The following is a 72,089-nucleotide window of genomic DNA, read 5'->3' on the forward strand; positions in this document are numbered from 1 at the left end:
ATTTAACTAATTGAATTCATGATATTTGTGAGATTTTTTGAGTTTCATGTGAGTCAAAATTCTGTTAAATAAACTTGAATCCAAGAAGCAATGGTGTGTATAATCAACAGATGACCAATAAAGGTAATTGGGTAAAATTAAAACCCCCCTCTCTTGTCCTGCTTAGACTTTGCTCTCCTCCATCTGGACATTCACATAAACTTTACCTTGGCCAGGAGCGTGACTCATCCTGCCATCTACAAGACAGAGTTGATGCCTGACACACACACACACACACACACACACACACACACACACACACACACACACACACACACACACACACACACGCACACGTGCATGCACAATCTCATCATAAAAAGCCTCAGTTGTTTTACAATTACATGTGCACAGTGTTGCATGGCAGACAAATTAAAAGAAGCTGATCATATATCTAATTTCAGTAGCTATTACAGCTGATTATGTCACACTGTAGGCCCTTTTCAATGTGTCCTCTTTCATCAGACAGTCTGCAATTTAAGTGGCGTCCTCAACCGGAGGAGGCAGACAGAAACGAGTCCTGTGTATCTGAGCAAACAGAGCTCTCGTACTGTAACTGGGATATAACAGATGGCTCCCTGGAGCAGAGCTCACTCGCAGGGCCTCTGCACATATCATGTCCAATTAAAGCTCCGCCAGCACATGCTTTCCAATTACCCAGTGAGATTTACTGCCTCAGAGCAGGTCTAATCCAGCAGGATACAGAAGGGACGCAGAGACAGAAGGTGGAAAAGACAGAGAAGAAACTGCAACATGTGCGTATGAAAATGGGGATGTAAAAACAAAGCGTGCCAGCCAGTGAGAGTGCATGAAATGAGGAAGGTGTCACTGTGAAATGAATCAGCAGTTAGACGGGAAGCTTGATGGCGCCGCACGTCAATTACAAAAAAATAAACAGAGACAAGGGAAGAAAGTGAGTGATACAACACTTGGTTTTCACTGAAATTTAACTCTGTTCTCCCACTGAGGGCTGAGTAAGTGTCAGAGTCAAACAGCCACCCGGTGACTTGTGAGCAGACCTTGCATGCTCTAGTGGTGAGTTAATGATGAGTAGCCAGCAAAACATGACACATGTGGAGGAGACATAATATACTACATGTGGTCTCAGAAAGGAAGCAGCAGCAGTGAGAGGAGAGGTCAGCATCAAGTGTCCTCTACTCGCCTCTCTCTGGAAGATTTCTTATATAGAGGGCCCAAGAAAATGTGGCGCCAGCCTTAGAGGAGGAGGATCATGACCCTCAGGAGGTCTTTTCATCTGGACCTCTTTACTGCTACTTCAGACACACTCAGTCATGCCCCCAAACTGCAAGCCTCTATCTCCCCTCCAACTCATGTGTTTCTATACAAGCAGACACATGACAAGAGGGGAAAATCACAAACAGCCTGCAGGCTACAAGCGAGGTTCTGCCGCATGACAGTGACTGACTTTCAGTCTTGGTACATGCTAACCTTTAAACACAGTGATGCATTTCAGAACGGTCCAAAATAATACAAGGGTGACCAATGGATTTAACTGGGGCTAAGCTTGGCGAGCCCCGGTACAGTGGAGGGCTCATCAAAATTCCTCAGGCAGCTTCACGACGCCGTCGAGGGGGTCAGCGTATGCACACAGAGTAAACTTTGTGTGTGGAGTGTGCTGCGCTTCAGGGAGCCGGCTGTTGTTTGACCGATGCCTCCTCCCTGACATTTGCCCACTCCAAGAGCTTTGAGTCACCCTGAAGGAGAAGTGAGTCAGGGTTTAAGACAATTTGGAGTTAAATTTAGAATAAAAGAGGGGTTCTTTTATATATGACTCCAAATAGTCTTAAACCCATAACCACGCCCCCCGACCCCCAATGAGTGTGTGAGTAAAAGGAGAAAGGTTATATTCCTTCAAAAAACAAAAAAATTCCTTTGAGGCACTTTGCATACTCTTTAACAAAATTTGGTGTAATAGAGATTTTAGGATTTATTGCATCTTGAGCTAGCCGCAACCATTGTCTTTATGATGTGACTTTTTTTTTTGGGATGTCTATGATACTTTTTTATCTGAAAAAGAAAATGTTCATATGGTTCAATTTTTTCTCTTTGGTTCTTATTTTCTATCACGTGAGACTTTATACATCTGTCTTTATCTTTATAAAAGTTGGTGGACTATGAACATCATTTTACACCTGACCAAATCTGACGTTTTTATAAGTGAGTATTTATGTACATTGCCAAAATATAGGTTTTGAGATTGTTTTCCTTTAATTTATATCAAATTGTATTCTTATTATGTGTATTGTATAATCAAGCATCTTCTATAACACATACATGAAGCACAATGCAATATTTCATAGGGCAGAGAGAGTTTTTTGTCATTGAAGGGGACAGAAGGCTAAATATTTTAAAGTATTCGAATATTATAGATATGTGTTATATATGTTGATTGAAGATCATACATGACTCAAGCATCAAGATGTAGGCTAGTCCAAAAAAGAAAATAATAGACAGAAAAAATGTTAAACATGCCCAAAATATCACTTACATTCATGAAAATTCACATTATTCTAATACACTGACTACACAGTTGGCACCGGATTAGTTGAACGTGATTATTAAATCATTTTTTTTACACACTTATAGAAAGTAACATGATATTGTCCCATTGTCCGAATCATTATCCAAAGTAATGTCGTGGTATGTACGATAAATAACAAACAACAAACAAACAAACAAACAAACAAACAAGCAGTTCTCTAGTCTAATACGTGATAAATGAAACTTCACTCACCTTTGGCGACAGCGGTCAGGAAAAACACGACAGGCAGACATCTGAGAAGCATGTTTCAGGTAAGTTTTTAGGAGGAGATGGTTCTTCTTCTGAGGAGGAGCAGCCGGTTATGATGTCCGTGTGCTGCCAGTCTAACGGAGTCTAACAGTCGCTGTGTCCTCCGGGTCTGTGGTCTCTGCCTGCTGCTACAGGTGGCTGAGAGCTGCAGCCTGTAACAGCATTAAAAGCTTTATTCTCTCCTCTGATTGGCCGTCGCTACAGTCAATCATCATTACTGTACTGTAGTCTACTTTGCCTCCACCCCACTGCTATGGCCGTAAATGTGTCATCAACAGCAACAGGGGAGGAAAAAAAACACAACCTTACAATAAAAGTCTATTTTTAACCTTGAATCTTTTGTAAGTTTATACACAGAGTAAATAAATGTAGTGTCTTGCTCAAGGATAGCTAGGACTGGAGGGACAGCAATCCCTTCAGAGGAATATTATATGCTGTAGTTTATGTATCCCAGCTAAGGAAAATACATTTTAAAAATACAATTCACTAACACAAGTCCATTTATCTTCTATAATGATAAAAGTTATGACTGAAAATGTTTTGCTAAAGTAGAAAAGCCTCCATCAGATACAACTTTTTCAAAAAATCCTCCAATGCCCTTTAAAAACACTGATCCCTGTCCAATATGTATGATTCATTCAGTGTTCAGTTGATACTGAATTTTGAGTTTTGGTGTATCAGTGGTCAGACACAGAGATAGACAGAGACTGACCATCACCACTATATACAAAGTACAGCCAAATTTGTCATATTCTTTGCATAAGTTGTGAATGTGACGCATTCAAAATTCAACGTGGTTATTGTGCTAGAACAATAGTTAAAGGATATTTGGCCAGTTTCCATATGTTTCTTATTGTCAGCAAATCTCATGTGAGATCTCAGAGTCTGATCTCTTCGATAAGCGTGAGAAAATGGCCATTGTTTACTGTAAAGAGAACCATGTCCTCATAGATGCACAGTGGAACATGGAAATACTTGCCAGAGATTGAAAATCTGATATTGTTGTTGCTGTTTCAAAACAAACTGAAGTAAGGATGCTCTTTTAGAACAGGGAACTTGTCACCCATTGAAGCTTTGTGTGTCTGGTTGGCATGTTTTTAATAGTTTTAATATTGGCAACCATGGAGATCTAGGGCACAGAGGAATAAGATACTCTATATCAGATTGTGGATAGACACAAAATACCTGTAAATAGGATTGATTCATTGTTGGTTTGGCTCTGCGTATGAGATTTGTTGACAATAAGAAAAACAAAAAATCACCACCAGCCTTTTCCTTTATGTTTTTACAATTCATCCTGAGGTGGTCTGCATCAAATTCTATGGCAATCCATTCAGTTCAAAACCCCCAACATGAACCTCACAGTGGCACCATAGAGGCAAATTCAAGGTATCATCATAAGTATTCATCATCTAGGAAAACTACTGTATACATTAACCAGATGTGTCACTAAATACAAAGTTATAAATAGTCTCCTTGATGGTAGAAGGAGAGTCAGATCACTAAAGTCATTAAGACAACAAAGGTGAAATACTGTAACCAATGGTAACCACCCACCTGCATGCCAATAAAATTCCACTCATATTTGGCAGGTTCTATCATATTTGCTTAGCAGCTATCAAGGTTTTTGAGAGAGACTTACCCGAAAACCAAATATTATCAGAAGCTCATAAAACCATAAAAACGTTATTTTACAAAGACCCATTTAGCCTCACATACTTTAGACTGTTGATAAAGTTTAATATTAAATGAAGTAATGGGAAATCATGCCATGCTTATTATTATAACGGAAGGTGATGTGGTTTGGAGAAAGAATAATCTGAAACTCATAATATGTCTCATAATTAGGTGAATCAGTGTGTTTTAGGAACAAAGTTTTGAAGATACACAGGTGTACGGTGAGCTTGTTTTCATTCGGTATCTTCTCCTGTCAGAGTTGTCCGAAAATGAGAACAAATTAGTAAAATGTATTCACGATGGTAACGTAACAAAGCCTGCACAATGTCAAACTGTTTTCTTCTTGTTATTATTGTGGATCTCTAAATGGGCTCCACTGTTTCAGGCTAAATTGGCTTTGTTAAGACCCAAGACAGCAACGAAAGCAAAGACAGATCTCTAAACAAAATAAATAAATAAATACGTCTTGTATTTTCAAAGGTTATGTAACCTCTGAGACAATACTATGAAGATAACATGCAATTTCTGCCAAACGTTTATTTGCTCCACTTTAGTTAGGTGCTTAAAAGTTTACTTCACCCAAACTTTTTTTCCCTTCATTTAACCTCCGTATCATGTAGTCATATATTTGGTTTTAATTGACAATCCATTTGTAGTATTACATTTTTTATCCTCATAAGAAAACTCAAATTTAGCAACTACTATTTTTTTGAATTATGAATAAAAATGATTCCTATTCTATGTAACTATTGCAGGTGTCCTTTATATGAAGAGGATGATGTAATGTCTGGAAAATGAAGAGGTTAATCTACAACATACAACATACAATAGAAAATTACTGGTTTGTGAACATTGAAATGTGGCTATAAATTGTTTAGTTTAAATTATAAGAAAACTTTGATTGCCTGAGGACATATTTTTATTTTACAATATTGTCTCATGTATTGTCTCTCTGTTTAACCTCCAGAAAAACATGAGAAAAACATGGTGTCAAAGTTTTTGTGTTGATAGTATAGCATTAATATTGGCATGTGCTTTGATCATTAAAGCTAATATGTGATTAGCGGAGATTTACATAATATCTCTGATTCAGACGGATAGACTTGTAATTAAGGTCCTCGATCAACAATTCATGTTTCTTTTAATGTTCTTTATTAGTGGCTTTTTCAGCATCTAAAGTTGGTCTGTGTCTGTGTCAGAAATATGTTAAAGGGCCCCTCCACTCAAAATGTGCTTTCCTTCTTGTTCGCTATGCAGAATGATGTATGTGGACTTTTCAGTGAGATATATCGTTAAACATTTGAAATTAGAAATATTTGAATATTCATGGATTCAAAATGTTTAATGAGGAAGAAGGAACAGATGTAATTTCAGGAATTTTGATGAGATTACTTATTTTTAGTGGAAATATACAAATTATTATTTAAAGTAAAACATTTTACATATATCAGGAGATAAGCAGTGAATTTGTCACCAATAACACAGACATACTAGCATTGTGAGGGCCATTCTGTACAGACACAGAATTTACATTACTGAAGAAAACTCCTCCACCACCAAGCGCACACACCCAGAGCTTTGGTTATCAAAAGAAGGCCAAACTGTGCCAGCTTTTCATGGCTAAAAATATCAGCGGTCAAGGATCCTGGTTCACACTAAGTTCTAAAAGGGCATTGCCACACCATTATCAGCGCTATTACCTGTATTTGTGCACTTTGTATGAAGTCCTCATACAAACAACTCATGCGGCCAGTGTAACTGATCAGTTATGTGGGAATAATACAGTTACACACAGTTTATTTACGCTTCATTTCAGCACTACAAATGTGTATTGTTCCCTGCTGTTCCTGTACCAGTAAACCACATACATACACACACACACACACACACACACACACACAAAACAGTCAGTAAGTATCTTCTCTTGTGAAACTTGGTGTGTGAATGCAATGTCACTGTTTTCTTACATGGCCTACTCAATTTTTACATTGGTTTGATAGTAGATGGCATATTGCCCAGTGCACATGTTGAAAGACCAGCAAACAGAAAATCAAATGATTAAATGAAGCCTAAAAGTATGCAGTGCTATTCATTTCGAAACAAAACAGCTCAAGTCCCAGTTGACGCCTCCTAACTAGGTCACTACTAATCAAGGACGTTTTTTTTTTTTTCTTGTTATCAAGGAGGAATTTGTTTATTTTATTCTGCAACTGAAACATATGAATGATTGATGATGACAATATGGGATTAATCATTGTTTAGTATTTGCAACAAACACTTAAAACACAGTACACATATGTCAAAAATGACATATCGGTCTGAGTGTTTGAATTGATGGCTTTCTAATTAATCCCAACAATAAATTCCAAGGTATTTTTCCAGTGAAAAGTGCAGTAAACTATTTCCCAGTAATTAAATTGTGGCATTTTTTTTTTATTATTTAACTAAGGTTTGGAATTTATCTGAGTTTATTCATTTCTCATTACAGCATTTCAGAAATTTGAAATATTCATATGATGTATTTCCCAAGGGGCAAATTCACCCATTAGCTTCCTGTTTTGTCTATGTTGCAATAATACAGCTTTTATGGCTTTGCTACACGACACTCTGAGCACGCACACCTTATTGACCTCACTCTTATCTCATGCAAATATGCGGGAACATTGAAACATTTTCCAATATATTGTGTTCATTATCAGCTCGGCAACCGCCAAGACGTTTTCCTTATTGACCCAAGTGAGTCTTATTTCTGGGTTCTAGGTGACAGGGGTTTGTAACTTTTGATATTGCATAAGGAGTATTTATTGTCTGTTACTCACAGTTTTGAATGAACTAGAGTAATAAAAGGTATTTTTTGTTAGCTAACCTCTGCCTCTTTACTAAGCATGAATCACATTATGAAAAAGACTTATTTGCATTGTTTATTTTATTCTTATTAGCTATGACGTATTATATAGCACTGTTAAAATTCACTCCTCTTTTTTTATTGCGGATGTTTCCCATTCACTATCCCTGTGTGTACACAAGTCAACATGCAGCCTCTTCCCTGCTAAGAAGATAAGAACATCATGTCCATTACTCTCACATCCACTCTATCAATAGACCTGAAGAAGAAAGAGGCGACATGAGCACAGAAACAGAGGACAGAAAGCTCACTAGCTATTTGGCAGGGTTAACCTCAGCGTCTGTTGTGATGCCAAATTCATCTCTTTGACATTCATCTCAGGGAATATAGAGTGCTGTTTTATAGAGAAACGCTGCCTCCATCTAAGCGACACAACTCCATGGTTACTTTGATAAAATCACGTCATGTTCCCCCTTCCCTCGCCACACCTTTACTATTCATGCTTAAACTTTTACAGTCAGTGTTAAAGTTTCTTTTTCCCAGTCAACACTGAGTACAATAAGTGCTTATCAATAATGACTCAGGATAATGTAAAGAAAGATCTCTTGAAACTTGGAAACCGCATCATCGCCGTATCTTTATATTGGAAATGTGGTCATTTATTTACAGAACGAGATGGGGATTGGCACTGAATCGTTTTTGGGTGTGGGCAAAAGTACATATTGCATGTAGTGTATGAAGAATTGCAATTCATGTTTGAAAGCAACATGAATTGTGTTAAGTGTTGACGGGAAGACAGACTTCTCTTTTTTTATTTGCAGAAGCAGATTAATTCCCCTAATAGATACCAAAAACAAAACAAAGAAGACATTAAATCACCTGTGTTTGTGATTTAAAGGTTACATTTATTTAGACAAGAATTGGTGCTGTTGTGTTATTGGTTGGAGTGCTCATGAAGACCTCTGTCGCTGGTTTTATGGGCCCTAGCCAATATTGAGGATGGAAAGTGGCTTCTTGTAAGGTTTACTGACTCCCTCATATTTTATTTTATCTTTGAAGAGTTTACTGTGTTTTCTGATCTTGGCAACACAAAGATGTCAGTTATTGAATTAGTTTTTCTCTCCCTTTCGTATTGCACAATATGAATCTATAGAGAATTTTGTTTTTTCTATTTAACCGATATCTTCTTGTGTGATTTTGTGTAGATGCTTTACTTTTAATGTAATGATGATATGATAATTATATGGGTTGTGTAGAATCAGTCCTTGCAATTGCATAATTAGGCATATTTATTATTCTCACATGTATATTACTGGTTCCTGTTATTCATGGATCTGTGGTCTCTTATGCATTGTGGACAAGAACAGCGCTTCTGCAGGTCCTTCATTGCAACTGCAGTCAGGCTGTATTAAATTAATAATAATATGTTATAATTACATTTTAAAGGTCCTTTTTTTAGTTTTTAATTTTATTGGTGTATACATTTGGTTTTTTCTCTTATCACTATCTTTTTGAGCTGCTGTAGCAATGAATTTTTGGCATCTGCAATAACTACAAATGATTAATACATACTTTAACATATTTTATACTGGTTTATAAAGGGGCTGTATTTAAGTTTAGAAAATCAAAGAATTAAGGAAAACTGGTGTCTGAGCTTTAATTTAAAGTATGTTTTTGAGTGGGACAGGAAAAGAGTACTTAGATTAAAAAGTCTGTATTTTTGTTGCATCCTAAGCAGCTCTGGTTTGGTGAGAAAGATTTAAGAAAATAAAATGATTGCTACATTTGTGCTTTTCAATTAGTTAAACAGTAGCACAACAGTCGCCCCATGTCGCCTGGAAAAAGAAACTCAAGCGCCACACAGCATCCCACTTCTAGAAAAACATCAACACCACCACCTAGTGGCCAAAATACATACTCACAATAAGCTTCAGTAAGCCTCTTATGTGGTACATTACACTAATATGCAGAGTAGATAAGCACTCAGTCTTTAACAGTATCCCTTTGATAAGACCTGATTTCAAAATAAACATAAAAATGCATCAATATCTTTATCACATAGAGAATGACAGTGATAGTTTTTGATAACAGTATTTTTTATTGTTTTCTCCCTAATCAGTTTTAAATTCATTGGACAGTACAGTCTTGTGAAACATATCACAAGAACCTCAAAGAACATAAAAATGGAGGATATCATCAGCTACAAAATTTGGCGGTGATAAAAAAAAAAGAGAGGGAAAGATAGTAAAATAAAATTTAAACAGGGGTCAGAATTAAGTAAAGTAAGATGTAGTGTTTTTGTACAGTTGTTGTAAACAATAAGCATATTGAAACAATATGGCAAATACGATCTGGAGGAGAGGAGGTCAAACTGAAGAGACTCAACACTGGCTGGCATGAGACATTTGCAGAAACCCTTCAGCAACAACGTCTCATTGGGTCACATAAATGTCATGGACACAAATGTTTAAAAATAGTCCCACTAAAACATGACTTTTTCTTTTCTTTTTTTCCTTTTTTTTTTTTTTTTTTACAAACAACAGTATATCTGCTACATACATCAAACCTTCACTCCTTTGTCCCTGGTTTACTGTGATATGAGGTATATGCGAGGCAAATTCTTGTTAACCCCTCAACCGCTCGACATGGCAACACGTATTATTCGAGTCAATGTGATATTACAGCATTGCATTCATTCTGCCATGTTTAATGATTGCTTCAAAAACAACAGGCTACTGGAGCATAAAGGGGTTTAAAAGACTCATTCTGCAGAGTGATATCTTTTTTTTCCAGCACTCAGGGCCAGTTGTTACTATGGAAGACAGCGCAGTTATTGTTGTCTTTACGAAGAAAAACAAAAATAAAACGTACAGCATAGATACATTTAAAAATCAGCAAGAGATTACATCTAACATTTACTAGACAATATCTTGCACCTGTACTTCTCAGGAATAGGCACCCAATTTCTAATGGGGTCAAATATGTTCAGTACTGCCAGCACACATGAAAGGTCTAAATGCATACAAATTTTCTGGTCAGCCATCTTTTTTGCTCATACTGCATATGGCTGCCTCAGTAACAGCTGAAGAAATACTTGATCACTAACACATTTGTCATCAAATTCAATTTTTTTTAAAAAAAAGCAAAGCTCCTAAATTGGGTAACAAGTCAAACTAAAACTAGGGGTCTGAATTACATTTACATTATCCCGATTAAATGTCTGTATTTTAAAAGCCCCGCCCTTCCCCCCTTCCCCTCCCAGCTAAACCCTCCCTAAAAGTAAGGAGAAAGAGAAAATGTTAATGAAAAATCCCACTTTCACATATCAACCATGCCCCCCCTCCCCACCCCAAATCCCTCCCATTCCGTATAAACCATGCTACCCAAACAAAGGGTATTCCCATCATACAGCCCCAAGAAAACCCCATCTGCATATGCCCAAACAGCAACATGTCTCTTTCAAAAAGCCAGTCCATTCCTGACGTTTGAGCTTCCTTGATGTGACGGGGTACTTTACACAATGTAAGAAAACGGCTCAAAGTGCTAATTGGATTCTTTTAAAGACATAAGAGAAATGAGGAAGACGACAAAGGCGGGATAAGGGGAAGGCCATTCTATCGCTGTCCAACAGCATCCTCTATCGGCCAAAGAAAAGCCCTAACATCACTTTTGTTCTCCAAAAATATAACAAGGACAACATTTACCCCCCTGAAACAGCCCTCATTCTCCCTCTACTTCAACTGGCAGTTCCCCAGAATGATTAAATCTGTTATTTTACATAATATATATTCTTATAAATATATATAGATATATATATGGCCCTTATTGAAGAAAACATGAGTTTCACATTGACACGAAAGTACCATAATCTCTATATAGCCAAGTAGAAAGTGTTTTCAGTGTTCAAGTGAGCTGGCAGCAGTCTGTTTATGTCACACTCATTCAACAAGTAACAAAACATAAGAAAAATCCTCTTTGAATTCGCAAACTGACACTGAAGAGGGCTCACTGCACCTCATATGCTTCTTCTTTTCCACTTTTTCCTGAGTAATACTTTTAACCTTGTAACAGACAATAACTTCTTTCTTTTTTTGCTATTTCAATTCTGGGCTATTCCCTGCCATCATGGTTATTTCCATTATTATTTTACAATTGTAAAGTTGATTGCTCAAACACTTCAGCTCATTGGAAAAGAAATACGTCGTTGATGCTACTCTACGCTTACTTAAAAAGTACTTTCAGTTCATGATTAATGACCAGACCTATTGTCACTAATATGACATGAATAAACAGTCAATACATATTTAACTTAAAAATAACAGATACTTTAAAAAAAATTGCATTTGCAGGAAGCCTTGCAGGCTCATTGTGGGGAGAGGAGTGGGCACAAAAACAGAGCATCAGTATAATTAAAATAAAGATGTCACTTAAAAAAATAATAACAATAATAATAATAATAATAATAATAATAATAATAATAATAATAATAATAAAATAGGAGCACTAAATAATTATTAACATAAGAACATCAACTTTAATGACAGTGTTCTCTCCCTCTCAGGCTCTCATCTGTAGCTTTGGCTTGTTGGAGTTTTGGAACCTGTACTTACTGGCTCATTGACATCAGATAACAAACTACTATACCCTGAGAATTCAGACACAGGCGTCCTTATCCTGTGGTGATCCACCTCCCCGCTAGAGTCAGTGCTGTAAGACAAGCCGCGGCCGTCTGACTTGAACTGGGAGCCAAACGCCTGAGCAAAGTTTTCTATCTGGTAGGAAGGCTTGGAAGAGTCGAGAGGGGCCAGATCGTGCGAGGGGGTTAGAGGGTAGACCGCCGTGCCGTTCTTGACAGGCGGTTGGTCCTTCTGGCTGCTCAGGTCAGATGGGCTGATCTGGTAAGAGGAAGGGGGAGTGGAGGAGTGCTGCTTCTCCATCTGGTCGGTGAGCTCCTGAGAAGGGGTGAGCTGCTGGTGTGTGGAGGCCTCCAGGCTGCTCAGGTGGAAGCTGTGCTGTGGTGAGGAGCCCGTCAGCATCGCAAAGTGAGACTTTGGCACAGAGGAGGGCAGCGAAGGCGAGGCCGCTGAATGGCCGAAGCCACACTCCAGTGGGGAAGTAGTGTAGATGTTTTTGTCAGAGTAGAGCGGGTTGCCCGGATGGGAACTGGTGAACGGTCCAGACGCAGGAGGCCCAGGACCAAGAGGGAAGCTAGCACTGTGGCTTGTGCGCTCCAGGGCCTGCAGCAGGAAGCGGGAGTATTCGTGCATCATGACAGTCTTGTCTCCAGACGGGCTGGGGATGTCGGTGTTGTGGCCGATGTCGTGACCGTCGGCTGAGTGATGGTGCATCTCCACGTGATGGTCACTGATGTCAAAGTGAACGTCGTGGTGTGAGCCGTCTGGTTTCTGGGTGTAGTGGTCGAGAAGGCTCTGCAGCACCTCGTCGGGGATCCCCGACTTGTCGAGATTTAGAGGCGCGTCATTGTCCAACACGCTGGAAACGACACCCTGAATAACAGACGGGTGGGAAGACAAGTGACCGACACTGACATCATATTCATTGTTGGTACCTCCAGCCACGGCGGGCCCTGACGAGTGTGCATTGTTTGCTGCATGAAGGTAACGTCTCTTCTTGAGAAACTGCATGGCGTCATCGTAGTTGCTGCTGTTGGTGGGTCCCACCTTAGCCCCATTACCCTGCATGAGGCCAAGACCATCCATTCCACCGCTCTGCTCCATCGGGCCTGCTTTGGCCTGCCCCAGGCCCACTTTATCAAGACTCTTGCGATTGGCCTTCTTGAAAGCCATCTTTGGAGCTCGGCCATGGTGGCCGTGCTGCATGCTGGGTCCTGGCTCAGTAGAGGAGGACACTGTTTGATTCTCCACAGAGTATTCGTGGATGCTGTAGCCTCCAGATACAGCATCATGAATGTGCGGTATCCTCATCCCTGCTGCTCCTCCTGCTGCTCCTCCTGCATCCCCCTGCTGCTGCTGCTGCTGCTGCTGCTGCTTCTTCTTCTTGCGCTCCCCTCCCTCTCCAGAATTTTTGGACCTTCCCCTCTTTCTCCCATTATTCCCTGCATTTCCCTGAGTGATTCCATAGCTGCCATGTCCCATGTCTACACAACCCAGGTCCATCATCCCGGGATCCAGCCCCTTCTTTATGGCTTCTCCACAGGTTCGCTTGTGCTTAAGCAATCGGTCTGTCCTAGAAAAATACTGAAGGGAACAAACACCAAATGTTGTCTTTAAAACAGATAAAGTAGAATAATCTTAAAGCTTTTGACATACAGTATTAGATAGCCGTCTGAACACCATGTTTGTGATACAAAGCAGCTCACTAACCTGTTGGCAGGTCTCACATCTGTACGGCTTTTCTCCACTGTGCGTCCTCTTGTGCCTCTCCATGTGGTACTTTTGAATGAATCGCATGTTACACTGGTCGCAGCTGAATGGCTTCTCTCCTGACAAACAAAGAACCGCATCGCTCAAGGTTAGTTCTCTTCCGGCTGACTGGTACCACACGGCATGACTCACAGGTTGAGTCAGGCCCTTTGATGATACAAATGGTTGTGGTTGTTAATCACTCACCACTGTGGATTTTCTCGTGTCGCTGCAGAAGGTACTTCTGAATGAAACTCATGTTGCACTGACTGCATCTGAAAGGTCGTTCCCCTGAAAAGAAACCACAGAGATTTATATGATGACAATGATGGTCGTTACATTTCTGTGACAAGGTGCTCTTGAATGAACTCTGAAGTGATACAATAACAAGCATCTGTACAGTGTAAAGCAATCTGATTCAATAATTACTTACATATTTCTATAAGGACTATAAGCTTTTGTCTCTATGGTAATTCTTTACCAAAAACTTGGCACCTGTGTTGCAAAGCTATTGCAGTGGGTTGCATTGTATTTCACATACTTTGATGTCATTGTATTGAATCTACTAATCCAACAATGAAGTCTGAATATTCTTTTTCCTCACACTATGAGTGAATTTAATGACTATAAAAGTTTTCTTACATTAATTAAAAAGGGTTTTTTTGAAAAGGGCACAAAATAAAATGAAACATACTATATAAGCTTCATCAGTCTAAGTATCTAAATATATAACGCGATCAACTGTGCATGACCTCCAGCTGATATTCCACTTTTAAAGGCAATTTTCTGGATCAATGAACTGTTTTGTGACGACAGCAATTATCATGCAACACTTAATCATTCCGACACATTACACAAATGGGAAAGATGAGATTAAATGTTTTTAAAAAAAAGTGATTTCAAAATAAAAGCATCAGTCCTCTACTGACTAATACCAAGGAAGGAGTGAAACTCTACTATTTGGGGACAAAACATACCAAAATTTACATCAAACAGACATACATTCACACATTCACGTAATACTGCATTAAAACAGAGTTACCTACTCTGGGCTTGTGTATATCTGCAACCACATGTCTCAAAAACTATCCAAAAGAACAAAACAGTAGAAAATTGTCCCCCAAAAACCAGAACTGATTATATGTTTTAATGTAGCTGCTGTTTCATTGCTTTTTTAATGTCGGGGCATCAGAAAAGCTGAAAACCTCAGATAACTTCAATTAATTTTAAAAATCACACCTAAAATGTGCTTATTTCAAAGCTTGTTCACAGAAGATAACATCAAAAAAAGAGTAACTGTGCTGATTATGTAAATCTAAAAAATAAAAAAAACAAGCTGAGAGAAAAAAGCATGAGAGAAAAAGAGCATGAGAGAAAAAATATGATAATCACAGAGCATTTCACAATACCTGTGTGTATGAGGACGTGTCTGCGTAGGTGATAGGAGCTTCTGAAGGATGCAGTGCAATGTTCACAGATGTGAGGCTTGTGTCCTGGGGAGAGGTTGCCTCCATCTGCATCCAGCATCATTGATTGCTGCAAAACGACACAGGGGGGAAACAGAGGGGTCAAATTCAGTCCGCCTTCTTCTATGTCATATCAATATAGAAGTATCAGAAATAGGTTTATATGTATGGTGAGAACTAAGCCATGTAAAAGAAAGGGTTTTTAACAATAGAAAAGATTATTTTAGGGTATATAATTGTTCATTTTGAATATAAAAAAAACACATGAATACACTTTTCTTTGCGGTGATTTGTAATTGCAGATGTAAATAAATAAAGTGTGGAAAGGGCTTGAAATGCCATAATTTAACAACATATTCGTATATGTATGACAAACCTTTGCCTCACTTCGCTTCTTTCTTGGTCTACCCTCCTGTCCATCACCGTTTGACCTTCGACCTTTTCTCCCAGTGGGCTCCTGACTCGGCAGCTGTGAGGATGACAAAGGGAGAGGGAGAGGCCGTGAGAGCGAGCCATGACAAGGAAATTACTTGATTGAAGGTTAAGAGACCTTCAGTCTAAAACCGCCACGCAAACAAGTCCAAGTTTGTTGCTCTTCCGAACAAACAAAACACTTGGACAATCGTCTAGTGATTGTCTGTTGAAAGTCAAGGCGCAAGATGTGGTTCTAGTGGGCGGAATAACAAAACCCTAAATTTATAGCCCTTCTATGGATGAAGGGCCTGTAATTCACAATGAGAGCTTTTCATTTACCGTTATAGTATATACAAAACCTGTACACATCATATGCTGAACTTCACCAAACAGGCTGTGCAGAGTAAGAAGAGGAGGATATAGAAAGAAAGAAATTCCTTGCCCCCCCCCCCTTCTCCTTTGAGTTTACCATCCTGCATTGCTTTTTCTTTCTCAGCCTGATGTTCTCAAAAAAATCAGCCCAATATATATAGAGTAATAAAAACTGGAGAAAGTCGAAACCAAATATCAAATTCTGACTTGACTGACTACAAAATCACAAGCAGGAAATATGAGAATAAGAGCAAGAATAACAAGTTGGAAACATTACAAAAAATTGCACATTTCATCCAAATAGAATGAAAAATAATCACAAAGGCCTGACTGAAGGTGGAAATCTGGTTTTAAGAACATGAAATTATCCTTGAGTGGACCATTAGACCATTAAAAAACAACCTCTGGCACAGTGGAGACAATGACTCATTCTGTTTTTTGAAGACGCTTACATCTACAGCTTGATGACCTCCGATGCCTGGCTATTGTTACCGATGTGTGGAAGTGTGTATTTCTAATTGAATGAGCACAAAAGAAGTCTGAAATGAAGTGCAAGCTCAAACAAGACAGCTGTGTCCTTGCCAAGACATTTTCATTCACACCGAGGCTGGATGACATCATCCTTTAAGCCAGAAAGAAGAGAAAGAAAGGAGGGGGTAAAAAAGGGGAGGGAGCGGGGGGGGGGCTCATTTATATTTTGCATCTCAAGCCGTCAGCAGATTTATGTCACCATAACCTGTTTCACACAAGCTCCTCCCCTGCACCCTTCATTTCCCAGGCCCCTCCCTCACAGGCTGCTAAATTATGGGCTGTTTGACAACATGGCAGGCCTGTTTTTTGGGAACAGACTAAACAAAAATGATTCCAAATTAAAATCTACATTATTTATTCATTTATTTTTTTCAAATTCATCTGGGTATTTATTGCTCATGTTTAATTCCACATTGTCCACATCCACATATAAACTGACTAATATAAATAACACAATAATGCACAATATATTCTGACTATCATCTGAGCAATACAGGGTTTTTGAAGCCAACACTGATGGAATGTTTTTTTTTTAAATCCAATAATGATATAATGAGCAATATTAGCTTTCTTCTATGATTGTATCATTTTAACTGTAGCCAAGAAATGAACTTTCCTTGATGAAGATTGGTGACACTGTTTCACATGCGTTTACTTTCATGTCACTTATAAACTGCAATTAAATAATATTGGATATACCAAACTAGCCATCTCATCTTAACAGTCATGAAAACCAGACATATGTTTTATATTCAATTTTGTAAAGTAGTATTCCCACAATGCTTGATACATGATTTCATGCTAATTTCAACACCTGCCTTATCTAAAATGTTAATATAAACCCGTATTTGCATCATAGAGAGGAAGAGAGTGACAACTCTTAACAGAACATGTAGGACGTCCTTCCACTTCAGGATAGCTCTTTTAGGACATGCAATGATGTGTGAGATGTACTGACATCCCAAGTATAAATGTAATCATGAAGGAATAACATGATAATGTGACAAAAGAAAGGCAACAACCTATTCTGACTACACTAGTATGATAATGTTTTTCCCATTTAGCTCATTTTAATCACATTAACATGTGAGGGAGGCCTTTAATCTTAATTCATGACCTTTTAGTAAATGTATTCATGTTAATGTGGTTTTGAGTATTCAGGTCGATAGCCCTGAGTGAACAGCGTGAGCTGCGGCAACAACAGGATGTCGCTTGTAAAGTGGATTAGTAGCAGAAATAAAACTTTAAATATGCACTAATCAATATTTTTATATTAACAATCAATCACAAAACTATGAGTATGCAAATGGGGTCACTTGTATTAACTAATCCACATATAAATATTAGACTCTGTAGTCCTCTTGGCTTTATAGAGCATTTTAAAGTCTTTCAGCTTTATGTTTCAGTTTTACAGCTCACAACTTTCATGTTTTGTTTCACTTTCACTGCTGTCCTCTGTCATTTCCCTAATAAAACCACTGCACGTTTCAGCAGCAGACAGAGAGACTGACTGTTAAACAAAGACTATCAAATAGCAGCTAAAGATACTGATATTTATCACAGGAGCTGATGAAGATCACGGAAATTTGGACTTACAGGTCGACAGAAACACACAGCTCTAAATGAATGCGAGTGTTGTTCTGTGTTTACCAGAAACTCAGTTTATATGGTGATAATAACTCAATATTGTAACTACAGCTTGTTTCACCATCGCTATAAACACACAAATTATAATATTCACATATGTTTATATATACAATATGTATAATGAATTACATATTAGAGATATTATATGCGTATCAGCTGCATAAAAATAAAAATATGATGCATGTTATTGTGTATTTGGGGTCAAATTAGGAAAAGTCCACAGTATTTTTTACAGCTCTCAAATGTAAAAACGTAAGGATGAATATCTGGTTCCCCATCAGCGGTACTTACGTTGCCCATGTTGAGGTCATGCACAAGCAGGCCCTGGTTGTTACTGAGCGTCACCTCCAGCAGCTCTGTGCTCTTGCCCGGCCCTCCTGGGTACAGCGGCAGGCGATAATCATGCTCTGACAGTTTCTCCTGCTTGATACCCATGGCATGAATATAGTCTCCAACCCCGGCGCACCCCAAGTTGCCACCCTGAGTGCCCATGCTGCAGTCAGGCGAGTCACGCTCCTTCTTCAGGATCATTTCTTGCGGCGCAAGGTCCTGCATGACAGACTGGGCGGCCAGCCGGGTGAAGCTGGTCACCGGGGGAAGGTGGCTGAACATTATCATGCCAGGGCCGAAGTTGGAGTCCATGCTCCCGTTGGAGCGCAGGAATTCATTGCCTAGTTTGTCTTGAATGATGCTCATGGTGAATGCCGGCGGGCAGGAAAACTATGGGGTACCAATCAGTGTCATCCTGTGAGGAAGATAACAGGAAAATTTTAAATTAAATACAGTATTAGGTTAATGTGTAATATGTCATATTTTAAGAAACACAAATAAGTAGCAGTCAACCTGTGAAGATACACGACATTCACAAGAAAACAATTATGGAGCCAGTTAACCTCAGTCTTCAAGGAATCAGTGTCACAGCCTCTGATCTCACAACTGGGCGCTTAGTTGGATTAAAACCGACGATTTGTGGGTCAACAAAGGGCTACAGTCTGGCATGATGACAAGTGGAAACAAGCAGTACACTGAAGCTACACTAGGCAAAATTCTCCTGGGTCTATTACAGTGTGTGTGTGTGTGTGTACGTGTGTTGTGTGTGTATATATGTATATATATATATATACACACACACACAGTATTTTACAGGGCATAAAGGTCACCGCCACTGCAACGCTAGACACAACATGAGATGAGAAATGAGGGGATTGAAGTTGTGCGTTAATCTGTTTGATGGGCCTGTCTGACCCAGTCATCCTATTTGCATGAGCTTATCTGCCAATGAGAGTGCACACAGACTTGCATTAGAAAGACTGCTGGTGTAATTATGCTGTATAAACAAATAAATCAAACATGCTTTGTTGTAGCTGTGAATGTGTAAATGTAAAATTCAGATTATCTGGATTTTTTTTTAGTTCAGGTTGGTGATTTAGCATGTTGAGAAATGTAAACAAATGATGGGAAACGTGTCTCATTGGTGTATCATTTCATAATATGCTTTTTCTAATTGCCTATGCATTGATTCTGTTATTTAATAAATCATTACTATATGTTTCAGTATTAGCTTTGGCTACACATCCTGCTAAGTTAATGAATGCTATCTTGCCTGCTGCCAAATGCCTCTGCAGCTTTGATGATGCGCTAGCACCAATAACCGACTCTGCTAACACAAAAGACAACTTTTCCCACACATGAAACAACACTTCAATCCCTTCTCCGACTAGCTCAGGCTTTCTAAAAAAACGTCTTACACCAAATAAACACTGCAGTGCAGTAAGAGGAGCTCTGCGGTACTTCTTCTTTCTTTTTAAATGTTAAGTAACGTTACCATGCGTGTGCTCGCCTTGCAATTAGCTACCTAGCTTTAAGCATTTGGCTAACCACTGTTATGCAGGGGGGCCCTTCTTCTTTGTGATGCGGGATCAGGCAATAATTAATATAGGCCAATGCAATGCAATATAACAGCAGCAGCGAGGACCTGTGCAGGGTGAACGCAGCAAGCAATCACACATAAAATGAGCATTAGAGGACGAGTCGGTGCTTTTCTAAATGCATCTAAAAACCAACAAAAAGTTAGTTTTTTTAAAGAGTCTGAAATGAAAGAAGTGAGATTTAAAAAGAGGGGTTAATATCATTGTGTTAACGTTACAAAAACCTGTAAGCTAGAAACAAAAAATGATCAAGGGAGCTATCTTACACCGTGTGAGCTTATTATACTGTTACTGCTTTTCTCTACGTGTGTTTTCTTCGCTGCCTGCATGGTGAGCACACTATAAAAACCTAAAGTGATGGAGCGACAACACATAGAGGCAGGACCCATAACAAAACGACCCACACAACTCTCCCCCGGTGAACAATGATGCTCGTCCTGATATTAGCCGGTGAAGCTAACTTAGCAGGCTAACTAGCGGTGCCCGTCAGTGCTGCTGCTTTTGTTGTCTTGTCCCATACGAGGAGTTTCAACCACCAAAAAGCGACCGACTCTGACCTCCCTTCTCCCCAAAACTTCACTTTAAGGAATCATATCTTACCGGTCCACGACCATGACCCGCTGTGTTTTGTTTTGTCTTTTGTGTTTTGTTTGTGGCTTGTGTTGTTCCGTCCTCAGCCGTCCGGTTTTTTTTTCTGTAGAAAGCTAGAGCCAAAACATTGTTCTCCCGCAGCTGCTGGGTTCTTCCATCTTGCCTCGGCGCAGGGGATTCTGGGACGCGTCCTGCAGAGACTCAACAATAAAGAAAAAAAAAAAAAAAAAAAGAGAGAGAGAGAGAAAACCTAATTCACTGTGTAATTGTTATTCTTTATCATGTGCTATTCATGACATTTTCATCAGTTCTGCTGCCTTGACATCATATATTAATGTATTTAGAAAATACATAGCATATCTTATATTAGTCTATTAGTATATTTGTTATCACACAACTACATAGTTATTTTATAGATTAGCAAATAACAGTGGCGATTTTAAGCACCCCTTAATTTGATCTCAGCACCCCTAAAAATAGATAAAAGATATGGGTTTTTTTTCCTAAAAATGATTTTATACAACTTTAATTATTTTGCAAGCCTGTCTGCTACTGCTGCACTTTACTATTTATACACCCATATATATATTTATCTGTAATATATATATATTAGGGCTGAGCGATATAAATTCAATTAAATATTACAATATTTTTTACCAAATACCTCGATATCGATATCACAACAATATTGTAAGGATAACTTTTGGTGCTTTCACAAAATATTTACACAATGAGATTTTTGATAAATAATCATTGGTAAATTGGATACAATGACAAAGTGGGTAAAAGGTAAATAATATAACAGTATTATATCTAACTTTATTTCTTTCTTTCTTTCTTTAGAGTTTTCTTAGTTTCTTGATTAAGTATATTTACTTACTTTCCACTAGTGAGCATAGCTTTCCAAGTTAATGTGAAGAACAAATACATCATTTGAAATTGGTAGCTTCGGCATATCTTTACAAAGTGAAACTAATTAATTTACTTTTGTTGTTGGTTTACTTGCTATTTCTTCTCTTTTTATTAATGTTAAGCATTTCAGCCATTAATGAAACCAGACAAAAAAAGAAATAAGAAAAGAAAACCCCCACCTTGAATAGCAGTAGTGAATAAAGATCCTCAATTTCAAATGACTGAGGTTTATTGTTCCAAATGCCAGAATAACCGAGCGAGTCCCAGACCAGCCATTCAGATGATTATGACAGATGTATTTAGAAGTGAAGCGCTCAGATTTACTGGATGAATGACTATGTATACATCTAAAAGCACATCAGAGTCAGGCCCTGCACCCCCACTCCTAATTGCCTTTACTAATGAACCAATTAATTCAGAACGCAGAGCATAATTGAAATGCAGACAGTAGAGTAATGCAAAAAAGGGTCAGAGAGTGCATTTTTGATGTCCCTACTCCTTTCATATATTCATGATAACAACCCACAGTACTGACAGTGATATCTTTGAAATCACTCTCATCTCTGAGTGTTTAAATATGTATGATGGTTGCCTGATGAACTGGATCTATTTAAAAATCAGTGAATAAGATTTGAGGAAATGTATTTACTTTAAAGGCAAATAACAACCTTTTTCAGTTTGATTGTAACCAAAATCATCAAGTTTTGTCTTTGGCTTATTCTACATATGTATGGCAGTGCAGGGGTAAGATCACAGCCTACTTCATTAACAACTCAATAATGTATTCAGTGAGAGAAACTGCAAGCTTGGTTTTCCATGTGGTAGGACTGTAGTTCATTTGAGGACACTGAGGTCATGTACTTAGCTCTTGGTTTAGGATTTTTAGCAATCGTATGTATTCTATGCCTCTAAGACTTTGAAGAAGCATTTAGACTTCAATGTCAAGGAAAAGGAAAATAGTCTATAATTAATTGAGCAAGTAAAATGATTTAAAATGGATAAGTTTACAATTTTCCAAGTCTGTCTTAAGACAATTGTCAGCTGCTCATATGAACATTGAAACTGATTTTTGCTTGCTGTTATCATTTCTTCAGGTTATACTGAACATTAAAAGATCCCCTTCAAATGCCATTACATTGTAACAGTTAAAAAGTCCCTTCTTAGTGTCTCGATGAATAGTGTTTTCCAGTTCAGCCACAGAGGAAAGATCATAATGAAAAGTGAAGCTTTGAATGATATTGATTTGATTTGATTGATTTGGATGGCTGAACTCTCATATTACCTAAAAATAGACCTTTAAATACATTTTGCATGGAAGGAGGGTGATTTAGTCCCTATCACTTAACAATGAAAGTTCATTATGAAGGGATCTCTAAATGGTCATTATGAACAAGAGGAATAATTACAGAAAGAAAAGCGTGTTAATGTTCATTTGGGCAGTCGTCAGGTTTAAAACAAACTTGAAAAGAAATCTATCCATTCAGAAAATGTCTTTTTTTTTTTTAGCTTTTTTTTAATCCAATACCTAACCTTTATCCAAGTGTTTCTAAATCCTTGGCTATGCATTTTCACATCTTATCAAAGTATAAAGAAGTTCATCTGATCTCACCTTTTCAATTTATTAAACAAAACTCTTATCAGCTGATAACACTAAAAGAACATTTGTCTTCCTTCAGCATCTTTCTGTTATTTTAGTCTGCTCAGAGACAGAAAGAGGAAATCCTGGGTTTTTATTTCACTGTCATATTCTGAATCTTATATGTCAGTCTCAGCTGAGGTTAAGAAATGTCAATGTGCGGCTCAACTTTCCATCAGCTGAGCGGATGGCAGCGACTGAATGAGACATTAAGGTCAGAGACATGACGACTCCTGCACTCTGAATCATGTCATCCTCCACTGACTCCACTTTGAATCAAGTAATCTTCCGTCATAGTGCAGGGGACAGAGAGAGAGATGAACCTGCCTGAACCTGCAAATACTGTACACCTTGGCTATAGAAAGGAGTTTAAACTGATTATTTTCACATCTGGAATCTGTGGCGATTCCTGTATCATATGACACAAAGTGTTATCAATTCGAAGTCCTCATCAATAATTCAGTCTGCGCAGTCTTTGTTCCCTCTCCCTCTCCCTCCTCCTCCTCCTCTGAATCTGAATCCAACCTCGCATGAAATAAATTTGGATGTGAATGTTGAATTTTCTTCCTCATCATCTAAAAGTGGAAGCCAAGAAAACTGTGAATAGTGGAAAGCCAAGGTTTGCTGATTGTTTGTGTTGTGCTGATTTGGAAACGTCTCACTGGGAAAGCTTGATGCCTACACATAACAGATGGCGATCCTGGCCATAAACGCTCTAATCCTCAATTGTCGGGAGGATCACAGCCATATATCAGTTCTCTCTGTTGAGACAGAAGATCCCCATCAGTTGTGTTGTGTAAACTACAATTAAAATTTTTGGTTCCACTTTTTTCTAAAGACATGTTCATTTTAATTACAGTATGTTTAGCAGAAAAAAAGCTCAAATTCAACATTCCTTTAAAAAAGGCCATTCAATCTGATTTAAATGGGGTTAGTGTCACTTATTTTCATTGATTTGTGATTAAATCAATGAGTATGAGACAGAAAAAGCTTTATGTCTTCGACTGCATGATGATTAGGAACAATTTGACTGCAATCATCTAACCCTCCTGTTGTCCTCAAGTCAAGGAAGGAAGGTAGGAAGGAAAGGAGGGAGGAAGAAAGGAAGGAAGAAGGAAGGAAAGGAAAGAAGGAAGAAGGAAGGAAAGGAGGGAGGAACGAAGGAGGGAAGGAAGAAGGGAGGAAAGGAAAAAAGGACAGAGGAAAGAAAGAGAGAAGGAGGGAGGGAGGGAGGAAAGAAGGAAGGGAGGAAGGAATAAGGAAGGAAAGGAGGGAAGGACGGAAAGGAGGGAGGAAGGAAGGGAGGGAGGAAAGGAAAGGAAAGAAGGAAGGAAAGGAGGGAGGAAGGAGGGAAGGAAAGAAAGAGGGAAGATGGGGGAAGTACAGACGGAAGGAAGGAAGGGAGGAAAGAAGAATTAGACGGGAGGACGACACGAGGGTTAAGCATGTCTTAACCCTCGTGTCTCTCCTCTGCAGCTCATGTTAATAGTGTGAACAGCAGAACAGCACAGCAGGAAACTGTGGTGCATTATTTTCTTTTATTAATGGAAATACTGTCTTTTTTGGAAACCTATTAAAATAATGTGTTGTTGTAAATGAAATAGACTGATGATAATGTATCTTTATATTAGATGTATGCTGCCACAAGAACTCTGTCTGCATTCAATTTCCTGTCATGCAGTCATTACTTTCTGATTGTTCTCAATACAGAATTCATTTAACACTTTAAAATTAATGTTAGATCATTCTGATAGTTGCAATTCAATTTCTTTGTTACATTTGAGCTACTGCTGTAGTTGTTGGTGGTTAGTATTGGCAAGACATTGGTGCAACATATTAGATCATGTTAAGTTTAAATCACAGATAAAAGATAAAATCTACAAATGGTCGATGTGAGGCTGTAACACTGCTGAGCAATCACAAGTGTTTTCACTCATTAGAGATAATTAGACATCTTGTCAGAGTTGTATGTAATATTGAACCTGAAGCATCCCAGCTTCAACTAGAGCCGAGGTCCAATCAGCCAGAATAATTGAAAACACCTGTGTGAGTGTGCAGGGTGTAAATCAGTGTTAATGAAATATGCAACTCAATGTAATATCTGATTATAGCTGATTATATAGAGAGCGTAACTAAAGGTGCACTTCATTTATTCAAACAGACATTTCTAAGGGAATATAGGGAGTATTGATATTATGAGTTTGTGGATACGTGAAGAAAATGTGTTTCTGAGAAAAGCACCTTCATTCACAGAAAACCCCCATGACCTCAGATGTGTATCATTGAGACTGGACGACTGCTGAAGCTGCTTCATTTAACTCACTGATTCCTCATAAGCTTCATTTTGCCATATTTCTTTTAATTTGATACATTTAAATTGTGTATAAAACTACAATGTGTGCCTGTTGCCTCCATAAAGAAACAACTAAAAGTAAACAGAGGTCAATACTCTTAAAAACTGAAATCAAAAATCACTTAATATACTCATGAAGTGCTTAAAATATCATGATACAGCATCCTCATGAATAAATGATGCAGCAATCTGTTTTTGGCTTGTGGAACTGTAATGAAGCTTGGTCAATAATAGTATTGTTTCCACATGATGCAGACCTTTGTGTTCTGTCTGATTAAAATGAGGGTAAAAGTGAACCAAGGATGATACGTCCCAACACTTTCACAACTGTCCTTTGGGAGAAGTGTAGTCCAGGAAGTCCGCCACTGTAGTAGCTTGTGAATCAATAAGACGGCATTACAGGAAAGAGGAGAGGCATAGATTCAATGCCAGACTTAAAAATGGGGCGCTGTCAGGACAGAGAGTGGTGCATTTCATTTATTTAAAACAAGGAGTTCCAAAAATAAAAGTAGTTCTGGAAAATATTTAAAATTCAAACTCTTATTGTAAGTCATTTCTGTTATAGTTTATTTCATTTACATTATATCTTCGTTTAACATCATTTTGGCTCGGATTCACAAAGTATTTATGTAGCCTATCTTTAATTAAATTAGTCTATATCCCTCATATGGCCCCTAATGGACCAATTTTAGATCAAATATGTACATAGTTGGTCCATCCAGTAGATGGCACAGTCTAACTTGGAAGCACCAAGAACCTTTAGCCTCAACATTTAGCTTTTCTGTGAGGCTCCATGCTGTTAATGGTACAGAGGATCAGGTAGTGCTATGAGTAATGAATGAATGAGTCATCTAATTAATTCATATATCAATTAAGTTACACACTGATTTAACTGGCCAAATGAACTGAATGTTGTCAACCTCTCTCTGTCTTTCTCTCTCTTTTTTACACACAAACGCAGTCTTGTGTAACTCTCTCCTCCTCTCTCCCTGCCCCCTTCCCTCCCTCTCTTCGCATCTCTCCCCCTCACACACACACGCTCACGCTTCATCTTTTACAGCCCACTAGAAGCTGTGAATGGTAGACAGCTCCTTGTATTTCGCTCCGCTGGTGAGCATCACGCCAGTCAGTGGGATTGGAGACTGAGGAGAGCGCACAGCTCCAGTCAGCGTTCTTCTGATGCCACGCTAAATTAACCCATAAATAACTGGAAGAGTGTTGGATTTAAAAGGGGGGGTTAATAGGTATGCTTTGAAAACACTGACATTCACGTATTCTTTTTATCTCCAGGATTTACATCGGTGTGCGCTAAAGTGGCCATGGCGCATTTTACGCACTGCAGGTAACCGGTGTTTTGGTGGCTCAAACAAACAAAAACATGAATTAAACAGCAAGTCATCTTCCCTTTACTTCAGAGGAGCTCAAATGGCGGCACTTCGTAGAAAATTTGGCGAAGACTACCAAGTGGTTAACACAAATCGGGCAACCACTTTTTCTGCCCCGGTCAAGAAGAAACGGCAGCGCTTCGTGGATAAGAACGGTCGCTGCAATGTACAGCACGGAAACCTCGGAGGAGAGACTAGCAGGTACCTCTCTGACCTCTTCACCACTTTGGTCGACCTAAAGTGGCGATGGAACCTGCTCATCTTCATCCTAACTTACACGATCGCTTGGCTGGTCATGGCATCTATGTGGTGGATCATCGCTTACATCAGGGGAGATATAAATCACGGCCACGACTCGTCCTATACCCCCTGTGTGGCCAATGTTTACAACTTCCCCTCAGCCTTTCTGTTTTTTATCGAGACTGAAGCCACGATCGGATACGGTTACCGGTATATCACAGAGAAGTGTCCAGAGGGCATCCTCCTCTTCTTGTTCCAGTCGCTACTGGGCTCCATAGTGGACGCTTTTCTCATCGGATGCATGTTCATAAAAATGTCCCAACCTAAGAAGCGCGCAGAGACGCTCATGTTCAGTCAGGACGCGGTGATTTCTCAGCGAGACGGCAAACTGTGCCTCATGTTCCGTGTGGGCAACCTGCGGAACAGCCACATGGTGTCTGCTCAGATCAGATGCAAAGTCATTAAGGTAAGCTCAATAGGCCAGGTACTCTGTGTCTATGTGCTGTTTAATTGATGAGAACAACTTCTTGAAAACTCAGTGAAACCTTGAAGTGTAGGAGCAGAGTTGAAATTGAGCACATGATGAAGATAAATTAGTTTCACCAATAAGCCCAAAAGGAAAAGGAAATGTTGCAAATTGCATATCAAATATTATAACTAACCTCTTAAATCCTAATTATAAGCAGGTCCCACTACACAACATATGCCTTGTTAAACAATACAGGCTTAAGGTATCATTACCATAATCCTCCAGCTGCAGGATGGTGAGGCTGAGTAGCAGCCAGGTGCATCTCAAACCAGCAAGATAAGAGAGTACAGGGAATGCTGGGTGTTTAGTGTGTGTAGTCATCATGTCCAGCCTCAGCTCCTCTCATGCTGGTTACATGTGGACAGAAAGATGGCACAATGAGGAATAAAGTTAGATGTTTACACATAAAAACTTCACACACTAACCCAGATCAGTGGAGTGCAGTGAAATAGCACTCCTGGAACTGAGCATGAAGATAGAATAAAAGATGGAGGAGGAAAAAAATCTTCCCTCAAGGTGTTCTTTTTCCTTCTCTTCCCTGAGATATAAAACGTTTTAGAAAGCATAACAGTGTTTGAACACAGCTTCAACAACACAGTAGACAGTTAAAGGACAAGAAAACTCAGGAGTGCTTTGAATCCTCCTAACCAACTGTGCCACGTTGGTTATCCACTAATGGAGAACTTAGCTTTTGGGGAATATGTCTAATGAACCCTCACACTCTGAAAACAAGCAACAATGCAGAAAATCACCACAAAACAGCAGCAAGGTTGACTGGCTCCTCTTTTAATTTTCATAATAGAGCTCCTTTCAGTCACATCCATGTTCAACGTGCAAAATGGGCCATAAAGAAGACAAACAGCATTAGTGAGGTGCTTGGAGCTTGTTTATGCCTGTGTTCTCCTCCACACAGCCACATCTAGCACAGTGTTGGTCAGCTTAATGATGCATGCAGGCAGAGAGGGAGGCAGGGAGCTATTCCACAGTTACAAGCACGGAGGAAGTGAAGAGCCCCATAGGCATAAAGTACAATCACACATGTCTACGCTGATTTCTCCTTAACTCTCCTATGAGACTGAACTTTAAGCTCTCAGCATCTCAGACTGTGCAATACACCTATGACATAATATGATGTAATAGAGTCAAATATAATATAATGAATAATCAATTTGAAAGGTTTTTAAAGTGATTTCTTAAAAACAAAAACATTCAGAATTAGAACTGAATTAATGAGGATTTGTGTTTTAAAAAAAGGGGAAATTAACAGATGTAGAATCATATAATAATCGAGGTTCACTAACATTTTATAGTCAAGAGGCACATTCCTTTTACCTGTCCTTTTGGATTGCAAGAAATACAATCAGTATACATTTCAAGATCTCTCTGCCAACCCCACATTTTTATACTCCCTCACTCTGAGAAATACAATAAATACAGCATCCACTGTGTGCCCCTTTGTATTTATTTATTTTTGCTCCAGGCCTTTGTGGTCTAACCTTGTTCTTTCGCTTCAAAGACTCTCTTCCTGAGAATTTTTTGCAGTAGCTCTGCCAGAGAACAGAGCACACACACACACAAAAAATTAAAAAATAAGTGAGTCAGTGTGCATGTGCGTCAGAGTTGTTTAAGCTGAACATACCTTTAGCTATTAGATGTCACATGTTATGTTTAAAAAACCTTTAATAATAAAAAAAAAAGTAATCATATTTCAGATTGCATGCTTTCAGTGCAGTCCCTGTGCAGAAATGTTGGTGGTGCTGTTGAACTGCAGCCCTCCTCAAATCATGCTTCATCAAATAAATAACTTAGACATTACTGGCAGAGGAAACATTTCAACTTGTGTGTGTGTGTATGTGTGTGTGTGTGTGTGTGTGAGAGAGATTGTGAAAAGGTTCTTCTGGTAACATGTTCATCAAGCGGTTTCCAAACTGAGTCAATGAGACACTTCTGACATCAAATCTAATAGAAATCAAAACACACCATCTCATAACTTTTGATTGATTTCTATATTAAACTCTGAGCTGAGTTACAGTTACATATTGGGTCTTAATATAACATTTTGAAAGCAAACCTAGTTATTGTGTGAGCACTATCCAGGTTTTCTAAGGACACGGTTATGCTTCAAACAAAGAGCTTGTTGAATGGATGAAAATATCCAAAATTCCCTTCACCTAACACCTTTCCCGTGCTAAAAACAAAAAGACTAAAGAGCTGCATCCCACGAGTTCAAAACTGTCAATCTGACATTCACAGCTACTTCACACGGTGATTGGCCAAATGTGTGGTGGTGAGAAAGTAAGCAGGGTTTGACACTTTCTTTCAAGCCCTCTCTTCATTCGTTATACAATTAATTCTGTTGAGGGTGTAAAACATTATGAATGCCTTTCACATTAAATGCGAGCCGCTATTTCCACACTTGAATGATCATAGCGTCTCGTCCATTATAGCAGGTTTTTTTTTCACCCTGCTTTCAAGTGTGACCACAGGAAACAACGACAAACACTTTTGTCAGCCACCGTGATTAAACGTCATGTCATACAAAGTAGTTCTTTTCAAGCGTACTCCCACCTTAATGAAACTCTACTGGGCGCTCATCTTTGCAGATGTGACCACTGAAGCTTTACATGTATGTCACAGCAAATAAGGTCAAGTGCAATCAACTCAAAGTATGCAGCTGTAAAAGAATGGACTTAACCTTGTTCCTTATCAACTGAGCCTTCAGCAACTATTAAGAAAGCTTGCTGTCATGCTCCATCTGTTTTCATATAGAACCAGGTTTACTGCTGCCGACACAAATACTGCATTCCAGTATTTCACTCCCCGTGTTCTCCTCACCGTGCTATACAAAGACCTATTGACCTTTGGTTAGAAGTGTGCCACTGGCCATCTGCCTACACCTAGGTTCAGAGTGTTAGTCTTCCCTGCCCAGAATGGGTTTTTGCCTGTATGAGCTGGGTTGACACCACTTAAACAAGCCATTATACTTTGTTGAGCTGCACGAAGACAGTGAAGACCATCTGTCCGCTGTTACTAAACTAAGAGATTACCTCACAGCTACAACAACAAAAAAATGTTATTGACCAGGTCTGTGTGGGAGTTGCCATCATAGCCAGCGTAGAACATGCTGTAAGGGTGGTTAAGTTATTACAGTGAGCTGTAAAGTGTCTAAAGAAGCTTAAATTATAGCTTGGCAGTAACTAAAAGGCCTTCTCATTCATGCAACGTTCACAACAGCATCTCTCCCTTTCCTCACATAAGAGCTGTCCACACAGATAAAATTGGCTTCAAGATATTCAAGCCTAAAATACATAGATATGGTTCAAAAGTGGTTTGAATCCCTGATCTGGGAAGGTAACACACTTAATGGCTCCTGGACATATGCAACGGTATGTGAATCAGTGACAAAGCTACTACTGTCAATGCAAAATTGAGTGCTCAGTTGAAGCCACGGCTCATTTTGTCCAGGATAAGTTGCAATATGAGAGGAAATGGAAGTGCTTATTGGCGCTGCTGTGTTTGGACAGTATGTCGGTGTACCAGCACTCTGCTGAAATGTTGTGGATGATTACTGGATGACAGCAGACAGCAAGAAGACAGGAAAGACAAACCAATGGTAGCTGTCATACAGTCCCACCATAAGCAGTTGAAATGCAGCTTTGCATGGCATCCATGACAACCTCGGAGGGCATCCTGGTGGAACATCCTAGCTGAAAATATAACTCTGGTATTACTGGAGGGGTTGTGAGAGGAGGGTGAGAGTGAAGGGATTGATTGAAAGTGATGGAAAGTGGTGAGAGAGCTGGAGAGCGGCTTGCAGTAAGAGACAGGAGAGATAAAAAGAATTACTAACAGATTTTTTTCTTAATGTTTTCATTGTATGAGTTGTGCTTTTTATTTCAGATACATAGAAGGGAGGCTGAATATCTCCTGGGACGATTGCTGGATGGGGTAGATACACTCGGCACCAGGGCTAGAATTGATTTCCATTTATTTTCTAATAAGAATAGAGATGCAATTATAACATCAGGTTGTGGAGGGCTGGATAAAGGCCTTGAAGCTCTGGAGTCATTGATTAGCGAGCCCCCGAGTCGAGAACTTCAAGACTCTGAATTTATATTCTCTACCTATGTATGTTTTTTTTTTCTTTTGTTGAGGATGCATGCTTACAAATACAAAGAAAGTACAGACAAAAGCACTTCCAGTTTTATTTTCACCTTGGATACGTTGCCGAGTATGCATTCAAAAGAAAGCTGTGTGAGGTGAAGTGTGTATTATTTTCTATGTCTGTCCCAGGAAACACAAATAGTAAAAATGTACTATACACCTTCAGGATTCTTACACACAAGACTGACAGTAATAATGTATGAGCCTAGTTGCAGAGTTTTCCACATCCAAATGAAATCAGAGGCAGCACAGTCAAGACAAAACACATTTTTGGCCAAGAATATTGGGACACCATTGCTGCCAAAGTCACTAAATGCCACATTGAGATTTAAAACAGTTTGCAAGCAGAAGGCAATGCAGCATACATAAATTTAGGCGGGACCCTATTACTTCAAAACATGGCAATTTTTGTGGACTATATCTCTATAATCAACTAATCAGTGTGACCTCACATGCCTCCATATCACTAGACTGACAATCCAGACAAAATTTGGTGTTTTCATTTTGTGTTTGGCCACCCGAAGATTTTTAGAACATTGAGAAAAGCTCAAGTATCCCTATGGATTGCTTTCAGATTGAATGATTCTCTAGTGCACAATTATGTCGATGCCAACATTCAGATGTAATCCAGGAAGCGCTTTGCCATTTATACACAGCGGCAGGTGGAGAAAAGATTGTGTCGGTTGACTTTTATGCCAGAAAACCAGGGAGAAAAAAATAAACCCAATCTAAAATGAATGTTTAATTTGCCTGCATGCTGTAGAAATGAATGTAAATGAATATAGAGCTGCAAAAATGAATCAATTTATTGATCAATTGATCATTAGAAAATTAACCAGGAAATATTTTGATAATTAAATATTCCTTTTAGTCATTTTTAGCCATACCAAATATTTGCTGGTTTCGGCTACTAATGAAGATATTGTGTTTTTCTTGTACATACATGATAGTACACTGAACGTCTTTGGATTTTGGGCTGTGTGAATTATCCATTATCAATTTATCAAAGTCTGGCAAAGGTGGTCTTATGTAAATCTTTGGTGCACCAGTTGGTGTCATCTTTGTCAGACTGGTGATTTCTAACTTAGTGAGTTAGAAATGTGAATAATAATCGGTCACTCCAGCCTTGGATGGGCCATGATACAAGACTTGAGTATATGTGTAAGAAGCTGCCCCTTAATGCAAACACAAACTTTCAAAAAACAGCTGACAGAGAGTTTTGATGTGTTTGCCCATGACCTTCTTTATGATTAAGAACATAAATATCAGGTTCAAAGTAGAAGTGACTTACTGCATCTTTTTCTTATTATTTTGTCCGCACTAGATTCTCAGCGACGCACCCAAGAATTAATACGTCTTAAAATGCCTCCCTTGAAAAATGATGACGTGAGCCTGCTCAGATCATCAAGGGACTGTCTTATACAGTAATTAAGATTCCACTTTCTGTCGCCTCTAACCATCTCTATGATCACTCATTCTAAACATCAGCATTCCTGATCATGCAGCACACAGGTGTTGTCATTAAGCTGCATTTAGGGTTTATTGTGTCATAAAATGCCAGTTTGATTGTTGTCTCAGTGCAGCAACAAAGGAATTGTGGTGGGTGAGTTGTCTGACAAAGGAAACATTTGTAAATGAAGGTGAGAGGACACAACAGAGGGATTAATCAGTAGGGATGGAGTCTTGTTTGTGTCTGTCCTTGCTCGCGATTTGACGCACATTCATTGTTTTCCACCAAAAGGAGCCATTTTCACATTGCTCGGATGTTTCAGCACGGAATGAAATCTTTATGAAACTTTATGACACTACCAGTCTTGATTTGATTTGACCAATTCATCTTACTCATCTCGGTTGGATTGGCTGACACTTACTTGTTTGTTGAAATGTAAGACTGGCCCAAGCTGTCTAAATGTAGAGTAGGCAGACTGTATCTGGTAGTGTGAAAGCTTGCTTGATTCAGCTGGCTTGTCAAGTGACCTGACAGCCTACAATCTCCTCCACCCCCTCTCTCAGGCTACTGATTGATGAAGGCTCAGCACAGCATGGAGTAGAGTTGAGTAGGAAGATCAGGCCACTTTAAGTCTAATCAATTTTATTTATCACCTGTCTTCATCCATGAGAATCATTCACACCGTTGAAACTCTCCTTTTGTGAGCATGAAACAAAACCATGTTGCCTTTCTAATGATAATGAACAGCTGGCAGGTTGACTGGGTTGGTGAGTCGTCAGATGTAATAGGTAGAATTTTGAACAGAATGTGTTTTGTGTTCTCATCTGGTGCTTTTGCTGTAACATATCCCCAGAAGCATTGAACAAAATGAATTTTAAAAAGTCCTTGTCTTGATGCGTCAGAGCTTGGGGAGAAAAATCTGTTTATTTGTTGGAACAGAGGATCAGATTCACACAGAAAACATTGTAGACAAGCTCGGCTATCTCTGAATCTTTGTGTTGGAAGAAGCGTAGGAGAGTGCGAAGAGGGACTGTGAAAGGAGCTTTGCCTGTCAATGTTTGCATACAGTCATCCATCTTTTTAATCTTAAACAACAAAGACAGAGAGTGAAAAGTAGAATTTCCCTAAGCTAGCATGAGATAACCCACATGGAGGAAAGATGCCAAACAGTATTCAGCGGTCTGTAAGCACCTGACAAGTGAACAATGGCCCTTGACATGAAAGTTGTTCCCAACAAAAATCCAGAAAAGCATCTCATTGATATTCGCAGGAGATATATATATAGAAAGCAATGTTTCTGACAATGCAAAGTCTGTTTACTCACACTTCATTCACACGTTGCGTCTCAGAAATATAACCCATAGAGGATGAAAGGGCTTTGAGTGGCATGTAGCTGCAGTCCAGGAGTGACCTCGCTGGGGAAATGAGATAGAAAGCAGTACAGGAGATGTAGTAAACTCACTCAAACCTACTTCATTTATTAATGAAAATAATATTTTTTGATTCACCAAAATATCTGATGTAAAAACCAATGTTAAAATCCACTGTAAATATGACACCAAACATGTGCTAGTAGCTGAAATTAGAGCATATGTATATTCGGACACTAGTTAATTATTATAGTAAATTTTCTGCTCACATTTGTGTTTTTTCTTCCTTTACTTTCCACTGAAATGCAGTTGTCCAATCTTAGCCTCTCCAAAAATCTAAAGTGTAAATATTGAATTTAACAGATTTAATTGTTTCTCTGCTTTCATGTGAAATGTAGTTATAAGCATGACAACCTAATGAAGTAACTGGGGATTTCTGTATTTACTAAAAGGTCAGGGAGTTGCTCTAATAGGTTAAATGAAAAGCCGAAATTCACTTTTAGTTTATGGGAACGTTAGCAGCTCTGTCATGCTCATCAAATAGTCCCAATCCTAAAAGCCTTTTTTTCTTTTCACAATAAAAATGAAACATTTGGAAATAAGAACATGCCAAGCAGCCAAAAAAAGGGAAATAACAGTCTGCCTTCAATTTTCCCTTATCATTTTTTAATTACTAGGAATAATTAGCTCTACCCTGCTAAATGCAACTTAAGCCTCAGTCTTTAAGCACAATAAAGCCATAAAATACATTCTTAAGACTCTTTCACAAGATTTCATGATAAAATGAATTGGCTGAAAACATTAAAACTTCATCCAGGGAGGGTCTTTTCAACCAACTCATTGAGTTAACGTTAGCTTAATTAGCTAGCTAACTAGAGCTAATAAAATCTGCAATCGACCATAGACAAAATTGCTGGTTAGCAGATAGACATTAGAAGCCTGTTTTTTGAAGTCAAGAACCCATTGTTTCAAAAATTACAACTATTTTCAACGGTAATTTTGCAAACGTTATAATTGTAATGCGCCAAGTATCAAAAGTAATCAATGAGGGAAGAGGCTTTGGGGGAAAGGTCAATTACGGGGTAATACTAAATACATCTAGATGACAATGACTCAGTTATAAAGGTTGAAAGAGCAAAATGCCTTTGTAGGAATGATGTGAGAATATTTTAGGATTTAACAACAAGAACAAAAGATCCAGAAATGGCAGAAATGGGGTTACAGAGATGGGGTGGGACTGCATTTATGTCTGTGTAGGAGATTATTATTATTATTATGCTGTGTGGTGGAGAAATAGTGCCGGTGAGTGTGGGTGGCTGGTGGCTGACACATCTCAATTACTAGTTGGAGGTGAAACAATGTAGAAAAAGAGTTTAAAACTTGTCTTTGTTCGTAAATTCTTTCTGTGTTGATGATTTAAAAAGAAAGTTCTTCAAGCATAGAGTATTTTTGTGATGTAATTTATAATATTATTTTTTATCAAACCACGCAGGAAAAAGACGACCTTTGAGGGTCATATTTTTAAATGACACAGAAATAATATTATATGTCAAAACATACTGCAACTAATGAAACACATGAGGCTGTTTTTAGTAGAGTTGACCATCCCTTAAAGCGGTTTTGTATTTTTAACATATAAAAAGCTTTCTTTTAAAGAAAAAAAACCCCAAGACATCTATTTTCTAGGAGCAGGATGTAAGAAAATGGATTCACCTTTAAGGGAAAAAACAGACTGCTAAGTGGGGGGAGCAAACAGGAGGAGGGAAGGTGAACAGATTGATTAAACAGTATAAGACAGGAAAGGAGAAAATACATCCAAGACCTTGGTGCTGTGCTGCATCATCATCTGGGCAATTAAATGCTTCCGCACCAGTTAACGCTCTTTGGGCACGTCCTGTCCAAACACTGATGTCTCTTATGTCAAGTTTACATATCCACATACTACAAGTTCTTGTAGAAATCAATGTGAAGAGCCAAGTCTGTGGCCACTGCATACATGTCACTTTTTAAAGGAGGATGATATAGTGGACTTTCTTTTTATAGAGTTACGCTTAAGAACAAGAATCTTTGTTACTCTGTTTGACCTCGTTGTGCATTTAATCCTCTTTTATATCTTTTCCTATCTTTATGTCAATTTCTTTCCCTCTGTCTTCCTCTATTTCTGTCCCTGTCTCTCTTTCCGACTCTCAGTCTCGTCAGACGCCTGAGGGTGAATTCCTGCCTCTGGACCAGTGTGAATTGGATGTTGGTTTTGGAACGGGTGCAGATCAGCTCTTCCTGGTTTCCCCTCTTACCATCTGCCATGAAATCAATCCCAAGAGCCCCTTTTTCGACCTATCCCAGCGCTCGCTCATGAACGAACAGTTTGAGATTGTAGTTATTCTCGAGGGCATCGTGGAGACCACTGGTGAGGAATCCTGCTCGAATTAAACTTCTTTCAGCTTTCTTTTAATGCTTTTTTGTGTCCCTTCCATCCCATTCTCATCACTTCTTTTCTTCACTCCTCTCCCTCACAATCTAAATGTAAATTCCTATATTAATATCAGCTTCGTAATCTAGACGGTAGTGAAATCTTATTTCACTGCCTTCCTCATTTTGCATATTTGAAGAAGGTAGGACCTGAAAAAAGTAAGAATGAGAACAACACATGAGAACGAAACACTGATTGAATTATGAGGGATATTTTATTACTGCAGAATCGGTTTATGCCCACTCTATGCATAATAAAAGCCTGTGGTCATAGATGCGTGTGTCATTTTGATGAATGAGTCGGGGTTTTAGTAGAAGTTCCACTCCATTTTTCAGACGACAGCTGAGAGCGGAGGTAATTCTGAGCCTGTGAGACATTGGTATACAGTCCTTGCTGTAAACTACAGGCAGCCATGCTAGAGTAGTCTCAGCAACAACACTGCTCTCTTTTTTTTTTTTTTTTTACATATTTGACAGAATGATTCTTCTCTAAAGTCCAACACAAATAAATCCATCTTACTCTTTTCTTTGCAGCCCTGCTTCTATCCATCCCCCATAACCCTCACTTTGCCACCGCTGTAGAAGAAACCACAGAGCTGAATAGGCTTAGAGCAGGAGGAGGGATCAGCAGAGAAGCGTAGAGGCAGGCAGGCAACATGGTGTGTGCTCTGTTGATAATACCATTAAATCAGGGTGCAGCCACAAGTTTACTGTCACAGTATGCTGTGGCACTCAGAGCTGAAGAGTAGAGCAGGGAAACCCTGGTAGTGTCACCTCCAGTGGATCCTGATATCCCATCATCCTCATAGTAACACGTATCCCATTAACCCGAACGCATTAAGAGTTATCCCCTCACATCCAGCCGGAACTGACACAGCTGTCCAGCTTGTTGATTGTCTCCCCAACTCATTTCAGTTGTCTTTCAACCAGACTCGACATATTATAATGCAGTTGCTCTAATACTTGAGTCAGTTCATGTCTTAGTGGCAGTATTGATTCTGTTTTCACACTTCAGAGCAAAAGCAGAAAGAGTGGCTCTGAGCACGTTTCGGCATAAAACTGAAATTGTTTCTGTCAAGTGTGAAAAAGTACATTACCCCAAGCAGGTGTAAGCAGCTTTACAGAGTAGACGTATAGATGCAGAGTAAAGACTCTATAGAACAAATAACCTTCACAGTTACAGTTTTACTCAATAATGTGTCAAAAGCAGCCTAAACATAATCTCTTTATTTTCTTTTAAGGTTAAGGCTGGCAATATAACTTTTTGGTCAGCAAATCCATTGAAGCACCAAAACCAACATCTAATAGATCCATCTAATAAGTATTGTCTGTTTCCAAATCCACATATGAGGGGGGGTTATTGTTAATTATCTTTCAGTAATACCTTTCAAATCCCCTTCAAAGTACTCTACTTGAGATACAATACACTTATCCCAGCGCTTCTCCCATTCCTAGAGACATTTCCTGTAGTCATACTTAGTGACACATCCGATAACTATACCCTACTCCCATGCTATCAATGGCATCCAGAAATGTTTGGGTCTGTCTTTGTCAAAAAGCTATTTAAATACACACAAATGAGCCACATGATCATGGACAATGTAGTTTAGTTTGACTCTGTCCTGCTGATTTAAATACTCAGATTATACTAATCCTCATACAATGATATATCCCAACAAATGCACTTTTGACTCCTGTTTGAGAAACGTTTGCTAAAAACTGCAAAACTACCAAACGGTTTAATTCAGCCTCTTTGAAAATAATTTATGCAATTTATCTTTTAAGTTTGACCTTTTTAGACAAAGGGAGAGGGAGACTCAGGCATTAGTGGTTGGGTCCTTTAATGGGATTTGTTGACAATAAAAAAAACAGCTTTATCCTTGAAGTATTTTATATATATATTTATATTACAGTATTTCTTAAGAAATTGAAGATTTATAATTCAATTTCGAAACATCTATAGTCAACCAAGGCAGATCATGTCTTCAAAAGATGTAGATCAAAGATACAAATCTCTAAAGTACAAACATCTTTATAATAAATCACATAGGATTTCCCCTGTTCAGCCATTTATCATCTATATGTAGATGACACACTCCTCTTTTTTATATGTGTGTTACATTTCTCTGTTGGTATAATTTAGATTCTTGCAAATCAACAATGACCAGATTCAAACAAAGACTTGCTGAAAAGCTGAATCAACAAACTGCTCTACAATATAAACAGTGTCAGTGATATCTACTGCCAGGATTTCTTTAGGGACACCCTGCTTGCTGTCTGCCAATGGTTTGCATAGTTGTGCTAAAGTCTTTTATCTTTATGCAAGATGTGCTAAACATTAACCAGCTAGTTGAATATCCATATGATGCCTGAAAGATGAAATAAAATGGGCATGCCTGCCAGGCTCTAAAGCCACTGCACCAGTATTAGTGCTAGAGTGTTGTGTCTCTACATTCAGCAGAAATATAGTCATTGTCCTGCTAAGAAAAGACTACAGAGCTGGAACATTGTCCTGGACTCACCCTCCTGATTAAAAAACTAAGCCTCTGGGCTAATTAAGACTAAAAAATGACCTTTGTGTAGATGCAGGACTGTTGAAGGTTGTCTGAGGATGAAGATGAGTAGTGAGCCTGGAATAGCATCAGGCTCTGACATAACACAGCACATATCATCCCTCAGAGGGATGGGATCAGACTCCTACTCTACAGCTAACTGTAGTGTTTAACAGAAAAACTGTGCTTGTAGCTGAGCCACTGAATCAGAAAAAATTTGGACTAAGTGCTCATTGATCGCAAAGGACCCACAACAGACATCAAAATGTCAAGAAAATTATTTTAGAAGAACTTAGGTCAAATGGAAAAAGTAGTTTAGGATATTAGCAAGCCGTTGCAATGCTGGTATACAGCAGACACACAGGCACAAGCATTACTAGAAAATCTTTACTCTGCTTCTCGATATGTCATCCCTAATTTACGGACAAATATGCACACTAATAAATAACCGCCAGAAGAGCCTGACATAATTGTGCCAATAGATAATTGCCTCTGAGATGAGAGGAGATTCATGCCAGTACCACTCACAATCAACACCACAAGTTACAATATGACATGTAAAGACAGGACCCGTAGCTTTTGCCATTGATGTATTGATGTGGGAATGGTGCTGGGTGACTGCTAATGAGACTGATCAGATTTAAACTGGCAATTATCACAACCAACACAACACAACACTGATAACAAGCATCGCTCACCTTTCACCCATATTAACAGCACAGACTGCGGGAAGCACTCACCATTGCATAGAAACAGAAACAGCTCTGCTTCAACTTCAGCGAGAAATATAAGACAGACAAAAGACACAAGCAACATCATATTTTGTGATACATAAAGATGTATCCTTCTATTATTTCCATTATGTTACATAAAAGCAACATGCTCAGAATATGGACGGGCATATCGTATTAATAATAGTTATAATAGTTGTGTGGCTGCTTTCACAAGCCATTTGGGAAATGGCAAAACATCTTTCCTGTGGATTTACTGTTGAAACAGTATTTAAATATTCAGTATGAGACTATGGCACACAATGGTAGACTGCACAGGAAGGATTATGAGGCAGTGATTCAACATGCAATATGGAACAGCAGAGAGGTTTGAGATAAAGAGAGTGAATTGTGCCTTTTTGCATTCCCCCTTATCTGCCAATAATTGTTTTGTCGCAGCTAACCCCCATTTAATGACAGTTATTAAAATGATTACTTGCCTGTCACTCTCTCATAGGTATGACATGCCAGGCGCGGACGTCATATACTGAGGATGAGGTTTTATGGGGCCATCGCTTCCTCCCGGTGATGTCTCTGGAGGAGGGCTTTTTCAGGGTAGACTACTCACAGTTCCACAGCACGTTCGAAGTACCGACACCACCGTACAGTGTCAAAGAGCATGAAGAGAAGAACTCACTACCCTCACCTCTATCCACCCCTACCCCCGCACTGACTGAGATCCACAGCGCCCGGCGTGACCGGGTGTTTTCTGTAGATTGCATCAACATTTCAGACGAAAGACGACATGGCGGCGCAGGGGGGCGACTGCCAAGCAAGCTGCAGAGGATGAGTTCTTCTGGAAAGGAGGACCTGCAGAGGAAGGTGCTTCTGCTGAGCTCCCAGCACGCTGAGAAGGCCTGCAGCACAGGTGACCTGCCCCTGAAGCTCCAGCGCCTTAGCTCCTCGCCTGGACCTGAGCAGGAGAATCGGCTGCAACTCAAGTCCCTCAAGGTGGGCTTCGAACCCATGACCCAATCTACTGGAGATCTGTACCAGCAAAGCCTACATCCCACAACGCTGTCTCCTGCTCCAGTGCCAATGCCTAGCCCACTGCTGTCAGCTGGAGGGAGGCCGGAGGACAACCTGCCGGCGAAGCTACGGAAAATGAACGCTGACCGCTGAAACCCAGAAAGACCCTGACCACAACAAAAGACTCCCACTGACCTCCAATGACAGACGGACAGGACGAGACATGCATGGAAACAGATTCAAAGATGTACTTTACCATGGGAGTCTTTGATAAGAAAAAAAAACTGATGGTTTGCTGACAATTTATTGGTTAGGGTTTTTTTTTTCTTGAAACACAACCTTTACTGGAATTACTGTGTTGTTTTTGTGTTTCATAGCAAAGACATTCAGGCAGGCTTTGTTACACACACACACATACACACACACACACACACACACACAAAAGAACAAGAAAATACAAACTTCATGCTTAATGCGAATTTGATCATTCTGCAAGAGTTGTGCATGTATACACTAAATCCATTGTTTAATGTATGCAACTCTACACTTAATAGTCCATATTAGTTTTATCTAAATATAAATTATATTGAGCTGATAATAAATGCTGTTTAATCTTTCTCTTTTTTTGTGTTTTTATTTGGTGTCATACTAAAAAATGATATGTTTATCTTATGGCCTCATTATTGTTTGTGCAACAGTTTTACCAGATGTCAATAAGTAATCCAGCAGTGCAAAGCAGTTTTAATAGTCTGTAGTTAATGTCCTAATTTTGTCCCCCTGGGAAGCGACACTTTATGCAGCAACAATCCCATAATTCCTCAGTGAATATAGTGCATATAAGAGAGAGTACGAGAGGATAATGAGCCACGCCACTGCTGAGAGAGAGAGAGAGAAATATCAAGGGTGTTCATTGAAGAATAGAGGCTGATTATAGTGAGCCAAACGTTCCACACAGAGGGGTAATGTGGCCACTGTGGCATCATGTCTAACAAACACAGGATTACGTGGTCTTCTCTCCGATGTATGTCCAGGCAGACGGCCATAATCTTGGTTTAGTAGTAACTTTGTTTATCCAAAAATGAAGAGATACGGTTTTGTCAGCCGCTGAAATAGCAGATTTACAGACAAGGACAAATCTCCTTTTCCTTAAACAAAAAGCAATATACTAAGAAGATAACAAACAGAAGCATGACATAATAAAATAATAATAATTAAAAATTAAAAAAACACCACACTATACAGCAACACAAAGACAGGAAAATCAATTGATGAGGAGGATTCTTCCTGCTTCAACTGCACACTTGGGGAGAACTCCCCCCCCCATCTCATTACCAATCTGCAGCTTCGACCACCCACTCAGTTTACACAAAGCCCAAACTGCTCTGTACACTCTATTCCTCTAATTTAGCATCACGTAGTTCCTCTGTGTGTGTGTGTATGTGTGTGTGCATGTGTGTGTACAGTCATTACTACACATATGGTTTGCCAGTGTTCTCATGCTGTGTACGATTTACCAAATTATACAACAATGAATAGAAAGGAACTCATTACAATCACAAGACTACTATCAAACATGTAGACAGTTAATAATACAACTTAATATGACAATATGACACAAATCAAAAGCTCCAACTTGTTGATTACTGTTTTCATTACATGACCTACTCATTCATGTGAACAACCTCACTGTATTCAACCTCTCTGTGGGGATTATTTGTCCCACTGTCAAACACATGTGGTGCTGTTATTACCAAAGCCAGGAAAGTATAACAGTACAAAGCACTACCTGTTTTCTCATATCTGTCACACTGCATGCAAAATGTGTCCAATCTTCTACCTTTAGTGCTGTAAAATGCCTAAAAATGCACAGTTCCACTTACTATGGTATAAAAATGAACATAACAAGGTGTATAGCAGTGACAATGTTTTATCTGTCACCCCCCTCATCCTTAACCTAATAATATGATTATTACATTTTAATTCTGGGCCTCTACTGGTTCAGCTTTATATGATTTAAAGTTAAAATAAACTCCAACATCAACCCTTTTATAGCCCTGAGAATTTCCTTGCAACCAAAAGTACTGTATGGGAATGCGAGAACAAAGTCGGTTTGCAAGTTTTTATACTTCTATACTGCAGCAAAGTTGGTAACCCTAGACTTTATTAATTGCCAATGTGTCACAGATTATAGTTTAGTATAGTTTACTCACTGAGAAAAAGCCTACCACTGCTAGAAAATGTCCCACAGTGGCACAAAGTGAAACCATTATCGCCTCCTCTATTTCTTAAACTCACCACATGGCAGACCTCAGACCTCTGACACCAGTTTAGTCCAAGTTTTGGAGATTCAGTTCCTGTCTGAGGTGTTTTCACAAGGTTTCAACCTCTGTTATAATGACCCGCACACTGATGTCTCCACAGGTTAAAAATACCTGGAACATGAATACTTAATAACAAGACAAGACATGGAGAGGCTCATTAGGAGCCCGTCTGGCTGACGTCTCTATGCTGTCCTCCAACTAAAAATTGCCGTTGACATATTCTACCCAGTTTAGGGGAGTTTAAAAAGTTTTAAATGACAAAAAAAAATTCTTGTCTCTGTCAAAAAATTTACCTCCGCATTAATTTCCCATTCTTTTCTCCGATCAGACAGCTAGGTTTGAAGATGGGGGGGTGTTTTGATGTATAGCTGATTCATTTAAAATCCACAGTGTACTGTGTTGCACCAACTGTGAATGAACGGCTAATTAGACCGCTTGTGTTGTCTAAAAGGGAAATTCGCCTGACTGAACCACCTTACCAAGACACACAAACAAAACCCAACCCCACACACACACACACACACACACACACACACACACACACACACACACACGCTCCACAAACAGATGTATCGGCCGTCAATCAAAAACCTAGCCACTTCTTTCCACCACAGTCGCCACGGCAACATGGGAACCACTTTGCCCTGCAGCAATGGAGGCTAAGCATACAGCTGAGGTGTTTTTGTGTGTTTATGTCTGTGTGAAGGGAGATCCTCATTGTGTTCTTCAATGCTGAAAATGAGACTCTTACACCCACTCTCATTTGGCAAACTCAAATAGAGCATTTAAAATATGAGCGGATGTGTGTCTGGGTAGTGGTGCGTGAAGATGAGTTGGACTGCTGATCTAAACTGCCGATATCAAGCGTCTCATCTGCAGCTGCTATGATTTATTCCTCCTCATCTATGGAGAATATCCCTGTGGGAATCTGGAAAAAGACAGATAGTAAATAATGTCAGCGCACATCTTTTTGTGTGTCGTTATAATTTCAAATTCTCTGCTTTACAATTGAAACAACCTATGTTGACATGCTTTGAAAGTAATGAATGGCTGACTACATTGATTTTTCCATGCATACATTAACATAATACTTGCTCGTGGGCCGTGTGTGGGGAACGTGTAAATATTGGTTCTTTAAAGCTAGCGTCTGAGACTGAAGTGCTGGAATGAATGAATCATCTTGGTGAAAATGCTTAGTCCGAGCATCCTCTGGAGACTCCCCCCCTCTTTGCTCCACCTAACGTAACCAGGCTAAAGATCAAAAGGACCAATCAATACCTGTCTCACTGCCGCAACCCAACCCATGACCTGCAACACAAGCCGATGCTCAGAGGTTTGGATAATCACTCTGCTCTGCAGGGACGGCTGGTGTCAGGAGGGATTGGAGGATGGAAGTCCAACTGTAGCTCTGAGAGAAGGTTGGGGCAAACCTTAGCAGAATGACCTCATATCGCCTCATGAAAAGTCAATAAAAAGCTGTGAGCTCTATTCATCATAGAAGCACACACAGGAGACACTCACACAGATATGAATATAATTACCTTCAAAGATGTCTCAGGCAAACTGCAGGATGTATGTTCCATTTGAATGACATGATTCTGGATATGTTATATCATCTTTAACTGGGATGCAGCTGTATCATTTTGGAAATTTTCATTTTCCTTTGACTGGCAATAAAAAGAGAGAGGAGGAATACAACGACAGTCTGTTCAGGTAGCTGCAATGCATTGTAACTCCAAAGTACAATAATCAATGTAATTTGTTTTCAGTTGTTTATCTGTCAACATCAAAGGCTGTGCTGCTTGTTGTGCTCTTTTTTGCTGTTGACAACCTGAGCTAGTAGTTGGTGAAAAATATAAGGCAGAACGACAAACTCACAATATAAATGAGAATGTTTTTTCCAATACTGATACCGTATATATTCAACAATATGGTAAAATCACAGTCACTTACTATTAGGCTGTGTTGGGTATAAACAGTTCCGCTTTTATTAATCCACAAACCTGAGTGGCAGGGGATTTTGCATGTGAAAGACAGAGCCTCCGGGAACAGAGTGCACTGTGCAATGATTTTGGCATTGTTCCAACACCTGGAAAAGCCATCATGTGATGCCCTCGGACCCAACGTAACATATCCATTGCAAGACAATAAGCTGTAACAACCGAGTTTCCTGAGAAATGGCACTTTAAATTAATTAATTTATCACATTCATGAGGTCTGTGTCACAGAAAGTTTTTGTTTCCATGCCAATTGCTTGTGTAGTTAGTCCAGTGGGATCATATAGATAAATATAAGTTCACATTCACCTGCACATTTCACTGAAGTGGAAGAAAGTATTTCAGCGTATATGTTGGTTGAGCAGTTTTTATTGGTGATTTCATCCATTGTTTAATCCAGCCATAGGAAATATAACCTGCCCGCCAGATGGTTTGTTTGACAGAAACAGCTGAGAAGTCGTCCATGGAAACTGTTTGGAAAAGGGCAGGCACTTTCATAAAAATACTTGGCAGGTGATTGGATGAACCATCTGTCTATGACCGTCTCTGTCACCAGGGTAATAGGAAAGACATGATGAGCACAGGATGTTAAGATCAGATAAAAGCTTTCACCAAATGGAAGTGGGTTGAACTACGACTGTGCTGCATTAACAGGCAATAAATAGCATCAAGACACTGTGTCAAACCATTAAAAGAGATACTCTAATTACATGTGTTCGCTTTGCACTAAATGTTTTAGGAGAGGTCAATATGTTTTATTATTATTATAATTATCTGTTTGATGATACTTGAAAATCCATGCACTATTGCTTATGTAGAAGTCAAGATTATATCACAACCTTTGCTGGAATAAATCATCTTCCAAATGAATATTAGGTGCATTTTAAGGGTCATTGTACACAAAGTAAGACAGACATGGGTGGAAACGAGTGGATGCAAAAAGAGCACAAACTGAGGTACAGGCGAATCTGCTTGAGTTGAAAATGTTTTAACTGGAGTGAAACATTTGAACATACTGTATCCCCAGGCCTTGAGACTACATTTCATTAAGTGTGGAGGCAGAAAGAGACGGAAAATAACAAAGAACTGAGCTGAACTCTCCACACTCTCACATGTTCAATCCACTCAAACATGGTCAGAGTGTACATCCTGTAGATAGATACAGCTAACATCTTTGCAGTACAGCTGTTAAGTGGCGTGAATAACGTGAGATGAAAATTCACTTTCAGTCTGAGCACACTTGAACCTCTTCCACTCCACCCCAATTTTGGAGCAAAAACACCTAACATGATGTGTCTGTTACTCCTAACCCACAGTATATGTATAAATCAGGTCTTGGCATACCTGAAAGGAATCCTCTTAAAGTGTCAGAAACATGATGACAAAAACAGCAGGAGGTATTTTTTTTTAAAAGTTAGTCCACCTAAAATAAAAATATTTTTACTCTAAATAACTGCCTCCAGCTAACAGCAAAGGTCAAGGATAGTTTGGGGATGTAACACGTTGCCACAGCTTGAGGCTGAAGCCACTGCAGAAGTATCTTAAAGTGCAATCCCACTGACAGCTGCTACACTGCCTCCAAATGACTCCCATTAAAATAGTATTTTTAGAGAGAAACTGATGACAATATATTTTAACGAGTTATTATGCTCTCAATTGCTAAACTCTGGCACTCTAATAAGGGTGCTACTGGTCTCTTTGGAAATTACTGCTTTGTCAATAAGATTTGAAGACTTATAGTCGGCTTTGTTGCTGGCCTGTGGGCGTAGATTGACAGCTGTTATTGACAGTTTGCTCGCCTGCTGCCCTCTCCAGCACCTGGACTTGCACTTGTAGTCCATACTTGGAAGTTCCTGGCTCTAAACAGATACGAAGCCGCTGACCAATGGGTGGCATCACACCTCATTGTGTCTATCTTAATATGCAGTCAACGGGTAAAACAAAACACCAGAAGAAGATAGCACAAAGTATGACAATTGTACAGTGTTTTTTATTGAAAGATCCAGACATAAATACATTCTGGAGTAGGTGGACCCAAACACAGAAACTGCAGACAAAGCAGGGCTGAAGATAAACTTCTTCATTCAGGCTCGAGTTCAGGCAGAGCTAAACTGATCAATACTGAACTGAGCAGAACAAACTGAACAGGGGGAACAAAAGTTGAACAGAAAACCAGGACTTAAATACAGACAGAACTAGTGTGGGGATGAGGTGCAGGCTGTGAGATGGGCGGAGAAGCTCCAGTGGGGAGAATGAGGAGATAAGGCAGGAGATCAGACAGGGAGCTGATAGAGCTGATGGAAACGTGGTGAGCAGGCCTGATGAGACTGCAGGGCAAGGCTAATGCAGGGCAGGTGTGGAGGGAGGGAAAAAAACAGACTGGGAGGGAGTGCAGAAGACAAACCCAAAACATCTCAATACAAACCAGCATACATCATCATTCATAAAAATGTAATCTCGGGTGAGATTTGGATTCCAAAGAGAATATTGGGTGCGGGTTGATTAATTAATTAAAGGTTCATACCATCAGCCTCATAAAACCATCATAAAATCACAATTAGGCATCACATAATAAATTAAAGCTAATGACACAGTTAACATCTGTCCGTCACACATTTACATACAAAACACACAGAGTTTAACAACAGTGTTTTTAGGCGCCATCCCACGGGAGTAATTCAGTAATAATGAGATACTTCATGTGTGAGACTGAACGTGGTGTATGTGCTTATGGCTGCATATTTAGTGTGTGTCCATTTGTCAAGGCATCAAATAGCCCACACACCTCTTGCCAAGAGGAAGGTCATGCACTGCTACACCATCAGTATATTATACTGAACATTTCCACCTCTCTCTGGCACTCATAAATGAAAACCTGTAAATCTCAAACCTGTAAATATAAGTAATGGCTTTCCCATGCACCATTTATCTATTCAACTCCCTTTTTTCCTCCTTATCTATCCATTTCTTTTTGGTTCCTTTCTTCTCTTTTATGGCTGTGTTCTCCTGGATACAATGTGCCTCATGAGCAGTTTTCCTCCCTGGACAAATCATTTGTCTGACGCTACCTCTTCTGTGAAATTGTACTTGTCACATGCGGGCGTGCACTTTGACGAAATATGATCACATACACACATTTTGGCATCAGAGGCTCTGCCACAAAAGAAAGTGAACTCCCCCTTGTTCCTGTTGTTTCCCACTTTTTTTCCCACCCCAATTCTTCACTTCACAGACTTCTCCAAAAGCAAAAGAACTTTTCTCTGAGATGTTTGAAATCCATCCTCAGACACTGAAAAGTCTTTTACTTTTTAATCACACTCTTTCGAAGGACTTTAAATCATACCCGTCCCCGAGTGTACTGTATGGTGTGTGTGTGTGTGTATGTGTATGTATGTGTGTGAGAGAGAGAGTGAGAGAAAGAAAGAGAGAGGGGGGGAAAGCAGAGAAATGAAGAGAAGTGTGACAGTGATGTGGGCAGTGAGTGAAAGCCAAGAGAATAAAAAGAGACCCCATCATTACACGCAGCCGTTCTGTCGTTCCATTAAAAAGAACAAAATGACCCTTATCACCCTGTCTTTCCTACAGAGACATAATTGGGTTTTCAGGGGAAAATTTCTTAGGACCTAAATTGCATTTGTTCTGTCTCCTCCCAGTGCTGCCCTGCTCAGCCCAGCCCTGCAGCGAGTAGTCTGTAAGGGCTCCACAGGAAATAATAATTCCTGTTGTCACACACTAATGGTCATTGCTGCATAACTGCATCGCCACATGGCGAATAATAACATTAATTCTGCGGTGATGGGCCTTGTCAACTTATATATGAGGCCAATTTCTCGAGATCTAAGTGGGATGAGGTTGTGAAATTATTAAGAAAGTACCAAATGACCCATCAGTTATTTGGATCGTCTTATTGCTTTTTTGTCCTCTGGTAGTACTCGATGCAAAGATGCGGTTAATCCCTCCAATTAAAATAATAGAAAGATATATTCACACAAATGGGAAGGTAATTGTGAGCATGGCTGGCATAAACTTTTTGAAGGGCCGGAGTCCAAAATTAGCAAAGGGTTCCTTATGACAAGCCCTGGCTTTTTTTCTTTTTTTTTTGGGGGGGGGGGGGGGTATTGATGAAATCTTTTATCATGCCAAATGCAATATAGATTTTGATATAAGTATATATCATGGGGAATTTAAGTGAGAAACCATAATGCCATATTAGCTAATATAACCAGATATCACAGGGGGATAGCTACCATGCAACAAAAACATTGAACTAAACAACGAAATAGATCATTTGTTGCCTTCTTAAGTCTACAAAAGTATAATTACCACATTAAAACCCTAATTACAATGACATCTCCTTCTCCATTAAAAATCCAGAATCTATATGTATATTGTTCATTTCAGACGTTTAACAGCTGGAAACAAGATGTCTCCTACTTCAATGAAAAGTTCATTATCAGTCAACGTGCACTGGAGACTTTTACATCACACTTGTGTAAGTCACATACTGGACTACGATTGGCTCCAAATTAGTTGTGATGTCACAAATCATGCTTATAGGTCCATAGGCTCCTGAAAATCAGGTTTCAAATGAGCATAGGGAAACTTTCCACTTTCAGCAGATGAATGTGAAAACCGCCTTCAAGTGTCAAACTCAGCACAGCTAAACTCAAGCTGTAGGAAGAAAAACATATTTTTGAGTGGAGGGGTTGTTTAAGGTTTGTTTAACTTTAGAAATAACAAATATTTGCTTAAGGGGTTCAATTTTTTATTTATATAGCTCAATATTATCAATCACAACTTTGCTTCAGGGGGCTTTACAATCTGTACAACACACAACATTCTCTATCCTTAGACCCTCAGTTCCAATAATGAAACCCCTCAGCCAAAAACAAAAATCTTTAACCAGGGAAATATGTGGTTACCAGCCTTTCTGTTGGCGGGAAATGTGATGTGAACAATCCATTGTGTCAGATTCCGACAGTTTATATAATCCCGACGTCTTCCCTAACAGATCATCATCAACATCACAAAACATCACCTGAGAGACAACAGTCACAATTCACACAGCCACAACAGGCCCTTATCAGCAAAATGTAAATACTTTTTGTTGTCTCGTACCTTTGTGTAAAGGTTACATCAAAATCTCTGCTGCGAGGCTCTGTCATCTCACAATATACAACATTTTATTATTTCTGCTCAACCAGTGAATCAGCACAAATGACCCCAAACCAGTTTATGTTCAAAACCTGGGGCTTTGTGGGACCCTGGAAGTCTGGTGGCCTGGGATAGCTGCCAGCCTCGTCTGTGAAGGAACATAATGTTGGATTTACTCTAAGTCAGAACACACAGAGATCAACTCTATTCATTAGTAATCAGGGTGTTTACACCAAGATAAAGACAAAGTCTAAATAAGGCAAGTTGGTGATGAAGAGGTTCACTTTGCTCTGGTTCAATAAATCTGTCCTCAGCACAGCTCCCTGATTATCCTCCCAGAGCCTCCTATCTCTCCTCTGGCCTCTAATGTCATGACAGAGTCTAGATCACCACACCTGATGTTCACTCTCTTCCTCCTGCTTCTTTGGCTTTGATATGTAAAATCTGTGCCCCATCTGCCTGCCCCACTAAACACCGGTTGCGCAGCTTGCTCCTAATCTCCATCACACCGTGTCTGTTTTAAAAGCAGCCAAACACAGCAGCCCCCTCCTCACAAAAGAAGAATGCACACTCTGTTTGAACATCTGCCTGTCTGTCATCCTGCCAGCTCTCCTGTTAAAGGAGCCCAGACATTTTTAGAAATTTCACACCAGCAGGTTAATTAAATCACACCAGTCTTCAAAGTGGGTGCTAGAACATCAGGACGAGGGGTTGTCCACTTGGCGTTTTGGTAAACAAACAGTTTCAGCTGGATGTAACTGCAGGGACGGTGTGAAGCACAGTTGAAGGCCTCAGTATGCATCATATGATGAACGTGTAAGATCATTTATCAGTGTCTGAAATCCCTTCTGTGATGGTGGGATTGGAAAAGGCATTGCGCTATGAAGCTGAAGATGTCCAAAGTATGCACCATTATCTCCTTTTTGTATTTTTAAATTGCATCAAGAAAGACAAAACAGTGTTCTTGAAGAGAGATCAAGGAGTCCATGGGATGTAGCCAGGAGGAGGCTTTAGCTGCAGGCTTTTCATCTCACCTTCAAGTTTGGCCTTTCAGAACATGGAAGAGCATTTACGCCTTTGGACAAGGACAGACGACACATCCTGTGTTTGTTTGTTGTTCTCAGAGAGAGATATGAGTCATCAGAAATGGGAGCTCACACTCAACACATCCTCTAAACTAAACAACAAAGCAGCCTGTCATTTATTACTACATTATTGTTGTTATTTGTTCAGGTTTAAAACAAGAAAAAAACTACTTGGTTAAAAGTTGAAGCTCATGGTTAAAGCAACCAACATTGATTAGTGACAGGAAACAGAATGATAAATGGACTGCATTTATATATTGCCTCTCTAGTCTTCTGACCACTCAAATCACTTTACACTACATGCCAACATTCACACACACACACACACACACACACACACACACACACACACACACACACACACACACACACACACACACACACACACACACACACACACACACACACACACACACACACACACACACACACACACACAGATGACAGAGGCTGCCATGCAAGGTGCCGACCAGCTCTTCAAGGGGAGATCATTCATAAACTCGTACACCGATGGCCTTGGGGAGCAATTTGGGGTATCAGTATATTGTCAAAGGATACTTCAACATTCGGAACGGAGGAGCCGGTGATTGGTGATGACCTGCTCTACCTCTGAGCCACGGCTGTCCCAGAACAGCAGTCACCGGTGTCAAAGTCTCACATTTTATTGACCCAACCATCCGCCCTGTGAGGATATTCATACTACACCTATGCTCCCGACAGATAATAGTCATCATTTGTTCAACCACAAGACATCCTTCACAGGAAAATGCAAACGTAGGCATTTCACCAAACAACTAGTGCTGCCATTTTTCTGATGGGGGAAGTCTCCACACATATAAATCAAGTATAAACGTGATAATTTCCATAACCCTCTCAATGATGAACATACTGTCTGTCTGCCAAATATAATATGTAACACTGGATGAAAAAAAAACTTACAAAGCAATGTGTTTTGGAGTCAGCAGGGCTTCCACAGAAGGCGTATACACACTGTGGTGTTTGGGAGTATGTTGAAAGCATTCTAAAAAACATTGAGCTGGAAAATATAAAGAAATAAAAAGGGTTCTAAATACATTTTCCTCCTGTAAAAAAAACAAAAAGCGACAACACAGATGAGCTAATGCTTCTCATACTCTTAATGAGCAGCTCGTTCACCATATGCTTGAATTTATTCATGGAAGGTAGATTAGATAGTAGTCTATTTTCTGAGTTGAGACATGATGCTGACAATTCTGCTGACTAGTTTTATGTCATTGCTGTTCCTTCAACCAAACCTAACACAGCTGCTTCTAATCATCATTACACACACTAGACAGTATGCCAGCATTTGAAAACATAGTTTTTAAAATCAAACTACTAGAATGATTGCTTCATAGTATCATGCTTTGTGGTTTCTGCATTCATTTAAATCCCCACTGTTTCACCTGCAGGATGACTTGTTGCTTGCTGTAAGAAAAGTAAAATGAATGTGAACATGTAACATAATAAAATGATAAATTAGACTTTTTTGGTCAGTGCTGTCATTTTTAAGAAAGATGAACTTTCTGGCAGTGTAGCTGAGACTTTTAAAAAAAAAGTCCCCAGAAGGTGACGGTGTTTAAGGGTGAATTATAACTTAATATATAATTTAATGGCAATGTAATGTCAAGAAATAACCTGAATGCTCCTCAGTCTAAAGCTTGAATTGACTTGGATTTGCATATTGAGATTTAGATACATCTCCATAAAACATTGGCTCCTTTTCAGACCTGCTTCATCATGACTCAGCCTTTAATTCAGTGATGTGAAACAGCAACCTACTAACCATTTAGACCACCGCCACAGGGTTTTAAAACACTGACATGACACTGAGTCACAGACAGACACACACAGAAGGGTGACAATTGATAACAGAAGAAAGCTGTTTCTGTCTCCCCTTTTTCTCGTAATCTCTCTTCTCATAGACACAGCACACAGTATGTTTGACACTACTGACAAAATATGTCTGCAACATGTCAGTAAAACATGCCAACCAGCTTGATGTCACACAGCGTGATGTCAGATACTCTTTAATTATCCTCCTCTTATACCTTGAGACTTCCTGTCACCATCTGTATCTTGGTAAACTAGAGAGGGATGGCAAAGGAAAAGCAGCACATCCCACTTTGTATTGTTCTCCCTACATGTTCACCTTTTATATCTTCACCTCTTAATTTTGCTTTCATCTCAGCAGCATGTTTGACACAGACTGAGAGCGGGAAATTCTCTCTAAGCACGGCACAGATCCCTGCAGGGGGATTTGCCCTCTTACTTTTTCTTATTATCAGCAGCATTATGTATGAAATACGATTATCTAAAAAACAGTACAAAAAGGGCCTCATGGCAATTAGATTTTAATGTCAAACCTTTATGAGGATAATCAGTTATCAGAAGCTAAACTTTCATTATTTAATTTCATGAGATTTTCCCAAATCAGCCCCAAAAATCTCTTTTTTCATATTCCCTTGATGGCAATTTTAGCATAAACCATTAACACCCATTCTGTTTAATTCATGAGGCACATAATAAGACATTGTTACACATTAACCGCAAGCACAAGGGACAACTCGTTTAAAACGTGCTGACAGACAGACAGGGTTTGAAGACAAAGATGCGTAGCTTCACTTTGACATTCATTGTTTGTTGTCTTTGAGTTGAATGAGAATCGAAATGCTGTCAAAATCCGGTTAGTGGACAAAACACTTTGTGATTACATCCTCGTGCTGCCCAAAGGAAAACAGGTGAAAAAGAAAGAAAGGGTAAGAGCGAATGTCAAGTCTGTTTTATACTTCTAGAGCTATTTCCCTTCCTAGTTCTACATCAAAATAGAAGAAAAAGAAAGCAACAATTAAAATCAAGATGGAGGGTTTAACCCCATTCAGTCCAGAAATATAGTCTCCTGATGATTTTTGTTGTTTTACACAGACAGGGAAATATTTTGTGTCTAACGGACAGACAGATGGCTCTCCAGATCATCCAATTTTCTCTGCCAGACATGCTTTACCAGCGGGGACAAAAATACACACTCATGCATGTACCTTTGTCCTGACATATAACGAGAACAGGTATTCACATGCTCTGTACTAAAAAAGCCCCAAAGTGAAGCAGATGTTTGTTTTTACATTCTGTTTCACAAAGCAGCTGATTACAGATAATAGCCACAGAAAAGAGAGGTGTGATGGTTTCTGATCAGACTGAATCAGACTGAATCAGACCGTTGAGTGGCAGCATGTGGTGAGAAGTTTATTTTATAGTTCGCCTGCTCACAAGTTAATTGTCTGTTCCCGTCAAAGTAATGGAAACAGTGTGAAAATGTGGTGAAAGCATGTTTCTATAGGCTCTGTTGTAGTCTTGCAATGGCCTGCCTGAAGATACTATATTAATCTGATTTGAACATTCATCTAAAACCCCTTTTAAGACATGCTTTTAAACACTTTCATTTGCCTCTGAGTGCAAGAAAAATCTGTTCATGAAAGAGTGGAAATTGAATCAGTGATGAATTTCAGTTTTCTCTGATCCTTGCTTGCTGCTTCGCTGTTTTATGTTCATCTCTACTTCCTCCTAATTGCTTTGTGGGATAGATGATTAATTCTCTTTATATACATTCAGTGACGAAGACAGTTGTTAGTTAATTACGATGCTCATCAAACCATTTAGTGTCCACTTTGATCGTGTGAATGGAAACATTGTAGAGAAAGTGAGTCCCATCAGGATTAATAAGCTTCTCTGTAGGAAGCTTGAGAGCAGTCAGAATGGATTTACGTATATTAGTGTAAATCTTTGCCTCTGATGAGTTGACAAACCCTAATTCGTGATCAGTAATTAATAATGAATGAATATGACTTCTGTCAGCTTACATTTGCCGAAGTTCATTTTTGGTGGCGCATTTTGTTAGCCGTTGCCTTAGAGATGGTCCAGTGAAAGGCTGAGCTGAAATGGAGATGATGTTCGGCTTATTGGACATTACTAGACATTTGAAAGGGGTTCAACACATTTGTCAAACCCAAAATGCAAACCAGATGGTGTAATGTCTATCAGAACATTTCAGCGTGGCATCAGTTATCCAGGAACAGAAAAAATAAAATAAAAAAGTTGTAATCTCTAAAACTGCTTTACTCTCCATTAACTGATTTTTGGCAGCCAAAACAAGTTGTGAACACACCACTTGACACGTGATTATGAATCCCGCTGCTATTCTTGGCAAGACTCACCTGCCTGTGAACACCCTACTCTGCTTATGATTGGCTTGTCTTGATATTGTTTCCCTCACCCTATCCAACCCTAACCAATCTCACTCCTAATGCCAACACCTAACAAACCCAAGCAATAAAGGCAACAAGTACTAGCTAATCAGAGGCAGAGGCAGGGCAGGACTTGCCAAGAAAAGCAATGAGATCAGTGTGTAGGTAGTGTACAGTAGCTTTTTAGAGCTTTTTTCTCTGAACGCAGCTGAAAATGACACTATGATAGCACTGAGAATAAACCAGAAGTGTAAATTTGCAGCCGACAGCTAAACAATGAGCTGAAACTCTCTCCGAGGGGAGCCTGAGTCACTGTAGGGTCATCACTACGAACAGCATCACACAATGACTCTACTGTTTCGGTTCACTCTCACAACTCTCATCAGCCGCAATAGCAAGCAACTGTCGTCATTGAGAAAGCATATTGCACTTAGAGATAATCACTGTGCAGACAATCATAGAGTCATGAAATCTTGCTGTGACTTGGCGTAGAGGCAGGGTGTTGGACCCAGAGAGAAGCCAAAAAACTCTGACATACTGATGTTCTTGCTGGGATATTGTGAGGCATTACAGATTGTGCATTGGTTTTCTTCTACTATGACACAGGAACAAAAATGCAATTGTGTCCATACGTCTAATATTTAAGTTTAAGAGTAACTTTAGCTGTTTTTTTATAACCGCAAACAGCCCCATTATCTTCTCTGATCAAAACAGCAACACTCCTCAAACACCTTCTCTTCTTCTTGAACACCTCCGCTGGGATTTTTCGAGTGCACGCTGGGGGATACTCTGAGCTGATTGGAGAGCATGATTCAGGGGGGGGGTAAGGGTCTTGACATTAGGCAAAAAACTATGCATTTTCTATTCTATCTCTGGGAGCCACCACTGTGAATATCTCAGACTCATTAGTGTATAAAGTGCCTCTTTCCATTTCTTCTGCACTGATTGATGTGTGTCTAAAGGGAGGAAAATGAGCACCAGGCCAATTTATTTCCATCAGGTAGGTTTGTAGCATCAAAACAAGGGCATCTTTAATCAGATCTATTTAGCAAAGTGAGAATCAAACTTTGTCTCAGATAATGAGCTCTGCCTCTGTTTGTGCTGCTCTATTCAGTGTACCAGCCAGAGCCTGATTAAAGTAAACAAACAATTTATTGCTTCTTTTCAGAGAATGTAATTTGGCAGAAACTGTCCTTTGGGTAGTAGAAGCCAAATGCAACGTTTGAGTCGCTGACAAGGCGTCTCGCTCCAAACCAGAGTCAGGATCCAAATGATACTGACAGGTCTGTGAGGAGAGAGACAAAACCACAGGTCTCCTTGCTTTTAGCCCTGTCAAGCACAGTTAGTACACTGTGTGCAGACACCTTCCCCTAGTGGTTACTGATTCAGCTATCAATTGTTTAACAGGTCAGAAGTGGAAACTCCTTGGATACACAACAGTGTAAACACCAATTAATGGAATAAACTGTTTGTTTTTTAGTTTTGGTCATGAAAATATTGCTTAGAGTGTGTTGTTATGTTCAATTAAGTGTCATGCACCCCTTTTATTCACTAGAGAACAAAAAGATGCATAACGCTGAGTAAATGAAAAATAATTAATCATGTGTCTTACTTGGAACACAGTTCCGTGCATGTGCTAACTCTCCAGGTCATGCAACATTCATAGCCTAAGCATTCATTAAAGTTTGACAAAGACAAATGAGGATGTCTGAGGCATTGAGACACTTCTCACATTTTGGGCCATGCTAAGAGACAGCGATAAGGAGGAAGAAATTCAAAGTATGGGCATGAATTTGTGGCAGAGGGAGGTGGAGCTGGGCGAGATATACAGTACAAGCTGCTTTTATTATATGTTAACCCACGCAGCTTATTATCCTACCTCACATACACACAGTATATTTGTTTCTATAGTTCCAAGAATAATCAATGCCCCTTTAAATACTGACATGATGCTGATATAAAATGGTTTTGACACTGTAATTTTCCACTGTGGTTAGATTTTAAAATCTTTTTTATAGTTTAAAAGTAGGAGGGACAAGAACTGCAGAAGACCATGAAAGCAATGATTCACATTTTACTGTCCCCATTGGACAATTTGCCTTGGACACCGTTTTGTTGCTCCTTACAAAACAATTACAATGCTTATTGCACTTGACATGTCCAATGGGATGACAACAACACAAGTGAGGCTCACTCATCTTGCATCACCCCCACATGGGCCATGAAAGCCTTTGGATGTGGAGAAAGTCAGTGAACTTGAGGATGTTGTTACAAGCTGAGACCAAATTACACACCCCTAGCAATAGTCCCACTGCTACAAGGTTGCTAAGTGCTATTAGGTAGGATGAGTACGCTCCTCCATCTGATGCACGCAAAGTACTAAATAAGACATTTTGTTATATCTGCCCAGGTCAAAGAAATATGTCAAATATCCAGAAAATCGTCAGACAGGTGGAAGTCTACCTATAAATTCAGGATGGGGAAGTCATCTTTGTGATCATTTTCAACATACAGTATATCCTCTGCGGCTACTCATACCAAGTCTGAGCACAAAACTAAACAAGCAGTTGTCAGAATATCACATCTCAGTTGTCAGTACGGGCTTCAGAAAGAGACTAAAGAGAAAGAAAGTGAAAAACAGCACCTAAGGCAGAAAATCTAGTAATATTTGCACAGGTTCATTCTCTTGGCATGAAGTTTCTAATGAGTCATGATGGCTGCCGATACAGAGAGCCAGTGAAGGCAGAGTGGAAGGAGAAGAAACTGATCTGTGAACTGTTTTTATTTATCATTCACGTTGTTTGCAACGTCACTGGAAAATTTCATATCAGGTCAGAAAACAAAACTCTTCATAACCTGCTTGTCAACAGGCTCATATCTACTGATGTATCTACAGATATATCAACACATTATATTTATAAGCCTAGAGTATGTGTTATCCATCCACTCTTGTATATATTTGCCAGGGTGTTTTTTGCAGTGGCAGTGTTTCAATTATATTTTATTTGTGAAAATACAGTCAGAATATTGAGTGGAAATTAATTAAATGCAATACAATTTTTCATTTTTTCTTTTCTTACTTACTAAGACTTTAAAATTTGTTTTACTAATCAAACTTCTCTAAGTTTGAGAGTCAATTCTCATAAAGTTTGGAAAAAATCAAGCTTCACTCGTGGTACATAGAAACTTTTAAGGCCAAAAACACCAGTCCACCTCAAACATCTGTATCTGTGTCAAACTACAAGTTCATACGCCTCCTTCTTTGGATTTCTCTCTCGTCTCTTTCACGTGCACATGGAGAACATCTTTTTGCATTTCAAGACACCGTGCATCATTTCATAAAACTTCAGTTGAGTCAGGAGTGACTGATGTGAGCATGTATTTGGGTCAGTGGGAAGCAGCGGTGGGTCTCATCTGATCCGTTTATAAGTTCTACTGTGTTGCGTGCACTCAGGAGAAGCTCCAGCCTTTTCACATCTCCACTTCCTGAACTGGAGCAGAGCAATTGGGAAGCATCACTCTCTCTCTCTCTCACACACACAAACACAGTCAGCCACGGTCTTGTGGGCTGACCATCACTCAGAGAAACTCCAGGGCTCTGTCCCGAATACTGAAAGGACATTACCCCCCAAAATCTACATTTAGGATCAGATCAGGTGGAAATCCCTTGCAATCATGTATTTTTAGTTTAAATGACATCTATTTTTTGGTTGAAGGGTATGTATTTATCTACCACACTTTGAAACCACTTTAGTTAATGAATGCATTCGCTCTATTTAGGTCTATCTATTTAGTCTTTTTAATGTTTTCTGTGGGGTGAGCTGACTGTCGGATGACGTTTTCTCAGGTAAGAGCGCACATGAAAGAACCCCAGCTCCACCAGTAGAGATGTACAGTACATAAATGAACAAATCTTACTTCACTGAAACACTACTGTCACTGACCAACAGAATGAGTCGCTTTTCTCACTGGAGAGCCCGTCTCTAAAGCTAATTTATCAGTTTAGCGGTGACATACAGTACAGTGTGTTACTCCTTGGTTAAAAGTCTACTAAAAGACTGAAAGTCACATGAACATGATGCGATAACTCCAAGCTGTTAAGCTTACAACCCGTTCTTATAGGTCTTGTTTAAAACTGAACTAAACCATCTTATTTACAATGCAAGACTTCATGCATTATGAACAGCAATATTTTGTTTTAATGGTAATGCAGTTGTTTAGCTTTAAAAAAAATAAACAAACTATAGTGACTATGAATCTATTTTAAACTGAAGCAAATTGATTGGTCGATTCCATTTCTATCCAATAGGTATGAGAAATCTAGAAAAATAGAGTGTATAGATAAAAGTCTTTCCAGGCTTATAAGATGAACTCTGGCTTAAAGTTGTTATCACAGAGTTAGTGTAAAGAATAAACCTTAACAAAGAACTCATCTAATTAACTGGCCTGACAGCTTTTTGTTTGTTTTCTTACGACCCTGCCACACAACCAACCGCAAAGCGGTTTTAACCATGGTGTATTTGAAGCTCTCTATTTATTGTTCCTTTTTTAGCGGATCTGTGAAACCTCTTATTTGTGTCTTTGCATGCATGTTCTCTTTGTTAATGCACTCATGGTTTTGCACTTTGAAGATAAGTTATGTTGTAAAACAGCAAAAACTGACCTCTGAACCAATTCGTTTTTCAGCCGTTGTTCTTTTCTGGTGCTCTCAATATCTCTGGCTCACATACAATCACACAGAAACACTCATTCACATGTTAATCACATGCAGGCACAGTACACACACAGCACACACACAACACACATCAGCCTGTCTGTCACAGATCCTCTGGACATTATTCAAAATGATGGCTGACAAGCAACAAGCAACCAAAGCAGCTAAATAAGCTGGGATATAAATAAATCCCACACATCTGCCTCAATCAGTCACTTCCTGTCTGCAAGAGACAAGCACTAATGGACAGAGTTAATGTAGCCAGTTATCCTTGATGTGTCTGTGTAGGAGTCAGTGATGCCCCGCCCTCTGCTTACTGTCTGCTTGGCTCTTCCTGTCAGACTATCAAGCCTCCAGACAATCTGGAACACACTGTCCTATCCTGCCTTTGGCTGCCACAAACTGACACAGTCTGACCTCTATGCTAATAATAACAGAAAGGCCTTCCCCCTCTAAACTCTGCTGTTAGTGAAGGAGGAATGATGTTGAGTGATATGACAATGAGACAACAGGATGAGATAAACACAGACAAGAAAAAATTATTTTGATTGATTGACATAAACTGTAATGCCCGTGTGTGCATCTACTGAGTACATTTTAAAACATTTTTATAGTTGTGCCTTTGTCAAAGTCCATTTTTCTTTTCAAACTTTCAAGAATGTAATTCTCTGCAAGAATGCCAAAGAGCTGTAACAGTCAAACCAAAGAAGAATGGTTACTGTCCTTCTATGCAGGAAGTAATAATGTGGAAATGTGTGTGTCCCAAGAATAAGGCATTAGTAATCAGTGTTGAATAAATGTTCACTGTCAGTGTAGGGTAATGTTTTGGTGAAAGAGAAGCAAAAAGTTATTCAACTGTCAAGACAAACTGAAATTTGGATGAAAAAGGCTTTAAAACTCCCTAAGAACATATTTTGATTATTGAAATAGTTGCATATATATATATATATATATATATATATATATATATATATATAGAGAGAGAGAGAGAGAGAGAGATATAGATATACACAGGGTCATGCACTCTGAAGGAAAGAGGTAAAAAATGAAAAAGAGGCACCTCTTTTGCACACAGGATAAGGGTTAGCCTTCATTTTTAGAAATAAAAAGTGTGCAGAGAGTATACCTTCAAAAACACTTACAGCTCCTGGATCAAAAAAACTCAAACTGAAAGCAGAAGTCTGACAAAATGATCCACACACTAGTCATAGCTCAAAATACATTTAATTTAATGGAGCCACATTTCCATTTCAAAGAAATCTTTGTCTTTAAAGTTACTGATTTTACCATACCAAACTTTATATAATATAATACTAGATAATACCAGTCAAAATAATACCAAATATTCATCATTTGAGTGAAACAGAGGGGCACTTGTAGACAATTTGACTGGTGAAGTGCCCCACTGGTGTGGCATAGGGTCAAAAATAAACATTGAACTATCCCATCAGGCATATTCTAGTTAAATTAAGGTTTCTTTAAAAGGACTGTCTGAACATAATGAATGGAAAATAGGGTTGATTTAGTTGCATTCAGCAGGATAATTTTGGATTTTAATGATGGTCCCCAGCAGAGATATATCCTTGAGATTTGGAATGGATGTACAGCATATCTGTACTTCCTTTTCTTTCTCTCTCTCTGAACTCCAAATGGAAACTTCTCAAAATACATCTGTACATGTTGGAGCCGAAATCCAATTTGAAATATGTCACTGTTCAAGTTCACCTCATGTTTTTGAACTCTGACATAGACATCCAACATTATAACAGTATATACATGACAGAAAATCACAAAAAGCATGTCTGTGATTGAAATTTGTGATTGAAATGAGGAAAACAATGACGTATGTGTGTAATCATGTGATTTTGAGGCATATGTGTCTTTTCAACCATCCTGGAACATTACACATAATCAAATCCTCTTCTGCTCCCTGGTGATTTTATGCCTGAACTTTGGATGGTGTACGGGATTTGTGCGATTACACTCCAATATTAAAGCCAGGTGAAGTCACAGCACATTTTCCATCTCAGACGAAGCAGAGGATGCTGAAGGCCGACAGCTGGAAGAATCAGTATAATCACATGGTGGGAAAGTCTGTCCCCCCTTAACCTCTCCGACAACTGCTATCTTAGCCCCCTCTGCTTCTTTGAGCGTCACACTCCCATGGAGCGATCAGCTGTCAACACTCCTGCCAGTGACAGCTTTGTAATATGTGTGAGGACTCTTAAAAGCAATCTCTTTCCCCCAACGCCTTCAAGAGTCAACAAATAGCACGGCCACCATCAGAAGCATAAGATAGTTCCCCTATCAGACACCGCTGACCAGAGCCCTTCTGCTCTCTCCTGCAGCCGAGACGATAAGCCCTTTCACTAATCACACACACACAGCTGCAAGGAGAAATCATTTCACCACACACCAAGTCATTTCAACATTGTGTTTGCAAAGATTGGAGGGTTTGTTTGGTGTTTTTTATATTCAATGGCACTTTTGTCTCAGAAGCAGTCATCTCAGGTTAAAGCTATGTCATGTTTTAGATATGTGAAAATATGTGTGTGAATACAGTTTTTAATCTTCACAGCATAAAGTGGTTTGTTCTATATATTAATAAGGGTAATACATAATGTTAAAAGTATTTGGTTATGCTTCTAACAAATTAAAAGAGAGGAGACGTGACATATTCATTTTTACTCAGACATTTTAAACTCTTTGCACGTATATTTATATAAATAAATTCCATTCAGAGTGAATTATACCCAAAATTTTTCTGATTAAATGTTGACTCAATCATGAGATTCTACACTATTAATAGAAAATACCAATTCACATTAACTCTGGTGGTCCTTGCCGGTGTTTCTACATTATAAAAAGGAAATAATGAAGAGGCCATTCTCGATCTGTGTGGTTTGAATGAATGCCTATTTAGTGCTTTACTGGTTCTTTGCTTTATTTAATGCTTCCACCTCTTCTGAATGAGAATGAGTTCTTTTCTTTTTGTCCTTATCTTTTTTCTCTGTCTGTCTGTCTGTCTGTCTTTCTCTTTTTTGTGAAGCTCACTGATCGTTCCCAGAGAAAATGGTTTTGAAGGACGATAGGGGCTCTAGTGGGAAATGATCCGCCTATCCAATTCACAGCTCCCGGTGACGTGAAGAAAAGTAATGGAAAGACAAGCAGAGTATCTCCACAGTGACCTTAGAGTGCTGACATGTGTGTGTAAATGTGACAGTGTGTGTGTGTGTGTGTGTGTGTGTGCTTGTACATGTTGTACACCGTGCAGTTTTCCACTCATCTCTGCTTACAAGGATTGGTGTTGGTGCATTTAATGTTCCTCCAAGAAAGCGCGCTATGCAGCACTCACCGGGATGTCGGGACTTCACACGTATATAAAGCAGCAAACACAAAGTGAAGGAGGTGAGAGTGAGGCAGATGAGTTAATGTGATGCGCCGCCGCTACAGGAACAAGAGCTTCAGGACATCCGCCTCTCTCCACAGAATATGGGCTGCTTTGCCACATCTGGCCACATGAAACACACTTTTAATTAGAAGCAAAAGGTCAGCTTAGCACATTTGAGCCTGTCAGCATCGCCTGAGGGGATGACTGGCTATGATATTATAAGCATGCCAAGTTACCCAGAGGTGTCCACTCAGGCCAGTGTTCCCTCAGGCTTAGTGGGTCTAAAAGGGTTTCCTCTGGAGGTACAGCATAGTTGAAATTCAAAGCAAATCCTCTGGCCATCTGAACATGGCAAAATGTGATCCAGAGCAGCTGGGGTGATGATGGAGCTTATTAGTAAAGCATATTAAGTGTGACAGAGATCTTTAAATGCCACACTCTGCATTTTTATGTGTATATACCAAGCAGTGACCTCTGGCAGACAGTAGATTAGTCTACATAGTGTATCCACACTCAAGAAATCCATTAGATGACTGTTTCTACCCTCTTTCGCTCTACCTCCATGTTCCACGCCTCCATAAAGCATGACTGTCAAGCCATCTTCCACAGTCAAGAGATAGAGAAATGCAGGAAACTATATTGCATCCCCTGCCTGACCTAACGTGGCAGTGTGCCGTGCCATCCGAACACAAGCCAACAGCTGCAGGAAAGGATGTGGGGCACAAAAAATCAATTTCCTCGTTGCCTCACCAGGACCGACTTCTCCCCCAGACCAAATAGAATTTAATCCTGCCATGACTTCTCAATTAAACTCTAAAAAAAAAGAAGAAAAAAAGTTTAAAAAGCATATTACTCTCTGTGACTTCTCTCTCTATCTCTTTGAAAAAGAGATTGGGCACGGAAATGACTCCTTGACAATAATAGAGATGTTAATAAAACTCAGAGAAAAAGACGATTCAGGACATTTTGGTCTTTTTTTATTTCCTCTCTGATGGCCGTGGGTGAGCTTCTTGTCAGTGCCAGGCAGTCTGTACCGAGCTGTGTGAAGTTGAAAAGATGTTTCAAATTAATTGTGGTGGTTTCAGACTTCATCTCATTAAAAAATAACAGTGAGCTGACAATTGCCAGACACATGGATTTTAAAACACGTCTTGCAAGAAAACAACCACTGTAAACAACTTAATAAAACAGCCTCAGGCGAACTATATGTCATTTAACAGTTTGGTGCTTTAATAAACAAAATGCGTGACAGAAAATGAGACCAATTTTTTCCTTGTAAAAACGTCTCCTTCAGAGATGCAAAACACACATTTTCAAGGGGAAGCAAGTGCGTGCTGTTCCCCCGGGAATGACAGCAGAGATGAATAATGAAGTTGAGTGAGGAGAGCGGCGAAGGTGTAAATGAACATTTGTTAGCCGCATATAAGCCCTCTCTGGATTCTCCTGAAGCTATAAATGACTTTGCTTGAGCCCTGACCCTTCTTGAGAGAATCAAACATGTGGCTGAGCTCGCCGAGATGATGAGAGGGGGAAGATGACGGCTCTTGGATACGTTCTGCTGTCACACAACTCCTTGACTTACTGAGATTGCGGAGAAAAGTGGACGGAAATTGGGACAGAAGAGGTTGGTGACAGAAGGAAAAAACCAAGAAAGTAAGAGGAATTGTTCAAGAGGCAAGAGATGGAAAATAAAGGCAATCAAGAAAATAGTCATTTTGAAATAGAAAGGTTGTGCTGGTTTCTTATTCATAGATTCATTGAACTCCCTCGAACGAGGTGAGGCGCTTAGGACTGACAGACATCACCAATCCAATAACAGAGGCCAGGGTATGTTGCAAGATTTAAAGAGATATACTCCAGGTACTTGTTTATAATGGAAAAGATTCTCAGTTATAATATCATTTTTTGAGCCTTTTTGTTGTGTCTGTGTAGAAAAAAAAGAACCAATCAATGCACAAACACAGCCTATCAATTGCATGAAGTAAACAGAAAAGGTTCAGATCAGCAGCTACTCTGTAAAGGTGGAACAGAACTCCAAGCTTTATATTCAGCTAATTTTGACTGTATCGAAGTCTCTCACTTTGTTTGCATCTTATGGCTCCCTTTCTTTTCCCTGAATACTTTCACTAAAGCTCCTTTTCCACTGTTTCTCATGGATTTGTGCCTGTAAACATAATATCATGGTTTCAGAAACGTGAATAATTCATTATCCCAGTTTTCAGAACTAGAACTAGCTTGCTTGATGCACAGGTTCATAAAATATATCGGAGAGATTTGGGAGGTGTGCACATCTTTTCTGTGTACCTCTGGAAAAGTATATATCTGACTTTAATGACCAACATGCTGAAATGAAAGTGAAAGTTTCACACTGGTAATGAGGACTATTAACTGCACTGTTGTTTTCCATTACCGGTGGTCAGACAGAGAGGCTAAATCCAGCAGAGTTCAAGCATCCAGAAACTAAACTGAATCTTTCATTCTGAACCACTGAGGAAATGCAAACATTAATGGCTGAGATGTTGAGAGGGTCAAAAACACTCCTGCACAAAAGCAATCAGAAAGCTGGAAACTGTTCTGATCATGCATACAGAGTGCTGAATAAACAGGTTTTTCTATGCATGTAAACATCACAACCTAAATATGATCAAACTAGGATACGACTCGAAATGTGCATGTAAACATAGACAGAACCCATTTCCTGTCCCACTTGTGCCTTCATCACCATTAAAATTCATTAAGAAGGTGATATTTTCTAAACAATAATCAATCTGAGTGCAAACCATGTTCTTGTGCTTCATAATTGATGTGTTGATTTTAATTTTGGTAGACAGGCTTGATATTGTAAATGCTTCCTCGTTAGAAATCACAGCATTAGGGGCTCTTCACGCCTTGGTCGAGCATGTTATTGTGTATTTTTGCAGTTTTACGTGTGGACCACTGAGGCACGCTGAGAATGAGTAATCTCCTTCTTGACCTTACACACCTCCCACTGTTTGAAGAGCCCCACCTCACAGCCCCTGGTAAATGTTGGCATTAGCATTTTGGCATTTCCACTGTTTGTGCTTTTTGCATGTGTGATTCATGTTGTTCTCCAGCTCGAGTGTGCAGCCAGGCGCTGCGTTGCTGCAGCACTGCGAGGCAATTTTCACAGTTTTATTCCAAAAAAGTCTCACTGTCATAAAATTTCAGAAAGGCTATGTCCTGAACAGGAGGAGAGGAACGAGAAGGCAGAATCTTAGACGTCAGAAACATCCTCAGTATATATTCTCAACATGCTGCCTGCCCTTTTCAGTGGGTCAAAAGCTCACTTTTCACTGATCTCATTACAGACAGTGGCATTTCATTAGCCAGGATCTATCATAAAGCACCATTATCTCTCCATCTGATGGAGTCTGCTCTTCACAGCCTCCCAGGCCCGCTATAAATGATGGCTAATCTAATCCTGGAGCTCTGTGAGTCCCAAGAGAGGAGAGGGGAGAAAAAAGAGGGGACAGAGTTAGAGGGAAGGCAAAAAAGAGAACTTTAATGACTTAAAAATTACAAAGCATGAGAAAGGAAAGTAGGGTTTGACTTATTTCTTATCATCCTGCTTGGCCATTGTTTGTCTTAATTGCTGAATCATGGGAGCCTGCAGCAATCAAACTGTTGATAAATCTGCAAGTTTCAAATATTCAATATTTCTCAGCTCTTGTTTTAATGTGGCCTTACGGGTCAATATTACATCCGATATTTGCCTTAATTATGTTGCACAGAAGCCTGAATGATAAATGTAAGACTGGCTGGTGAGACTCTTTCATCCTAAACTAAAAAAGGTATTCAATACATTCGGCCAAAGTGACGTCCTCCGCTCTCTAAGCAGCACTCCAGGGAGCACTCCATGACAGCAGTGTAGGTGTGTTTGACCTCTCAACCCCTCTGTGTATGTGGGAGGTATGTGAACAGTCAAGCCAGTGGTAATCAACTCAATTACACTGAACTGTGCCATAGCATTATGTTATAGGCTTTAATTAACAGCGGAAACGTAACCCAGCCCTCCTAATTTATGGGTCCTTGAAATAATAAAGGCTTCATGTATTGATATCGCAGCTGTATGCTTTGAGCACGCTGGCGTCATTGCATGTAATTCACAGTTCAAGAACCTCAGAAATGAAAAAAAAAGAAAAAACAGACACGCATGGATTTATCTGCTTTGTAGTAAAGACTTATATTTTTGGGCGATTTGTGTGAAATCCTGCCGGCGTTGCTCAGTTGCGGTATATGCTGTCACAGACAGGCTGAAGAGGCTTTCTGCTGCTGGCTGTCAGATGAGTGACAGTCTATGAAAGCTTTTGAAGTGTAAAGCACCAGAGCTCGGTTATGTTCAATTACATTTAAATGTTCCTAATATGGACACTGCCTACTGTTACCAATTAAATATTGACTAAATTAGGGTAAAAAAAAGCCTTGAGGACCTCACAACCAGCGATAGATTAATCAGGAAGTCCTCGTAGAAAACTATAATAATGGAAACATCAGCTGCAGCGATAGAGAACGATGAACCCTCGTAGACCAGTCAGTTTGAATATATACCAGATCATTATTCTTTTTTTTTATAACCAAATTTTATTCAACAACTACAGTGAAAAAAAACAGACAAGCAAATAGCAAATAAGTATATTGATGTAATAGATCATTATTCCTTTATTGACCTTTTCCATTTCAGCAACAAGAAAGTGCTCCAACCCCATCATTTTGTCTTTTAACTTCCTGTCTACATTGGAAGTTGGCTGCTTGTGGCTATCTGTTAATAACAATATGACATGAAACAGAAGTTGTGGCCATTCAATATGTGCTAATACAATATTTCTTCAGCCAAAACAAGTGCACAATGCAGAATGAATGGGTTATTGGGTTACGTACACTATCACTACATACACATAGGTACGTACACTATCACACATAGAACATATACACTTAGAAATAGCTATATCACAAAGTAAGCTAGTTGAGTGAGCTGTACGCTAACCAAGTTAATGCCGGACGCAAGTTTGCACTTAAGATAATCTTTTTAATATGATAGCTGTGGTGGATGTGGTAATGTCAGACCATATGACATCCTCAAATATGTGGTTGTTAGTGTCCAGCATTAAGAAATGTCCAGAAGTCAATGTAAACTGATAAGAACAACAAATGGAAGCAATAGCAAACAGAAGTCAAGATATAATAATACATACTATTGGATGTTGTGTAAAAAGATGTACTGTACTGTTCCAAACCTTCAATTGTATTAATTATTGTCCATTATAAATAAAGACACAAAATCGGATGGTTAACAATCAATATATCATCCTTAATAAATAACACAAACTAAGAAACATAGTTCATAGGCAAGTGTTTGTGTGTGTGTGTGTGTGTGTGTGTGTGTGTGTGTGTGTGTGTGTGTGTGTGTTTATACAGGAGAGGAAAAGATGGAGAGGAAAAACCTCTTTGTGCATCTCTCTTCTTAATAGAATACATAATGAGAAGTTAATAGGATTTTCTGGGCAGTACGTGGATACTCATAATTCTCATAATCCCAGTGCCCAATATGACTAAATACAGTTAACCATCAACATGGCAGCTCTTTCACGATCTTCCACCCACTTGCCACCACCGGCAACATTTCTTGTTTAATAGGAGACCTGGATATTAATCCCTCACTGATATTAGCTTCATCTAGAGTATCAGGATGGGAACACTGTGTGATTAACAGAGAGGAGTCGCCTCATATGAGTATAAGCCTTCCAGTGCTTCTTGTAATCCCTTTTGTTTTTTTGAGGATATCTTTTCATACCTTTTCCAGGAAATACACAGTACATGATATCTCACTGTGGATCATGTTGAACTCAAAATGCTGATTTAGGTTTAGTTATCTATGGGAACCAAATGCTTGGAAGCCTCAGCGACTGAAATGTCCACGTTCGTGATTGGTTTATAGTTAGGAAAACCAAACAGTGACTGGGTTGAGAGTTATAATGTTGCTGAGTCCCGACTTCTCAGGACAAAGGGCTCATTAATTTTCTGTTTGGGAGACGGTTTGAGAGTTTGTGCTTAACTTTCAGTTTGTCACTTCCTGCTGGCTGACAATACGAAACTGTAGAGTAAATCTGGATCTGTCAGTAAGTGCTGATAGGTTTGTTTTCCTTCTTCTTGCTTCTCTTTGTGATTTATCCTGATAAGATGGAGTGTTTTAGCTGAGAAACATTGCTTTTAGGGCTTTACTTTCAGCCCAGTTGTTAATGAAGCCAGGGCGGCTTAGTCTTTAAATATTGAGTAACATTGAGAATGTTGAATACACTGATGCCCTCCACAAAATAAATGGCATTACAGCAGCCTTGTGAGTAACAGTGCTTGTGTACAGCAGCAAGTTGAATCATTTCCTTTAAGAATAACTTTGGCAATCTCTACGTTTTTCTTATTGTCAGCAAATCCCATGAAAGTCCAAAACCAACAATGAATCATTCTTACCAACAAGTAGCCAAAGCCTGTGTAGCTGGGGAGTCATATAGCTTATTCCTTTGTGCCATGGAGCTCCATTGTCCTCTAAAAACCAATAAAAACATTTCAGTAAGGCCCCATTCAGACCAAATCTGGCAAAGTGTGAAAATGGCAGCCCTCCCTCTTATTTGAATGGGCGCAGCTCGTTGACACTGCAGGGGTGAGGACGGCATGGGCTCAGAAAAACGATAAACAAAAAAACGCAGCAGCCCTCCAGAAAAAAGTTGAACCGTACTTAACATTTGCCAGAATGCAACCCAACGGCATGCTGCGTCGGCCAATCACATACACATGCAACCGCACATTCCTGATAGATTGCTTTATGACTTGAATGCCATATTCGACTGTTTATCTCACAACTGTCGCCACAAAAGATAATGCATTTGCTGCTGTGACAATTTCCCAGAGTTGTAAAAATCCTGCCTGTGACTATTACAAAAAACTTTACAGTGTTGTGTCCTCTGATAAGTCCTTAAATGCATTAATAGTAACAGTAACTCCAACTCAACATCCTGGATCAAATTTATTTTCTCTCCGCTACTTCAAACAACAAACCCCCACCACCGCAGCCCCCATTGCCGTATAGTACCGTATAGTAGAGCTATTTGGTCTGAATGCAGTCTAAACCACACTATACTGCCCTGGGTGACAAGCTTTTTTATTATCACTCACACACACACTGTAGTTAATTTTGAGTCAGTCCTACAACACCATCTTGCTGTTGGACTAAAGCACCAAATGTGTATAAATCCACAGCTGAAAATAGTCCTCAACTAATGTACTGTTTACTCCTGCTTGAATTATGTTAAATAAAAACTTCAGTGGCCAGCTGTTGAAGGAAATTATTCAGCCTCATTTTAAAATGAGAACATCTTTGTGAGACATTTTTAAAGATCTTGTGTAGGAGCCAGTAGGCTTGGGGCTGAGAAAGGCAGACAGGGTAAAAAAGCCAAAGACAAACTAATACACTGTTGGTTTTGGTCTGTTCATGAGATTTGTTGACAATAAGAAAAAAGAAGAACACCAGCTTTATCCTTTGAAGACTTATTTGCAGTTTTTCCAACATGCCTCTTATTTTCATAGGTTTGCATCATCCCCGTTAATTACCCGTTTTTTCTGCAAATTTAATTGAGATCAGGGGACCCAAC

At 39.4% G+C, this 72,089-nt stretch overlaps 2 protein-coding genes across 2 annotated transcripts; one reads left to right on the top strand and one right to left on the bottom strand.

The window, feature by feature from the left end:
• Positions 1 to 10,690: 10,690 nt before the first annotated feature.
• znf281a (zinc finger protein 281a) lies at positions 10,691 to 20,843 on the bottom strand. Its single transcript, XM_053338097.1, has 7 exons — positions 20,715 to 20,843; positions 18,478 to 18,931; positions 15,599 to 15,691; positions 15,166 to 15,292; positions 13,964 to 14,047; positions 13,718 to 13,836; positions 10,691 to 13,591 (listed from the first exon to the last, which is right to left on the bottom strand). The coding sequence occupies exons 2-7, from the start codon at positions 18,880 to 18,882 to the stop codon at positions 11,939 to 11,941; spliced, it is 2,481 nt and encodes an 826-aa protein (XP_053194072.1). The 5' UTR covers positions 18,883 to 18,931; positions 20,715 to 20,843; the 3' UTR covers positions 10,691 to 11,938.
• Positions 20,844 to 27,031: 6,188 nt separating this feature from the next.
• Positions 27,032 to 41,657, top strand: kcnj19a (potassium inwardly rectifying channel subfamily J member 19a). Its single transcript, XM_053337813.1, has 3 exons — positions 27,032 to 27,697; positions 36,935 to 37,151; positions 40,993 to 41,657. The coding sequence occupies exons 1-3, from the start codon at positions 27,032 to 27,034 to the stop codon at positions 41,655 to 41,657; spliced, it is 1,548 nt and encodes a 515-aa protein (XP_053193788.1).
• The last annotated feature ends 30,432 nt before the right edge of the window (positions 41,658 to 72,089 follow it).

Source organism: Scomber japonicus, chromosome 18 (assembly GCF_027409825.1).
Source record: "Scomber japonicus isolate fScoJap1 chromosome 18, fScoJap1.pri, whole genome shotgun sequence".
Lineage (NCBI taxonomy): Eukaryota > Metazoa > Chordata > Actinopteri > Scombriformes > Scombridae > Scomber > Scomber japonicus.

Coding starts and splice junctions, on each gene's coding strand:
- znf281a (XM_053338097.1), bottom strand. CDS start 18,882: ATGAGCATCATTCAAGACAAACTAGGCAATGAATTCCTGCGCTCCAAC. Junction 15,293..15,598: donor AGAAGCGAAGTGAGGCAAAG/GTTTGTCATACA, acceptor GTCGTTTTGCAG/CAATCAATGATGCTGGATGC. Junction 13,837..13,963: donor ACACGAGAAAATCCACAGTG/GTGAGTGATTAA, acceptor TTTGTTTGTCAG/GAGAGAAGCCATTCAGCTGC.
- kcnj19a (XM_053337813.1), top strand. CDS start 27,032: ATGGCGGCACTTCGTAGAAAATTTGGCGAAGACTACCAAGTGGTTAAC. Junction 27,698..36,934: donor TCAGATGCAAAGTCATTAAG/GTAAGCTCAATA, acceptor TCCGACTCTCAG/TCTCGTCAGACGCCTGAGGG. Junction 37,152..40,992: donor GGGCATCGTGGAGACCACTG/GTGAGGAATCCT, acceptor ACTCTCTCATAG/GTATGACATGCCAGGCGCGG.